This window comes from Papaver somniferum, chromosome 3 (assembly GCF_003573695.1).
Source record: "Papaver somniferum cultivar HN1 chromosome 3, ASM357369v1, whole genome shotgun sequence".
Lineage (NCBI taxonomy): Eukaryota > Viridiplantae > Streptophyta > Magnoliopsida > Ranunculales > Papaveraceae > Papaver > Papaver somniferum.
Genome location: NC_039360.1, coordinates 224960732 through 225032820, shown reverse-complemented (window position 1 = coordinate 225032820; position 72089 = coordinate 224960732). Strand labels below are relative to the sequence as shown.

Genomic DNA, 72089 nt, shown 5'->3' with positions numbered 1-72089 from the left:
TCTTCCAGGACTTTGTTCCAAGCGACATCCTTCGAACCATATTCTGAATCTTGTACTATCGTATGGAATGAGATGTGGTAAGAAGTCCCCAGTTATACTTCGGTTTGATCCGATGGCATGGATGAATATGTGAATGTATCTTTGTGGCGTGCTCTTGAAGTCTTCGGTGTACATGTACGACTTCGTGTTGAGAAATTCTTGTGGCTCGTGAAACTTCGACAGTGATGATGTTGAAATCAGAAATAACCTGGTTGAGGGGAGTGAAAGCGTCTCATGCTGGTAATCCCCATGTGTGTCATATTTTCATTGCATCGCGTTGAATCCACGTCCACGTGATTTGATACAAGCTTATCGTACTCTTCTGGATGTGACGCTGGGATGCTCAGGATATGGCATGGGCGAAATATTCTGGATAGCGAAGATGTAGGAATGAGAGAGTTATGTTGTTTATTATGACTTCCTATGTTTCTTCAAGAAAATGTTTCAGCCGCGTCTCTGGAGTTATCTCATGAGTCTTTGATGGTCGTCGATGGACTGCAAAGAGAAGTCCCCAGTCGCATGTTTCTTCAGTTTCTGAAGTTGTTTTCCTCTGAGCAGGCTTGGGATCCTCCGCGGCCTCGTAAAGTATTGAATGCGTCTTCTAGACAGAGAGGTGATGATATTCTTGCGTTGCACCCTTGAAGAGTAGATGACCTTGTTGCGGCTATGGCCTTTTGGTTGACTGTGTATTCCGAGATTTGACAGTGAAAGGATTCTATGTATATCCTCAGTCCTCAAGTATGGTTTACATGTTTCCATCTTTGTAGTGATTGCTGTTGTGGTGAAGCTCTGGCTGGTATCAACAAATGAGCGACAACAATTCTTGGTAGCAGATGTAATCAGAAGAGACTACATTGTCGTGGTAACAAAGTAGGTTGGCTGGAATTGTATGGGCATCCGTGGAAGTAAAAGGATTGGCTGGAGTTGTACGGGCATCCGTGGAAGTAAAAGGATTGGCTGGAGTTGTACGGGCATCCGTGGAAGTAAAAGGATTGGCTGGATGCGTAAGCGAGCTAACTGTCCATGACTACGAAGATTGGTTGACTGTGATCATGATCCTTGACATGGGGAGCATGGTGGTACGACCCTTTGCAGGAAGAAGCGTCGTTAAAGCATCTTCGGCTCTTGGAGAAGATGTTGAAACTTAAGAAGTCGAACGTTGAAGCCTCGTCTTCGGATCCTAGAGAAGCTTATGGAGAGAACGCTGAAACGGAGCAGCTGTTAGAGTAAGCTTTGAAGCGGAGCGGCTGTCGGAGTGATCGTTGAAGCGGAGTCGCTTCTGGAGGATGTTGAAGCGGAGCGGCTGCGTTAATCAGTGTGTTGTAAAACTGGACACCCTTCAAGCGAACAATGGTTAGGAGTCCCAAGTTCCATCTATAAATCGTGCTTTCCATGAGAGGTTGGGGTTTGGGAACGGATTCTCTGGTTGGAAACAGCTTCTTCCCTGATGCAGTGCGGTTGAGAGCTGCAAATATGCCTTGACGTTGCTCCTTGAGGAAATATAGAATCTCATATAAATGTTTCATCATAGACTGCATGATTTTAGGGGCGAAGTCCCCAGAAATCATGCATCTCCTGACAGGGAAAAGAGTCTTTGTGAACTCAGGGGGTTGCTGATTTTTCTTTGCTTCGATTTTGGAGAAGTCGTTCCTGGTCTTTTCGTGTAATGAAATTAGATTGATGATTCCCTTATACTGGGCGTTCAAGAGAAACGCTGGAAGGATGCAAGCTGCTGGCGCAGGGAAGATACAAGATGTTAGCGCTGGAAAGGATGCAAGCTGCTGGCGCTGGAAAGATGCAAGTTGTTAGCGCTGGAAGGATGCAAGATGCTGGTGCTGGAAAGATGCAAGTTGTTAGCGCTGGATCGGCTTGGAATGGGTGCTGGCTTGGCGTGGACGCTGGCTTGGATTTGGTATGGCGCGGACTGTTGGCTTCGCATGGCGCTGGCTTGGCGTGGCGCGGACTTGTTCTTGCGGGCCCAGTTGCCTCTTTCCATACATAGTTCAAATAGGAAATCATTTCCTTATTCAAATTCCAAAAGTGTTATGCGTATGAAAGGGGTTGGATCTCCTTTTTATCTCGTATCTTTGTTCTCACGTCCTGGTGTTAGCGGTAGCGCGGTAGCAATAAAGTGGGCAAGCATATTCCAGCAATGTACTCCAGCGTTTCTCTTTCAATTTGTTTTCTTGTTTTCTTGTGTTGGTGCAAACCCTAGCCATAGGTATGCCTTCCATAAATCTGTAGAAATATTGTTCTTCTGAACTGGTGTAAACCCTATCCATGGGTATGCCTTTCATAAACTTGTAGAAACACTTCGTCATAAAAAATTCCTCTTCGAATATCACCGTAGTAATGTCGGCTACCTCATGAATAATGACGGGTAATCATTATTATGCAAAGTAGGCACGTACGGGTAGGTGACTGTTTTTTTTTTGAAAGGCAAACAAAGCGTTTGGTTTATGGTTTTGATTTTCTGGATTTTTGGGTTGATAGACAAGTATTACCCCTGGGGGTTTTGGATTATTATTTGGAATAAACTGTTTTAGAATATTGATGTTTTTGGTTATGAATATAAGTGGCATGAGTACCCCAGGGAAGTCATGGAATTGTGAATGTTGTGCGATAGTAGAAATCATGAAACACTGAAAAATATCGATATCCGTTTTTTATCTCCCCTGTGAAGATTTGAAGTAGTATACCATGTATTTTGTCTAGCAAGACTTACGCGGTTTTTCGGATCTCCTGATGAAAAGGAATCTCCCGGGTGTAAGACCGAGTTTTGTGGGAAGCACCGCCGTGACTGTGGAAAGTCCCCAGTCATCCCTTGTCGTGTCATGACTGGTAATCGGGCCGTCTGGTAACTGAGTCGTCGATCCATGGGCGGGTCGTTTGGATTCTACCGTCCTGACGTCTGGGTCGAAATATGAGATCAAGGATTGAAAGTTGACATTGTAACCGAAAGATCAATCTCCCACTGTAGTCGCCAATTGTTTGAGGGTGAAAACGATTTCTGCTGATTTTGGTGATTTCGGGTGTGTGGGTGAGAAACGAGTTTAAACCCTAAACAATATACTGCAAGGGAGTACTTTAGATTCGAGAGATCAATCTGTACAAATCCGGCCTAAACCAAGAAATGGACGTTCCAGACTTGCTTTAGTCAAAAGTGAAGGAGAAGGGTTGGTTTTGGGGAGGGAAGAGAAGAGAGTGTTGAGACCTGAATAGTTGATTCTGGAAGAGTAGTTGTTTCATGACTTGTATCAGAAAGTGGGAAGCTAACAGATGGAAATCTAGAAAATATTTTCTGAGTGTTGTATCCTCCTGACCTGAACTTGTTGTTCGGTGGAAATAGGTAAGACCTATTTATACAAGTCGAAGTGAAACGTACTCTGGTCTCGTAGGAAATGGAAAACGAATGAGTAAATGGGAGGAGGTGGTAACCGGTAACGCCTGGAATTGATGTTCCATAAAAGAAAGTGTTTCACCATTACTCCCTTTATTTACTAACCGCCTCATCCTTATGACACTGTCTTATAACGGGCGTAGTGTATGCCGCACGCTGTAAACCGCCAAACCAATACGCAATGAGCATCCCCCAGTTTGTGACATGTGTTGATGTCTCGAGTATTTTCGTGGAAAACATGTAGCATGTTGTTGTTCGGCAAGTTGAGCTTCAGAGACTTGTCGGCTCGGTGGTGACCTTCGACGATCAAAATTTTGCATCTTGAGAGGAAGGGTAGCCGTTGATTATTGCAACCTTTCGTTTGGTAGCCAGTGGCATGAAAGCATGGCCGGTACGGCTTTAATATGGCCTAGTTTAGGCGCGGCCAAAAGTTAGGGTTTTGGTTTTGTTTGGGCGCGACCAAACTAGGGCTTGGCGTCGGGCCAAAGGTTGCCATGCGTTAGCTGGTAACCTTGGACCGCTAAGATCTGCATCTTAGATGGAAAAGTGGCCGTTGATCTTCGCAAGCCTTTGTTTTGGTATCCGCATAGGGAAGGCCGGCATGGTATGGCGCGGCAAGGTGGTTGGCATGCCATTGGCACATGTGGCATGGCTGGATGCCTTGGCGCGGTTTGGGCATGGCCAAAACAAAGGTTTTGGCGTTGGGCCAAAGGTTACCACGCGTTGGTTGGCAACCTTGGACGGCTAAGATTTGCATCTTAGATGGAAGGATGGTCGTTGATCGTCGACATCCTTTGTTTTGGTAACCGCATAGGGAAGGCCGGCATGATATGGCGCGGCAAGGTGGCTGGTATGCAAATGGCACATGTGGCATGGCCGACATGCCTTGGAGCGGTTTGGGAGTGACCAAAACTAGGTATTTGGCGTTGGGACAAAGGTTACCATGTGTTGGTTGGTGACCTTGGACGGCTGAGATTTGCATCTAAGATGGAATGGTGCTCGTTGATTGTCGCACGCCTTTATTTTGGTAACCGCATAGTGATGAGTGCCAAATAATGTATATATTTATCCCTTTTTGTTGGCAATTTAACTCATCTTTTATGCATTAATTCTACATTTTACCCCATATTCTGTATTTTCATTGTTTTCAAGAATAAATATTTTTATTAATTAATTTTGCATTTTTAGGTAATAAATAAAGTTCGGATGAGTCGCGGAGCGAAAAGAGCAGAAAAGTAGTGAAAAGCCGGGAGAAATTACGCAAGGAAGCCGCGAAGAATGGTGCGCACAACCTCATTTTCTACACACAAAAGCGCCTCCGTTCTCAGCCGTCAGATCAGTTCTCAGAAGCATCCGATGGTCGCTCCTTCATAGAGCATCAAAATCTGAAGTCTCTGCCAAGCACCACAGCGCTGAAATTCCAAGCCTTCGGATTAGATGGTTGTTGGATCCAGCGGTCGCTCCCTTGCTGTTCATCAACGTTTGATATCTCCGCCTTACACTACAATACCTAACCCCATCTAGAGCCGTTAACTTCGTTGTATCAAAACAATCCAGCGGTCGCTACAAGCTTCACTTCACCTCACCGTCCGATTGATCTTTCATCTCCCTATCCCACGGCTAAGCGTCGCATATCATCACACTCGATACACTCGCCTCACACCCTAGCGACCGAGCACCTACACCTCAAACAAACACACCCTTCCCTTCTCCATCGAACCATCTCCTCCATCACCCCCTCTGCAGAACCGCCATGCCCCGTACCACCACCATGTCCGTCTCCATCACCACCACCTCACCCCAAATCACTCCACTAATTTCTCCCCAACTCTATTCTACCTAAACCCATCACGTACCATCTCTTTAATCATCATTTACAACCTCAATTTCTCATCTCTCTGCCTGAAACCCTAGGTGAGAAATTGGGGATATATATGATGATTAAAGCATCAATTGGAGCGGGAGATGACTCAGGAAGAGAAATAGAAGGATGGGTCGACGAGATGGAGCGAGAATTTCATCAACAGTAGGTAAATTAATTTTTCACCAAAACCTAATTTTACTGACTTTGGGAAAAATTGGGGAAAACCAAAATTATGTGTATGGGGTATAAATGGGTGTTGGGGGAAGTATTAGAAAGACACTATTGACCTCTCTGGACTAGCCAGTAGAGAAATTGCTACAAATTGTTATGAACTTCAAATTTCAGTTTTTCAGTAACAGTTGAGAATTGCTTCTGTTGTAGTTATCTGATATGTTGCAATTTGTGTTTAATTATCTCATATGATGTATGTGTGTTGCCAAAACATGGTTAGCATGAGCTAATCAGTTCAGGCCAAGGCTCAGTGAAGCCTTGTGCACTGTCAAGTGTAATTGAGCTAGGATAGTTACTTCCTGTTGCTGTGTTTAGATTGTGCAAATGAGAGATGTCAATGTTCATAGAGCCTGTGATTGGCTGTACTGTCAAAAGACAGCCAATGCTAGGGGTAGACTAGTGAGCAAGTTGGTGTTCTTTCATTTCTAGTTGTATGCTTAGGAATGAACATAACCTAGACCATGTCACTTGATTAGGATACAAGGTGGATCATATGCCTTGGCTTACCCACCACTTCTCTTTCAGTCAATCTAATTTCAGTCACTTTATTTTCAAGTCCTGTGTGTTTGCATTTCAGCTATATTTTCTTGCTTTTATTTTCCTGCATCTTGTAGTTACTGTGCACTGAAGTTAGTGCACAATCCTGCCTCTTGCCCTTGGCTGCCAAGCCTTGGTTGTTTGTTGCTTTTCTTAACTGCTTCTTTATTGCTTTACCCTGCATTTTTGGTTCTTTGCTTATCTTTCCCTGCTGTGGTTCTTAGCCTGTTTCTCTATTGCTTTACCTTGTGTTCTTGTTTGTATGCCTGAAACCTTGGTTGCCTTTAGCTCACTGCCATAGTGCATTGCCACTCTTGTTAGCCTAGGAAAACTTCTTATATGCTCCTCTCCCTGTGGACAAACCCCTACTCACCATCTTATTACAAATCTTGACCTTGTATACTTGCAAGCATATTGTGTGCATCTTAGAATCCACAACAAGTTTTTGGCGCCGCTGCCGGGGAGCTGGCTGCCATATTTTTGAAGTTTTCATAGCTGTTGTGGCCTTGTTGTGCTTGCATAGTTGTGTGTGTTCATTGCTATCTTGTTCACTTGCTAACTGCTGCTGGAGCTGTGCATTATTTGTTGTTGCTGCCAAGCCTGCTGCTGCTGTTGCTGTTGCTGCTGCTGGTGAACCAAAGCAACTGCTGCTGCCAAGTGAAGCTGCTGGGCTGCCAACTGAAGTGAAGCTGCTGGGCTCTGCCCTCTTCTAGTGGGCTTGTACTTTTCTGAATTGGGCTTCACCAAGTGCTGCTAGGCTCTGCCTCCTTTTGTTACTGGGCTCGTGGTCTTCTGTGAGCTGGGCTTCGTTGCTGCTGCTGCTGGGCTCTGCTCCACCTGTTGCTGCTGGGCTTGGACGTGAGCTGCTAGGACGATCCTAAAGCCCAACTGGGACTTGCAACTAAAAGGGGACTAAAAGCCTATTTTTGGGCTTCCCTCCAAAAACAAGTAAGCCTAACCCATGAGTTAACCCACTTGGGCCTCATTTAAATTCAAATTTGGGCTTGTAATAATTATTTAATTATTTATTTGGGATTGTAATAATTTTTATTTTCTTTTTCTTTTTTTTATATTTGGGATTGTAATAATTTTTTTTTTTTTTTTTCTTTATTTTTCTTTTATTTTTCTTTTTTCTTTTATGGGTTTGTTTAATTATTATTATTGTTTTTATTTTCTTTTATGAGTTGTGATAATTTATGCTAGGTTTAGTTCAAAATTTTCAAAGCCCAAAATTTTAAACCAAAAACAAAATCCCTTCTTTAAACCAAAACCCATTCAAAACCAAATCTTCATAACCCTTGGGCCAAATTGTTTCCGATTGCTCTGTCTGACCAACATGTTAGTTAAGGTACCTACTAGGACATGATTGTGACCTACAGAGACCAGACAAACAGACTTGTTAGAATTAACCCAGACGAACCTATCGAAATTCTAAGTTCTGAGGGAGACAGTCCAGATCAACCAGAAACAATGGGAGAACCACGTACCCTCAAGGATTATATGTACCCAACTAGAGCCAGTCAACCTTCTTGTATTTTGCTGCCCGAGGCTAATGGCCATTATGAGCTGAAATCTAGCACAATACAGATGCTTCCTATTTTTAGAGGTGTTGAGAATGAAAACCCGTACCACCACGTGAGAGAATTCGAGGAAATTTGTGGAACTCTGCGTTTCACTCAAATGACCGACGAAACCCTGAAGTTAAGGCTTTTTCCTTTCTCCCTGAAAGATAAGGCAAAGGCCTGGCTCTATGCTTTACAGCCTCAATCCATCATGACATGGGATGACCTCATAAAGGAGTTTTTCAAAAAGTTTTTCCCGAACCACAAGACTGCGACAATTCGTCAAAGTCTGAATAGCTTTGTGCAATTAGAAGGTGAGACCTTAGCTAGATACCTGGAGAGATTCAATGAATTATTGCTCCAATGTCCCCATCATGGTTTTGAAAAATGGAGACTTGTGCAAATTTTGTATGAAGGTCTAGATGTGTCCACCCGAACAACGGTTGAGTCGATGTGTAATGGTCTATTCGTAGATAAAACTGCTGACGCGTCTTGGGACTTCTTGATTGAAGTAGCTGAAAAGACGCAACAGTGGGAATCCATCCGTGAAACCAGAAAGACTACATCCGAAGCAAAGGCTTTTAGGATTGAAGCGGATTTTGAGGGTAGAGCAAACATGGCATCAATAGTTAGGAGATTAGAAGAGTTAGAACTACATAAAAATTCAAAACCTTCCACCACTACTCTCCGAGAACATGTCGCTTCATCTGTTTGTGCTGCTTGTAACGACCCCAACCATCAATTCCAAAATTGTCCAGATTTGCTTGCAGTCCAGGAGTCTAGGCTTGAACAGGCACATGCCATGTTTCAAAACCAGAGCATAACCCTTATTCACAGACCTACAATCCAGGATGGAGAAACCACCCTAACTTTTCATGGTCAAAAGGACCCACTCAAGGAGGACCATCTCAACCCAATCAGAGCTATCAAAACAATCAGGGATATCAGAACAATCAAGGTTATCAACACCCGAGAAACCCTCAACAACAATCAAACTCTCAACAACAATCATATCCTCAACACAATACCGACAAGAGATTATCCACCTTAGAGGAAATGTTCCAGAGTTTGATGCAAAGTCAGAAAAATCTAGATCAAAAGATGGATCAAATATGTGAGAGAGAAAAGGGTAAACTTCCGAGCCAACCCCAACAAAATCCAAAGAGGATATTTCAAACAGGCACAACATCCTGCACTGAAACCTCACCTGATCAAATCCATGCCATTACCACCCTCCGAAGTGGTAAAGTCATCGAGAACAACGTAGGCGAACCTAATGAGTCTGATACAAATTCCACGTTGTCTCCACAACCCCAGAAAACCAAAGAATCTGAGCAAGTTGGAAAATCTGACAATTCTACTGCTGTGAATGTCCCTTTGCCAACTCATCTTCCTGTTGCCCATTTCCTCAAAGATTGATCTATCAACAGAAAAGTACCCATTACAATGAGATGTTAGATCTGTTCAAGAGAGTCAACATCAACATTCCTTTTCTTGAAGCAATCAAGCAAATCCCTGCTTATGCCAAATTCCTCAAAGACTTGTGCACTCAAAAGCGCAAGCTCAATGTGCAAAAACGTGCTTTCTTAGCTGAGCAGGTGAGTTCCATCATTCTGAACAAAACTCCACCCAAGTTTAGGGATCCAGGATGTCCAACAATTTCTTGCACTATAGGAGAACACACGGTCAATAAAGCGTTATTAGACCTAGGTGCAAGTGTTAACCTACTGCCATATTCTGTTTATGAGCAGTTAGGTCTTGGGGAGTTGAAACCAACATCTATCACTCTACAACTGGCAGACCGATCTGTCAAGATTCCTCGTGGAGTGGTCGAAGATGTTTTGATCAAGGTTGACAAATTCTATTTTCCCGTAGACTTCATTGTCTTAGACACTCAACCTGTACAAAACCCAGACTGTCACATTCCTGTCATCTTAGGACGTCCTTTCTTGGCTACGTCCAACGCGATCATCAACTGTCGGAATGGAGTGTTAAAACTGTCTTTTGGTAACATGACGGTAGAATTGAATGTGTTCGATATTAGTCAACAACCTGTGAATCTTGATGATGATGATGTGCATGAAGTTAATATGATTGAAGGATTAATGCAAGATTCGTTGACTAACATTCTATCCGTCGACCCCTTTCAAGCATGTATGGAGAACTTTAACCCTGATTTCTATGATGATGCATACTGTAGTGACGTCCTATCTCTGCTCGAATCTGTACCTCAAATGGACGTCACTGAAAGGAAATATGAAGTGGAACAACCCCTATTCTCTGATTCCAAGCTTATTCCATCCATTGTTGAGCCACCCAAGCTTGAATTGAAAACATTGCCTAGTACGTTGAAGTACGCATTCCTAGGTTCTTCTGATACTTTACCTGTCATTATTTCATCATGTTTAGACACGGAACAGGAAAGTAAGCTTTTAGAAGTACTTAAGGAACACAAAGAGGCCTTAGGATGGACCATCTCAGATCTCAAAGGAATTAGTCCCACCATTTGCATGCACCACATTAACCTTGAAGAGAATGCCAAACCATCGAGGGAAATGCAAAGGAGACTTAATCCTAACATGAGAGATGTAGTCAAAGGAGAGATCCTGAAACTACTTGATGCGGGTATCATATACCCAATTCCCGATAGCAAATGGGTTAGTCCCATTCAAGTTGTGCCTAAGAAGTCAGGCATTACTGTTGTTCAGAACGACAAGAATGAATTAGTCCCTACTCGTACAACCACAGGATGGCGAGTATGCATCGACTACAGGAAGTTGAACACAGTAACAAGGAAGGATCACTTCCCGCTCCCTTTCATTGACCAAATGCTAGAACGTGTGTCTGGACACAGTCACTACTGTTTTCTAGATGGCTTTTCCGGTTATAACCAAATTCACATTGCTCCGGAAGATCAGGAAAAAACTACATTCACGTGTCCATTTGGGACGTTTGCTTATAGACGTATGCCCTTCGGGTTGTGTAATGCACCTGCTACTTTTCAGCGTTGCATGATGAGCATTTTTTCTGACATGATAGATAGTTTTCTCGAGATCTTTATGGATGATTTCTCTGTTTTTGGTTCCTCGTTTGACGAATGTTTGAAGCATCTTGCCCTCGTGATATCCAGATGTAAAGAAAGAACCTTGTTCTAAATTGGGAAAAATGCCATTTTATGGTGAATTCAGGAATAGTTCTAGGACACATCATCTCAGAAAAGGAATTGAAGTGGATAAAGCTAAAGTTGACCTCATTCAACATCTACCACAACCTTGCTCTGTGAAGGAGATCAGATCATTTCTAGGTCATGCTGGTTTTTACCGGCGATTCATCAAAGATTTCAGCAAAATCTCCAGACCTCTGTGCAGTCTTCTCTCCAAAGATGTTGCCTTCAATTTCGATGCTGCTGTGTGAAGGCATGGGAGGAATTAAAAACCCTTCTCACCACCGCTCCTATAGTCCGACCACCCGATTGGAAGCTTCCGTTCGAACTTATGTGTGATGCCTCTGATTATGCTGTTGGTGCTGTTTTAGGACAGCGAGTTGATAGACTACCATATGTGATATACTATGCTAGCAAAACCCTTAATGATGCCCAACTCAATTATTCAACTACCGAGAAGGAATTGCTTGCCGTCGTTTTCGCATTAGACAAGTTTAGATCTTATCTGATAGGGTCTAAGATCATCATATACACAGACCATGCGGCTTTGAAGTATCTTCTTTCCAAGAAGGATGCTAAAGCTCGCCTTATTCGATGGATACTCTTATTACAGGAATTCGATCTCGAAATCCGTGATAAGAAAGGTTGTGAGAATGTGGTTGCTGATCATTTGTCTAGATTAACTTTAGAGTCTATTGAATGTGAGCTGATTAGAGAATCATTCCCAGATGAACAGCTGATGTCTATCTCAGACCTTCCTTGGTTTGCTGATATTGTTAACTACCTCGCTACAGGTAGGATGCCCTCACGTTGGTCGAGACAAGACCGCTCTAAATTCCTGGCTGAAGTCAAACATTTCCTTTGGGATGACCCATATTTGTTTAAGTACTGTCCAGACCAAATCATTAGGAGATGTGTCCCCAACACTGAACAGAAAGATGTGATATCTTTCTGTCATGACCAAGCATGTGGAGGCCATTTCAGTGCCAAGAAAACGCTGCAAAGATCTTGCAGTGTGGATTCTATTGGCCATCATTGTTCAAGGATTGCCATGATTATTGTGTTGCTTGTGAACGCTGTCAAAAGCTAGGAAGCATTTCGAGGAGAAACATGATGCCATTGAACCCCATTTTGATTGTGGAGATTTTTGATGTTTGTTTGTGGGGTGGGATAGACTTCATGGGTCCATTTCCCATGTCTGACAGCAAGTTGTACATCCTAGTCGCAGTTGATTACGTTTCTAAGTGGGTAGAAGCCATAGCAACCAGAACAAATGACCACAAGGTGGTACTTTCATTTCTAAAGGAGAACATATTTCACGTTTTGGTACCCCTAGAGCTATCATCAGTGACGGCGGTTCACATTTTCGTAACAAGTACTTTGAGTCTTTAGTACGCAAGTATGGCATAACTCACAAGGTTGCTACTCCGTACCACCCTCAGACTAGTGGACAAGTGGAAGTGTCTAATAGGGAAATTAAGCACATTCTGGAGAAGACGGTCAACCCGTCCAGGAAAGATTGGTCATTGAGATTGAATGATGCTTTGTGGGCCTATAGAACAGCTTATAAGACACCAATTGGCATGTCCCCCTATCGTCTAGTGTATGGAAAGCCGTGCCATCTACCTGTGGAATTAGAACATCGTGCCTACTGGGCAATCAAAGAGCTGAACTTTTCTCTGGACGAAGCTGGAATTCAAGGAAACTTCAACTCAACGAGTTGGAAGAATTGAGAAATGAGGCTTATGACAGTGCCAAGCTGTACAAGCAGAAGATGAAGATGTTTCATGACAAGCGTATTCTGCGCAAATCCTTCACTCCTGGTCAGAAAGTCTTGCTGTATGACTCCCGATTACATCTTTTTCCAGGAAAACTGCGTTCCAGATGGAAGGGTCCGTACCTAGTACGCACAGTTTTTCCTCATGGAGCTGTAGAGCTGGAGGATGTCTCCAACAAGAACGTTTTCAAAGTCAACGGGCAGAGATTAAAGCCATTCCTTGAGCCATTTCCACCCGACATTGAAACAACCGACCTGGAGGACCCAGTCTATGTGGACTAAACTGGTCCACTCTTTCCCTAAATAACCAAACAGTTTTCCAAATGTTTCCCTAAAAACCAAAATTTTTCGTTTTCCCATCAAAACCAATGTATCCCAACAAAACCAAATTTTTTTCCAAAAAGTCAATCCCATTAAAACCAAAATTTTCTTGTAGATAATGTGTTAGTTAAATTTCCTTTTTTGTGTATATTTTGTGCTCATCCATTGTGACTGCTAATATGATGGATTTTTGCCGTGAATAACGGAGTTTTAATCGAGCTGTCGCCGTACAATCGGGTATTCTCTCTCCTTTTCTACTCACCATGTTCCTCTTCATATATTGTTTTATAATTCTTTCCATGTTTTGAAACATTGAGGACAATGTTTAGTTTAGGTTTGGGGGTATAGTAGATGCCATGATAATTTGCTATAATTGAAAAACGAACTCCTTCTTCTTTTTGAAAAAAATTGAAAAATTCTAAAAAATTGAAAAATCAAAATTAAAAATTAAAAATGAAAAATCATAAAAATGGAGCTCATTTACCTTGAAATGTTGACTCTTGTGCAAATATGTATTTATTAGGAGTCTTAGTCTAGATATTTAGGCACCCTGATTCTAGCACAATTCACATAGTGATAAGAAATTTGCACGCGCACGATCTACCAATACATGTATGGCCTCGATCTTCAAGGTGTTTGATAGGAAGTTACGATTGCCAATCACTTTAGAATACTGAACGAAACTGACTAGCTTGTTCTTTGGTTGGTTGGGATAGAAGGTGGAGGTTACATTAAGAAAGACAACCATCGAATTTAACTGGGTGCATCAAAAAGGGCTACCTCTTGCAAAGTGTCATGTAATCTTTTGTTTCCTTTTGTTATGTATCAAAAGTTTTCCTCAAAAAAAAAAAAAAAAAAAAAAAAAAAAAAAAAAAAAAAACGATGTATATATCAGAAAAAAAAAAAAAAAAAAAAAAAAAAAAAACAAAAAATCAAGTATTTATCAATTCCATCATCTCTTGTTCCAAAATAAAAAGAGAATGTCAATGTAAATAAGAGTCATGTAAATAGTCATCTTTTGTGTTTTTTGTTGTAAGCAAGGAGGGTGTATGCCATTGATGTACAACGCGAGAATTGTGAAATACCTCCAACTCATTCACAATTCTCGTAAAGTCCGGACAGCTAGCTAGATTTCGACCTCAGTTCTTAGCCTGAGAAACTATCTCTTGGTGATTAGTAGTCATGACTTCAGATCTTTCTTTACACATGTGTAGATACACTTTACACTCTTATCACATGTCTTTTTGTTATCAGTGCTAGGATTGTGCCTTCGATAGCTAGATTGACATCTCCATTTTGCTGTGAGCTTAACTGTTTTGCACATGTCACGTTTGATGGAATCTGAGCTTATATTTTGACCTAGAACTTTGTAGGTACGTTCTAAGCAAACCTTCACGAGACTTCAACTCGTCCACTAGGGACACTTAGTGGTTTAAAAGGCTTAGTGCATACGCTAAATGCATTCGAGAGACCAGCGACAGTGGTATAGTTAGGATTTCCTTAGTTTTGTTTTACTTGAGGACAAGTAAAATTCAGGTTTGGGGGTATTTGATGAGTGCCAAATATTGTATATATTTATCCCTTTTTGTTGGCATTTAACTCATCTTTATGCATTAATTCTACATTTTATCCCATATTCTGTATTTTCATTGTTTTCAAGAATAAATATTTTTATTAATTAATTTTGCATTTTTAGGTAATAAATAAAGTTCGGATGAGTCGCGGAGCGAAAAGAGCAGAAAAGTAGTGAAAAGCTGGGAGAAATTACGCAAGGAAGCCGCGAAGAATGGTGCGCACAACCTCATTTTCTACACACAAAAGCGCCTCCGTTCTCAGCCGTCAGATCAGTTCCCAGAAGCATCCGATGGTCGCTCCTTCATAGAGCATCAAAATCTGAAGTCTCTGCCAAGCACCACAGCGCTGAAATTCCAAGCCTTCAGATTAGATGGTTGTTGAATCCAACGGTCGCTCCCTTGCTGTTCATCAACGTTTGATATCTCCGCCTTACACTACAACACCTAACTCCATCTGGCGTCGTTGATTTTGTTGTATTATATAATCCAGCGGTCGCTACAAGCTTCACTTCATCTCACCGTCCGATTGATCTTTCATCTCCCTATCCCACGGCTCAGCGTCGCAGATCATCAAACTCGATACACTCGCCTCACACCCTAGCGACCGAGCACCTACACCTCAAACAAACACACCCTTCCCTTTCTCCTTCGAACCATCTCCTCCATCACCCCCTCTGCAGAACCGCCATGCCCCGTACCACCACCATGTCCGTCTCCATCACCACCACCTCACCCCAAATCACTCCACTATTTTCTCCCCAAATCACTCTACCTATACCCATCATCACTATCACGTTTTACATCAACTAATCTCCTCAATTTCTCATCTCTGCCGACTGAAACCCTAGGTGAGAAATTGAAGATATAAGTTGATGTTAGAGCAGCAATTGGAGCGGGAGATGACTCAGGAAGAGAAATAGAAGGATGGGTCGACGAGATGGAGCGAGAATTTCATCAACAGTAGGTAAATTAATTTTTCACCAAAACCTAATTTTACTGACTTTGGGAAAAATTGGGGAAAACCAAAATTATGTGTATGGGGTATAAATGGGTGTTGGGGGAAGTATTAGAAAGAGACTATTGACCTCTCTGGACTAGCCAGTAGAGAAATTGCTACAAATTGTTATGAACTTCAAATTTCAGTGTTTTTCAGTTAACAGTTGAGAATTGCTTCTGTTGTAGTTATCTGATATGTTGCAATTTGTGTTTAAATTATCTCATATGATGTATGTGTGTTGCCAAAACATGGTTAGCATGAGCTAATCAGTTTCAGGCCAAGGCTCAGTGAAGCCTTGTGCACTGTCAAGTGTAATTGAGCTAGGATAGTTACTTCCTGTTGCTGTGTTTAGATTGTGCAAATGAGAGATGTCAATGTTCATAGAGCCTGTGATTGGCTGTACTGTCAAAAGACAGCCAATGCTAGGGGTAGACTAGTGAGCAAGTTGGTGTTCTTTCATTTCTAGTTGTATGCTTAGGAATGAACATAACCTAGACCATGTCACTTGATTAGGATACAAGGTGGATCATATGCCTTGGCTTACCCACCACTTCTCTTTCAGTCAATCTTAATTTCAGTCACTTTTATTTTCAAGTCCTGTGTGTTTGCATTTCAGCTATATTTTCTTGCCTTTTATTTTCCTGCATCTTGTAGTTACTGTGCACTGAAGTTAGTGCACAATCCTGCCTCTTGCCCTTGGCTGCCAAGCCTTGGTTGTTTGTTGCTTTTCTTAACTGCTTCTTTATTGCTTTACCCTGCATATTTGGTTCTTTGCTTATCTTTCCCTGCTGTGGTTCTTAGCCTGTTTCTCTATTGCTTTACCTTGTGTTCTTGTTTGTATTCCTGAAACCTTGGTTGCCTTTAGCTCACTGCCATAGTGCATTGCCACTCTTGTTAGCCTAGGAAAACTTCTTATATGCTCCTCTCCCTGTGGACAAACCCCTACTCACCATCTTATTACAAATCTTGACCTTGTATACTTGCAAGCATATTGTGTGCATCTTATCATCACACCACATAGGGAAGGCCGGCATGGTATGGTGCGGCAAGGTGGCTGGCATGCCATTGGCACATGTGGCATGGCCGATATGCCTTGGCGCGGTTTGGGCGTGAACAAAACTAGGGTTTTGGCGTTGGGCCAAAGGTTACCATGCGTTGGTTGGTGACCTTGGACGGCTGAGACATCTAAGATGGAAGGGTGATCGTTGATTGTTGCACGCCTTCGTTTTGGAAGCCGTGAAGGGAAGGCCGGCATGGCATGGCTTAGGCGCGGCAAGGTGGATGGAGCGTCATGCCATTGGCACATGTGGCATGGTCGGCATGCCTTGGTGTGGTTTAGGCGCGGCCAAACTAGGGTTTTGGCGTTGGGCCAAAGGTTACCATGCGTTTTTTGGCGACCTTGGACGTCTAAGATTTGCATCTAAGATGGAAGGGTGGCCATTGATCATCGCACACCTTCGTTTTGGTAGCCGCATAGGGAAGGCCGGCATGGTATGGTGCGGCAAGGTGGTTGGCATGCCATTGGCACATGTGGCATGGCATGCCTTGGCGCGGTTTGGCGTGGCCAAAATTAGGGTTTGGGCCAAAGGTTACCATGCGTTGTTTGGCGACCTTGGACACCTAAGATTTCCATCTAAGATGGAAGGGTGGCCGTTGATCATCGCACGCCTTCGTTTTGGTAGCCGCATATGGAAGGACGACATGGCATGGCATGGTATACGATATGGATAGGAAAATCAGAATCAACTGCAATTTCCACTCATACTCTAGCATAAGACATTCTTGACCTAGAGGCAGTTTGTTTATCCAACATTAGAGGAACTCGAACAAAACTAGCTAACTTTCCCGACCCCCTAACATTCCATAGATGAAGGAAAACTTCTCTCAATTTCAACTAAACATGCAGGGACAGTGTTGAGCTCTGCTAACTCTTGCTCAATCAAAAAACTCCGAGATATAACAAAAAATAATTGATCAGCGATGAAGAAAGTCCCCTGCTCCAAAGATTTAGTTCTATCTTCTTCAGATTCAAATTCGAACACAAAAATTCAATATCCATGAAGAGTCAAAGTAAACTCTTCTTTCAAACGCCAAATTATTTTAACTGTATTCTTCACCAATAAAAACACAACCTTTTTCCAACAAAACAACTAACCACCATATTTTCACATCTATGGATAACCTCTTCTACTTTCTCATCAGAGAAGACCATTATCTTTACTCTCTCCACCATTGAAGGGGTTTTAAAAGATAAAGGCTCGTGAACAACTTCATCCTTCTTCGAACTCAACAGATCAGACCACTTAAGAGAATTTTCTGAACAACTCACCTCACCATATTTAGAATCCCTAACCCTAACCCCCAATTCAAAACCAAACCCTAATTGTAGAAACATAAAAAAAAAAATCCAAAAGAATTCGAGAAAAAACAGCAAAACTAACCAGAAATCTTAGTAAAACCATACATAAGACCCAAATCAAGAAAAACTGAAAAGACCTCATGAAGAAATCACCAGAAAAGAGTGAAGAAAAAAAAATCTTGACTTGGGTCAACGTCTCCCGAAAATCGCCCCCCAAGCGCTCTTGACAAGGAGGAGAATGTTGAAGCTGATACTTCTTGAAAAAGAGATGTTCATAAATATGTGTGATATTATGGATTTTTGATATTAATACTGAAAATGTGTACCACTTGCGTCCTTTTTGAAGACATTTCCTAAAATACAGAATACGTCCCAGGTATTAGTATAAAATTTATGTTAACTTAGGAGTTGGGACTCTAAGCCTTAAGCTTGATTTTAGAACATTTGTTGGAGAATGAATTTTTTCTTATTTTTTCTCTAGGTAGAATTGGAATTCTCTAATTCTAGAGTTTCAATTAGGTGCAGCTCATATTCTTATATTTTCCAAGTAACTGGGTATAAATTATAAGTTACTAAAAAAATCCCCAACTTTATGTTTATCCTTTTAGTTAAAGGGAAGAAAAAACAAAATACTCACCTCCGTCCCAAATTAGTTGAGCTAGTAGTACAATTTAAAAAAAAAATATTTCTCAAATTATACCACGGATAAGGGTGCACAGGAACGGAGCCGAAAAACCGGACCGTGCCGGAACCGGTGGAACCATACCTGGTTTTGTACCGAACTGAGGAAGGGGGTACAGGTACCGGTCCAAAAACTGAGAACCGGCCTCTAGGGAGTACAGGTACACGACTCTATTCATGTCTCGTCCCGTCCCATCCCGTTTGTACCGAATAATACTGACCATTAGATTTATGGATTTAATCTGATGGTAGTATATATAGAAATTAGGTCAGAAGAATATATGGGTTTCTCATTTTCTTTTTCCTCCTTCTTTGCGGCTCCTCTTTCTCTGATAAAATGGAATGGATGAATACAGATGGTGATGATATTGACAGTAATGAAGGAGACGGAAAGATTCAATTGAGTTGGTAATTGGTTAGCTATGAGTATTTGTGGATCTGGTGGTTTGTAAATGAAGTAGAAAGAACTAGGTTGATGTTTCTGTCACTGTAGAAGTTATGGGCTTGCTGTGATTGAAGATAAAGAAGTTATGGTAGTTGTTGTTGCCAGCGAGAAATGAAGAAGAGTAGGGATTGTTGAATGCCTAGAGAGTTGCAGTGATGGGTTGAGCTGGAACTGCAGTTTAAGGTGGTTTAATGACAGTGGTCTAGAGAGTGCGTTACAGTTGATGGCTGTAGCAGTACATGACAAGAGGAACTGAAGCTGTCGTGTGACTCTGAATTGGTGGTAATGAGATGATAGGATGAGTATGAACTGATGATTGTGAGGCATTTCAGGAATTCAGATTGTTTATGTTGGAGAAAATGAGTTTATTTATCGGTTTAATTGTCTTGGTTTGGATTTCATCTTGTGACCTATGAGTCACCAAGGATGCTTGCTAATTTTCTTATGAGTGAATGAAAGAGAACCACATTGGATATACTAGAGATAAATGTCCTCCATATATGATGAGTATCTTAGTTACCAATATGGATGGGCAGGTACGAGCGAGAAGACAATATTTGTTCTCGCTAAGACTTTGGGATTAGGGCTCGGGCTTGTGTCTGCGTCGTGGACATATGTCAACCAAGGTTTATTTCTTTTGGTCAAAATTATTTTGAATTATCTTAAAGAATTTAAAATGAATTTTTGATTGTGTATTAATTGATTTGCTTAACTTGGGGCTTATGACTTGGGAGAAAATTATTTACTTACCAAAATGAGTTTTATAACTTATGTCAACATTATGACAGAATATTTCCTAAACGTTATTAATTAATTCCTATCATAATTTGTGACTTAATTTTTCCTTAATTAATTCACTGAATTAACTCTCATTTTTTCCTATAAAAGAAAATGAATTTCTCATTTGCAAATTGTGTCCAGAAGAGCTACTATCCTCTTCTTTTCGTCTTTCTCCCTCTGTGTGGTTATTATTCTTTGTGCCATTGTTGTTGAGTTCGTATGAGTGGGAAAGTATTGTAGTGCTAAAAATATTTGCAACGGGCAGTTTTATCCTGGATACGACTTGACCACAGGGTATAGGCATCACTCATTCTTGAGGCGTACCGGTAAACTATCGTGTTAAGGACAGCGTGTTAAACACGTAACTCTGTCCTGTGTTTGCTGATTCCATTGAGTGTTTATTTAAGCGTTTCAGAAATTTATTTCTAACATATTCTTTGAGTATTTTATTATTATAGTTGCAACAATCTTAACACGAGGATGTAAATGAGTCTTTAAGAGGAAACATAAGGTATATGTAAGTGTGGAAAAATATAAGGCTAGGTTGGTAGCTAAAGGCTATAAACTAAAAAATGGTGTAGATTTCCTTGATTGTTATTCACCTGTGACGAGAATTACCTCTGTTGAGATGTTAATCGCTATTGCTGCCATAAACAACTTTGAGATACATCAGTTGGATGTTAAGACGGCATTTTCTAAAACCGTGAATTAGATAAAGAAATTTACATAGACCAACCTGAGGACTTTGTAGTGAAAGGTTGTGAAAAAAAATTTTGTAAGTTGAACAAATCTTTGTATAGTTTTCAAATAAGCACGTAAACAGTGACATGAAAATTTGATCATGTGATAATGAGTACTGGTTTCTGTTAATGAATCTGACAAGTATATTTATAACTTGTTAAGGATGCCTGTGTGATTGTATCTTGTATGTTGATGATATGCTTATACTTGATACAAACATAGATGTGCTTAATTCCACTAAAACCATGCGATGAATGAGAATGTTGACTTGAAAGATTTAGGCCCTGATGATGTGATAATAGGGATGAGTATTAGAAGATAATCTAATCTTTATGGTCTTAGTAGTTCTCATTATATTGAATTCGTGCTTGTACTCCTTACGATTATTCTTGTATACTAAAGAAAAATAAGGGTAATGGAGTATCTTAACTGGAATACTCAAGAGTTATAGGATGTATGATGAATTTAATGAACTGTAAGAGTCCAGGCATTGCCTATATTGTGAGTAAGTTAGGCAGATATAACCTGTAATCCAGAGCAAGATCATTGGGATAAACTTAGTAGAGTAATATGGTACCGAAATTACTCTGTTACCTTTTGTTTGGTTTATGAAAGGTATCTTGCCGTCCTTGAGGGATTTTGTGATGCTAACTGGATAGTTGACTCAGTGGAGTCTAATCTACGAGTGGATATATTTTCGCTCTAGTTTGAGGGTCTGTTTTTGGAAGATTTCCAAACAGACATGTTTTGCTCAAATTCACAATGGAATTTGAGAGTATTACGTTAGATAAAGCACGAGAGGGGTCCGAGTGACTAAGATGCTTTTTAGAAGACATTCCTCTCTGGCATAGGCATGTGCCAGCTATATATATACTTTGTGTTAGTCAAGCTGTAATAGCTAAATCTAAGAATAACTAATCTCAATTGGCGTTATTTCCATTGATTGGATTATGTCCAAGGAGAATATCGCAAACCCTTTGACGAAAAGTTTGTCCAGAGAGATAGTTAATTATGCATCAAAGGGGATGGGGTTTAAGCTCATTAAATAAACTTGCCATGAAGGATACTCAACCTTGCTAACTGGAGATCCCAATATCAAGGTTTTGAATGAGACAACTAATTTGTGGTGGGTCAAGGTAAACACTATCAGAGATTTTCATTCTCTGTCCCTTTCCTATGGTGTAGACATGATAGTGTGACTGCATGTGAAGGATGACTTTCAATTAAGTCTTAATGAGTTATATAGTTTCAATTTAATATTGAATTGGGGTGTAGCAGTAACACTCTTGATGGAACTCACCTATCTGAATGTGGAAGTGGGTCGCTTCCTATAAGAATAGAGCCGATTCTCTAGAGCATTCTGAAAAAACAGAATTTTTCCAAGGCCAAAAAGGACACAACGACACGAACTTGACAACACCTAGAGAGATATCACGCGTGGTTATTATCGCGGATTGCACCAAACGATGGAAGTTCAAGACATCGCGTTCACTGTCCATCAAGTAGTTCCGGAAATTTCTCACTAAGCAAAGGTTCAAGACCTCATGGACACCTCTTGCCTAAGTGGTATTTCTTGCTTTCTGTTTTCTGATTTTTATCGGTATTTCATTCATGTGGAGGATTGTTGGAGAAAATGAGTTTATTTGTTGGTTTAATAGTCTTGGTTTGGATTTGATATTATGACCTATGAGTCACCAAGGATGCTTGCTCATTTTCTTATGAGTGAATGAAAGAGAACTTTTAGTTCCACATTGGATATACTATAGGTAAACGTCCTCCATATATGCTGAGTATCTTAATTACCAATATGGATGGGCGGGTACAAGCGGGAAGACAATATTTGTTCTCGCTAACACTTTGGGCTTAGGGCTCGGGCTTGTGTCTGTGCCGTGGACATATGTCAACCAAGGTTTATTTCTTTTGGTCAAAATTATTTTGAATTATCTTAAAGAATTTAAAATGAATTTTTGATTGTGTATTAATTGATTTGCTTAACTTGGGGCTTATGACTTGGGAGAAAATTATTTACTTACCAAAATGAGTTTTATAACTTATGTCAACATTATGACAGAATATTTCCTAAACGTTATTAATTAATTTCTATTATAATTTGTGACTTAATTTTTCCTTAATTAATGCACTGAATTAACTCTCCTTTTTTCCTATAAAAGAAAATGAATTTCTCATTTGCAAATTGTGTCAAAAAGAGCTACTATCCTCTGTGTGGTTTTTATTCTTTGTGCCATTGCTTTTGAGTTCGTATAAGTGGGCAAGTATTGTAGTGCTAACAATATTTGTAACGGGCAGTTTTATCCTGGATACGACTTGACCACGGGGTATAGGCATCACTCATTCTTGAGGCGTACCGGTCAACTATCGTGTTAAGGACAGCGTGTTGAACACGTGACTCTGTCCTCTGTTTGCTGATTCCATTGAGTGTTTATTTAAGCGTTTTAGAAATTTATTTCTAACATCCTCTTTGAGTATTTTATTGTTACAGTTGCAACAGTTTACAGTTAATAGAAGCTAATAAAACTGATAGGAAAATCTGTCTGGAATTCTGACAGAAAGTACCAACTGGTACCGGAAGCGTCCCTGGTACCGCACTTGTCCCGAATGGTACCGGAACCGAGGAAAGAGACCCGGGACTAGGGAGGTACAGGTACTCGGCCTCGGCAAGAACCGAACTGTGTGCACCCTTAACCACATACCGATATTCGTAGATTTTATATCATTGAAAAGCATTTTAAAACACATATATAACGCATATAAACATGACTATTAAATGATATAAAGTCAGTTATAATGGGATAAAATTTGAAAATGACTAGCTCAACTAATTTTGTATAATCAATTATCCATTTCAATTAACTGCAATCTTCCGCATCTCATCTATGTATTTCTTGTGCATGGGGTTGATTCCTCACCAGACTTTTTGTGTTTTCTTTTGGCTAATGATGTTATACTGTTAAGGGAAGTACTTTTCCCCGCTTTGTAAGGCCCAATTAGTGTTGTTGTAATAGTGTTGTTGTACCTTTTATGAATTCATGAAGTTGTTGAATTATTCTTATGAACTTTAAAGTATCTGTAAAGTGTAGTTGTAATTATTGAGATTTGAAGTAAGAATCAATAAAAATCACAAGCAGAAGATTTATTACTTTGATTACATTTTTCATTGAGATAGTGAAGTTTCCCACGCGTAGGAGAACTTTAAAATATTTGTCATTTTTCATGCAATGATGACAAATATTGCATGCGATTTTCTTAATTTAGTCATTTTCACGTACAATTAATAGATTGAAAGTCATTTTCATCCTCATCACTGCTGTCTCAGACTACTTACTCCTCTCTTTAGTGTTTTGGTGGCTGATAAAGATGGATTCCCCATCCCTTTTAATTGACTTGGAAGGTACTTTGGAGTAACAATAGTGTTTTGATCAAGTATTTTGGTTACAAAAAAAGTAAGAAGTAACTTTGTGTATAGAATTTCAGAATGACTTCCAGAAGCAGAAAAATCGATTTTTTGTGAAGCAAAAAATCGAGATTTCTGACTTCTGCATCCAAACAGGCTAGAAGCAAAATATCTGGACTTCTGTTTCTTCAGCAAAATTGTATCTAAATGTGCTATAGATATTTTAAATTTTTTACTTTTCATGCAAATAGTTGGATTCCTAGCTCGCCCGGCTTACGGTCCTATACTTTTTTTTTTCTTTCTGCTAAAACATTCTTCGTTCCATGTTAAAATCTCGAAGGGAAATTAAAGAAGCTAATTACACGGTTGATCTCCCTTGAATAATCTTCATGTAAAGTATCATGCAACCAACTGTGGTTAATGGTACAGACAGACCATACCATGATGAACATTCACATGGTAGGGACTAAAATTACTCAATTTGTACTCGACAATCCTTAAAGTTCAGGACAACAACAGAACAAATAGCACTAGTTCTAGTACTATTCAGGATTTACAACAATGACAAAAAGAACCAGATTTTAAACTTTACTAAAACTTTATGTTCCTTACAAATTTAATATCTTAGTCTGTAAAGCTCTAACCATCTCAACCAACTTCACTGCATGTAAGCAGTGGCGGAGCCAGAAAAAAACTTCCAGTGGACTAAAATAAATTTGTAAAAATATAGGGACTTTTAATGGACTAAAATACCATATATGGTGGACTAAATGTAAAATATAAGTTAAAACAAAAGGTTTTTATGCAGTTTTCGAAAATTTAGAGGGCGCTAGAGCCAGGATTAGTCAACCGTTGGCTCTGCCCCTGCCTGTAAGGCTCCTCCAACCAAGCTCATAAGAAAAGAAATTGTTAATTAACCAAACAAGAAATTTACATGAGCTACATGCATGATTTGGTATAGTTATTGGTCATGGTCGTCGAACACTTAGGATGTGAAGACTTTGTGCTTCGACAATTCCAAGGTTACTAATAGGAGTACCAAATTGCTTGGGGTGTACCAATCCCTTACCAATATAATTTTGTCCTGCATGTATTTTGGTACACCCCCAAACAATTAGGTACCTTTTAAAAAAAAAAAACAGAAGAATATATGGATTGGGAAATAGTGTTTACAGTGGATATATCCTTTCTTAACTGATCAACGATGCAATTAGGAGGATTTGTTGACCAAGCACTACTCAATCTATCTACTCTTGCCGATTTAGACAAAATATACGCTATCCTGTTCTTCTCTTTTGACACATAGATACAATGCCAAGAGCTAAAGTGAGAAAATAAAAGCTTCAAGTCTAGAATCATATTACGTATTCTCCAATATGTATTGACTAAGACATTATTGATAGCGTCTACTACTAATTTTGAATCCAGATCAAACTCCACATTGCTTAAGTTTAGATCTTGTGCCCACTGAGTTTCCTCCCAAAGACCTTGACATTCAGCTTGCTCTGGACTCCCCACATAAGCTAGATGGATGCACTTTGCTTCTTGGCATTCACCTGCAAAATCGCGTAAGATTAGTCCCGGTCCACCTTCATTATTTAATTTAAGATAAGAACTATCTACGTTAATTTAAAAAACTCCTCTAGCAGGAGGAGATCAATGAAGATTAATTATAGGCTGTGGTAAAGTAGTTTTAGTAATTTTTGCAGGAGTGGCTTCAAAGCTTGAGATTTCTTTCTTGCATCTGGGAATAATGTCATCTGGAGAAGCGGTGGAATTCTTGAATACTTTATCACACCCGAGAGTCCAAATACACCAAGACACAATACCAACCCTGCAAAGTTCAGTTTCCTGAACTTGATTCAATATCAGCTTGTCAAACCATGAGCAAAACCAATCTTTCAAGGCACTTGAATTGTCTGTGCGTAGCACCAAAGTAGCAAACCAAACTAATCCTGAGGATTGACAATTTAAAACGCAATGAGTAGAATTTTCAACAACTTGATTACGAAAAGGAAAACATGCTTCTTCATTCTGAATAACATGATACAGTTTATCTCTTGTAGGAAGAATGTCTTTAACGCATTTCCAGATGAACTGAGTAATTCTGGGCAGAAGAGGAAGCTCCCATATTTTTTTGAGGATATTGCGCATTCTTTGACCAACTGATTCATTTCCACGTCTTTCATCCATCATCTTTCTATATGCTGACTTGACTGTAAAAGATATATTCTTCTCAAGAGTTCAGACTAGCTTGTCTTCCTTATTGTGATGAATTCTTGTTCTTTGTATTATATTTGCAATAGGAACTTCAAATAGTGAATGGATAAGAGTCATATTCCATCCACCAGTTTTTGCATCAAAAAGTTGGCAGACATATGAAAAGTTGAGATAATGACTAGTACCATTTTTTGGAGTTGGTGGTAGTTCTATCCCTTCAATCCATCTGTACTTCCATATCATAATCTTCTTCCTATTCCCAAGAGACCAACAACTAAATCTTTTTATAAGTGGTAATTCTGAACTAATACTCCTCCAAGACCAGGTAGAATTATTGTTTTTCTGAATGTTAAACACTTGCCCATCTGGAAAGTATTTAGCTCTAAGAGACTTGGCACATTTTGAAGAGTCATCAGAGCATAGATTCCAAGCTGATTTTGCTAGCAAAGATCTGTTGAAGACTTCAAGATCTCTAAATCCCAAGCCTCATTCTTTTGATTTGTCGACACTTTTCTAGGTGATGGAATGTTTCCCTATTTGATTTCTTGTTTCTCCAAATATTTTGTTGGGATGAGTTCATCTTGGTTATGATGCTGTCTGGGAGTTTACAACTGATCATATGATGGACATGGAGAGCATTTGTCACATTTATGATCATCACGGACCTGCCAACTTTAGATACATTAGTGCCTGACCATCTTGACATTCTTGTTTCCATATTTTGAATAAGTGAAGAGAAAGGAATATTCTTGTTGCTACCCACGTAAAAAGGCAACCCTATATATTTTTCTTCAGATATATCAAGTTTCCTAACCTGCATGATGCCACTGATGATTTGGCAGGTGAAAGGACTCACGTTTTTACTGAAGAAAACTGATGATTTATGAAAATTAATCAATTGACCACAGCATGCACTAAAGTCTTCAACCACTTGCAGAAGCACATTTGTTTGAGAGAGATTTGCTTTACAGAATAAGAGACAATCAGGTACCCCCTATTAGCAGTGTTAGACAATTCAACCAGTCATCGCTCCATATGTTATTTGGACATCATCCTTGAATAAGTCTAGTTTTGTTTTGTTATATGCTATACTTATCCTTGAATTTGAATACTATTATCTTTTTAAGTAGAGGTATGTGTCTCTGAATTTATATTTATATATACATATTTTATATTCATTCTTATTTGAAATAAGAGAAGCATCTTCATAGCAAACCAATATTACCATACATAAATTTCAAGTACGCCAAGAACAATGTACTTATAGTGGTATAAGATTGAAAAGTTTGATAAAAAGAAAAGACAAAGGATTCGGAGAAACAACTTGATACAGGAATGACAAAACCGATTAAATCGAAAAGAAGGTGGTCATGGGAATAATGCCAAGGGTTTAGCGAATGGCTAAACTAAGCTATCAGGTTTAATCCCACAAAATACAAAAAAAATTAATAAGGTGTGGAATCTCCTTACATTGCACAGAAGAGATAATTTTTCTGCTTTTAATTTATTTCAGTGAGTTGATTTCACGGTCCTAAAATCATTAACAATGTAACTAAAATCTATAAAGGAAAATTGTGTTGTTTTGATCTTTATTCGTTTTTCTTTTACTAAATTTGTCTTATCCTAAAAGTCCCTTGAATCTAAGATTAAGTAGTCCCTTTCATATCTTTGAGGTAAAATTTGTCTCTAATTTAAACTATTTAACATCATTTTCACCTTTGGGTGATACACTCTTTTGATTCTTTCACTTGTGACTTTAAAGGAAACGAAAGCGTAAAACGGGAATAACCATTGAAATTTGATTCTATTATTAATCCTCGATGGAAAGTGACTAGTAATTTATTAAAACCATGATTACACCCAAATATTTTAAACCAAAAGAAAATCAATCAAATAAATGAGTGAGTTTGGTTACACAAAGCCCATTCCATTTGTTCTCAAAAAAATAAAATTATGGATAATTGAGTCAAAACACTGATCTTTAATGGAAATCTAGGTTTAATCCCTCTTCTTAAATTACCGGATATAGGCATATTATGATCCAGTTAATGCTCTGATTTAGATGCCGATTTTGCTACTTAGTTCCATGAATCTATCATGTTCTCATATGTTACCATCTTCATGTAAATGAACCATTTACTGTGGTCAAATCCCGTTTAAAAATATATTCATTTATTTTTTTCTATTAATATGGAAGAAGAACAACTGAAAATGCTACTTCCCAAACAGAATAAATACACCACCCGATTATGGTTTGCCATCATCAAATCATACTCATTTGGGCCAACATTCATCTCCTTTCCTTCATTTGATTTTTCTAAGTAATTAAAATGCTGTCGAATTTCAAATTCTTCCAAACATGCTGAGATTGATAAAAGGTCTCAAACACTATAATACACTAGCCGATTATGATCAATTTACCAGAAAAATATAACTTTCTTTATTGTCTGTTCTGAAATAATATATCAGAAATTAAGATACTGACGAATTTCAGTTAGTCAAAAACCACATCTTCCTAGACCAGCTTAGTAGTTAGTACACGGTTTCAATTACTAGTTCATGATTCACAGCTCATGGATCTCCAAAAACTCTTTCAAAAATTAACCCACAAAAGACAAAAATAGAAGATCTTACGAGGAATTTCACATTTATTGAAAAATCTACACTCAAGGGTCATTTGGTCATTCGACGTCCGCTCCAACAGAAAAGTTTCAGGGTTCAAAAGAAAAAAGGGGTATTTATGTACTTACGAAATCTACATTTTCTTTTCCTAGTAAAACTCTGATTTTCTCGATTAAATAATAATCCAAAATTAAAAAACAATTATTCTCAATTTCTCAATTAATAGTTAATACTAAATAATATTATTATAAATATCCCTCTATTCTCTCTGAAAAACTCTCTTCTCTACATAAAAAAAAATTTCCTCTGCAAAAACCAGTACTAGCTCTAGTACTCAACAATGGCGAATAACAAGATCCGAAAAATAGTTCAACTAAAACAAGTAATGAAGAGATGGAAATCAATGAGTTTAGGCAAAACACACCACCACAGCAACAGATCTGATTCATCAGATTCCTCTTCATCTTCATCAGAATCCGACTCGAATTCAAGAAACAGAAGAATAAGTTTAAAGAGAATTCCATCATCTGGGAATTTAGCAGTTTATATCGGTCCAGAAAGAAGAAGATTCGTAATACCAACAAGGTATTTGAATTTACCAATATTTGTTTCGTTATTGAAGCAATCTGAAGAAGAATACGGGTTTCAGTCCAACGGCGGTCTGGTATTACCATGTGAAGTGGTTTTCTTCAAGAGGGTGCTGAAATTGCTTGATAAAGATGAGAATAGGTTTAGGAGATTAGAGTTGGATGAGTTTTTGAATTTGATTTCTGATACTGTGGATCCAAATTATTGTAGAGAAGGTGCTAAAGATTTTGGATTCACTCCTCTGTTGCCTAAAACTAGGGCTTGATTTTAAGCTGTGAGTTTGATGATGATGAAGAAAAAATGGAGGAGAAATTTTAGTAGGGTTTGTGTAAAGACTGATGAAATTGCAAGAAAAAAGATGTAATGGCCTAATCAATGGGGTTTTTTTTTTTTTTTTTTTTCATCCATGATTTCCTGTCTATTAATGGTGATGGGATTTCAATGAGATGTTTTTGTGTTTTCTAGGGTTCTTTTTCTTTTAGGACATTAATATGGGGTTGGGTTAGAGATTGTGGGAAATGCAAAATTAGTGCAAAATTTCTAATGCTAATTAATGGAGAACAAAATTAATGAAAAGAAATTTCATTTCTGTGATTTTAATTTGTAAGTAATTATGTTGTTGTTTGATTTGATTTGTTTTGAGGTCCTTTTGAGATGCAGCTTCAGTTCAATTCCAAATGTCCATGATGATTCATGAAGATCAGGCTTGTATTTCCAAATGTCACTGGTACAAAGTAAAAGGGGTGTTCTCCAAGTGTCAATCTGGGTGAGAGACCTAGTATTTGTTTATTTTTATTTTCAAAAATTAATTTTGTATTATAATTAAATTCATCAACTGCTCTCCTCATCTCCCATATCTATGAAAAAACAATGAATATATCGATAAGATTCTATTTGTGGGGCCCACAACACAGGTCCCAACAGAAGATTCGATCCTGGTGCCCTAGGGTTTTCTGCTTACACAAAATATTTTGCTGTCCATCATCACAACATTTGGAAATATCAAGCCTAGTTCATGAGATAAAATTAGCAAGTAGAATGGGATTGTCTAAGCTTTGATGTTATGACATTATGCAGCTCTTAGGAAAGATTAAGGAGCATGATATGTTGCTTTCCATCAAATAGCCCCAAACTGGATTAAAATTAGTTTCCAGTTTTTGTCCATAATCCATTTGTTTAGGCAGTTTATAGTGAAGAATGACTAGAGAGTGTGCCGCCCAGCTGCTTTCCATATCATGTCACGACCGCCCAACTAGTGCTATTTCCCTTGGCGGCACCCAAAACTCAAACCATTTTACGTGTTCTAAGATGCATACTTGATTTTGACACAATACTCTTGATGTCATTTAAAAAGGCAAAATAATAGAGCTTTTTAAGACTTGATTTTGATGCATACACTTGACCACACCATCTTAATAGGGTGTTTGGATTGAAGTAAAAAAATCGGTTTGGAAAAGTTTAAAACGATTCTTAGAAGTCGAAAAGTTAACTTTTTTGTGAAGCAGAAAAATCAGTTTGGAAAAGTTTAAAACAATTCTTAAAAATCGAAAAGTTAACTTTTTGTGAAGCAAAATAAAATTTCCTATGATAACATCCAAACATGGCATAAGTGTATTTCTTATCAAAAATTGTTATCTTCTCGACTTTTAGAGCATGTCTGGATACTAAAAGTATAAGTGCTTACGTTTATCCAGAAACAAACGCCAATCCTAAAAATCAGAGTGAATAAAATTTGTTTACAGAAAATTTTCTCTTTACTTCTAGAAGTTATTTGAAAATTTATCGCCAAACTAACCGTCTGTTTTTTTATTTGTAAAAGTCGAAAATCAACTTATCGAAATATCCGAACACCTTATTAGTACCACTTGGGTCATACGATTAATTGAAACACCAAATTGATTCTTTACATTATATGGTTGATTGGTGCACTTCTTTTTGTAAAGAAAATGTTGATTACTACTAAGATTCACCATTAGCCTAGTGCACTAGTAGCTGTTAATTTGGATATCTTAATCTCATTCTTCTGTCTGTCTCCAAATTTGATGGTTTGCCGTAGTTGTCCTTCCCTTTCACTTTTGTCTACCGCTTTATAATTATAATCATACTTAGTGCTAATCAAAGTCCCCCTTTTACAACTGTATGGCTCCCTTTATGACCTCCAAAGTACTCGATTATTTTTTGCTTTAATTTGTTTTATTTAACGTACTCTTTTTAAATCTCATAAGTGTTTTTGTCCCCTTATTTCATTTCTTTCGTTGGCATTTGGCTTTAAAATGTTTGCATGCCCCTTCAATTGATGAAATATCACTTTTATGCTGTACATATAATATTCTCCATTTGAATGTTATTTTTGTTTTTGTTGAAATATTAGTTATTAGGCGCCATAGGAATAAGACATGTTCAGGACTAGGTCAGCGAAAATGACCATACAAAGCCTAATTGCAGTTGATCATCATCGGAAATAATCAAATGGGTAGGGGTGTCAATGGGTCCGGGTCTGCCACTTTTAAAAATCGGTTATGATTCTTAACGGCTTTGGGTCCGGTTCCAATATTTGTGGATCCAAAATCGGACCCGTGTAGAGTTTCGAGTACTCGTCGGATCAGGGTATCCATTAGGTAATTTCTCTCTTTCGTTGGCTGAATTTAAATTATTTTTACAAAAATTTATTACCATTTCTTTATTAATGTACTAAATAAAAATTAAATGTAAAATAAAAATAAATAAAAGACAAAAAATTATCGATAAAGATAGCAAAATTCTTATAATTTTGCTAAAAAGATGAATAACCGGGTACCCGACAGGTATTACACGATAGGACCCGTAAAAATTCGGATCCACAATTGGATCTTAAGTTGTCAATGGGTCTAATTTTAGGATCCAGAACCGAACCCGAATCTACCAGGTCCAGTTCTAGGTAATTGGTACCCGTTAACAACCCTACTGAATGGGTATTCCTCGGAGATTAGGTGTTGTTCTATTTATCTTGAAAATCTCTAGCATGCAGATGATAGGCAATCCGGGAAATTATTCCCTTGATACAATAACCCAAACTGTGGAGCTAAAAACTTGCGATCTCGGCTGACAGGTGAACCAATCTATTAGGGACTGCATCAAAATCCAACAAGAAAGAAAAAAAAAAAAACCTCTTGGATCGGATTAAGTACATAACCAAGGAATTTTGTATCTTTTCTTCTAAATTTGATATTCTATTAGCGGTGATGAAAAATTGGTTTACCTCTGCTAAACGTGATATAAGACCATGACACTCTTTTGAAAAGAGATTCGATGCTTAAGTTGATAACCAGGTTTCACCGGGAACAGGGGTAGTATTGTCATTTGGCTAAATATGGAAAGTAACATGAAAAACGGAAATGACGGAAAGGGTATGTGAAAGAAACGTTTCACAAGAAATCTTCTCAACAGCTTTAGAAAATTACGGAAATATTTTCGTCTGTCTCCTCGTCCTTGCCGTTGTACGGTACTACCCACGTTTCTCTTTCTTCTCCAACAACCAAAAAGCAATCCCTCAAATCACGCTATGCACCATTCCGAAAACACCCTTATAACTGTAACTTTAATCTTAGATCGCCCAAATAAAATCCCTCATGTCTGCTGCTCTTTGTTTATATTTTACCTCCGTGGATTCTATTTATATGTGATCTGTTTCAGGTCAAAGAGAATTATTTTTATCCGAGCTCCAATATCAAAACTTGCAATTTGACCATTTTTCTTACTGATGGATGGTAAATTGGTAATTTAGCATAAATATTTGTTTAAAAATAAGAAAACGGTTACGTGATCTAACAGAAACCACTTTATCTTTTCTCTCTTTATTTTATTCCTTTTTCTGGTACTATTGCTTTTCCAAAGCTAACTGTCGGGTACAAAACCGCTAGTGGTTTTACATTTTTTTAACGAGGAATCAAGGCGAAGTACCAGGGAAACAAGCGTGCTTGTTTCAGACGTGTCTTTCGTAGGAAACGTGGATTCGATGAGGGGCCCAAGTATTACTTGGCTTCTAGATGTTGTTGAATTTAGGGTTTTCTCCTTTGTCTTGTAGTTGAGAAACAAGGTCATGAGATGTGTAGATTCGAGTTAAAAAACAATATCCAAAACTTCAGAGATTTCGCATTAGAAAAAAAGGGATGCGATTCTAATCAAACAACCATTTTTCTAATCTGAGGTGACGAGTAATATATATATTTGATGGAAGTATCAATATATATTTACACCAATGACAGCAAGAACTTTACGATTTTGGTGTAAACCATACATGTGTTTTTGAATTGTCCTTCGGAGTACCAATGATAACACTAGACTGTTGCAACCTTGACCACCTTTAATAAAGGTTATCATGCTTTTCCTTCGTTTCAAGCTAAGCAGATTCTTCAATCCATGAATCATGTCTATAGAAATATTCTATCATTTGCATTGGAGATTAAGTTTGATGATAGAAGGACAGTGAAGGTAACACCTTTTTACACAGGTGAAGGACAGTGGTTGCATACTTGCATTGGACAGTGAAGGGAGTGGGTAAACCATGGACTGTTGAGCAATAATTCTCAGAAAGATAACAGCAAAAAGGTTTGAATCTTCTGTTACTAACATGCTTGAGTTATTCCCTGTATGCATACGTCCAGTAAGACTCATTTGATAACAACAATAACCTTTCACTTAATTAATTCTTTATTTTTTTTATTTATGAAAAATACATTTTTTCTGAAGAAAAATGCCACTGTGTACACGCCAATATTTTGGCTCCAACATGGGCTAACTGGCGGTATTATAAACGGATAGTTCATTGGCCCATACCTGAAAATCAAATTGGCCTATTTTAATTGGAACTATAATTTTGGGCATATCAAAATCTTCCAAGGCATACTGAATGAAGACAAAAAAGGTTGTGAAATAGCAAAATCAGATAATCCCTTAACCCAAAATTTTTTTAATGGCAAATCTGCCCTTTATGTATTAGTGTTAATAACCTTGATTAGTGATTAAATATTTTGTTTAGTGATTAAAATAATTTTCAGAATTATAAGAGTTGTTTAGATGAAAAATTTGAGGATGAGTTGTTTACACAAACTCAAGATGATGATTTTTATGAGCCAAATCCTGATGATGAAGACATTGATGAGGAACCCAATGCTTCTAATACACAGGTACACTTATATCCTATACTTAATCTCACTTCTATAGTTAGGTTTTTTGAATCATGGTTCGGCGAAACAGGTTGAGGTTCGGCTCACATCTATGAGCCGAATCTACCAATTGATGAACGGTTCGGCTTACTGAATCTGTTTACTGCATGTGCCGAACTGTTTGCTAGACACTAGTTCGGCTTATATGAAAGTTTCATAGTAAGCCGAACAACATCCTGAATAGCTCGGAAAAAAAAATATTACCGTTTCGGCTTATATTTCGAAAATCGTATGAGTCGAACATCAATTTGTTATTTTTTGGGTTAAAATATTGTTATCGGTTCGGCATTGAGAATATCGTAATAGCCGAACCTCGTTAATGTGCTAGGTTCGACACATATTATGATTATCGAATACGCCGAACCCCTATGCATCTTTATCTGTGACTAGGTTCAGCTTGAAATTTCATGAAATTTCATGTCGAACTGTTCATATACACTTACAGGAAGCTTTTGTGAAGAACGGTTCGGCTAAAAACGCAACTCAATTTTGAGCCGAACCCAACACTGTAACCGTCATTTAATCGATGAAAAACATCAAATAGGAGATTGGGTTTGTAAAACTTGCTTTCTTATCCTCATTTCCGGAGTTGGAGATGCAGTTGGTTCAATTTCTGGTTCAATTGGTGGTTGATTTTCAGTTTCTACACCTTCATCTTCAATTGGTTCTTCTTCTTCAATTGATGGATTTGAAGACGATTTGGTTTGCCTAGTCCCTGCTTTTCTTTGTACGAGTCATTATGTGGTTGAGTTTAATCGACGATCAAATTTTTACGAATCGACAATCAATCATGATGATGAATTTTTTTTTTCGCAGGAGGGGGAAGAGTTCGGCTAGAGGAGGAGGAGGAAGAAGAGATGGTAAGGGAAACTGATTTTGATTTTTTAGAAAACTGATTTTAGATTTTTGTATTAAGGGTATATAGGTAATTGAACTACCCATAGGGTACCCCTTATAAGGTCACCCAAGATAGGACTATTGTTTTGTATGCCTAGAAAGATTTTGATATGCCCAAAATGAGGGTTCTTTAATTAGCCTAGTTCCACCTGTCCATTACTTTGTAGAGGTTATAATTCATTTTTATTAGGGCTAAAGATGAAGCCCTATTATGTAGGTTATAATTCATTTTCAGTAATATCTTTCTTTTTCTTCCTATTTTCTTTTTTTTTGAAGCATGTAACTACTATAAATATGTCCAGAAAGTACTTCTGTAAAAAAATAAAATATTACCAATACTCAGCCTAAAAATTATTATCATTAGTAAACGAGAAAATAGGATGAAGAATAGTTTCAGCAAAGCATTTCTAAAATTTCTCTAATTTTAAAAGCGGGGGAGAATGAGCTTTTCCTTTTAAAAACCAAAAACATTGGTCCCACCCTAGTTTGATATTTTTATATTTATTTTCTATCTTTGTTTAGTTTTATAAATGACAAAATCACCCTTAAATTTATATATCATCAATTTTTTATTCCTTATTTTATTCTTTAAAAAAATATTATTTTTCATTTCCAAACTTTTTTTTTTTCAACTTATCAATAATAAAAATCGGAGCAAATGTTAAATATTTTTTTGATTTTGGTTTCATCTTTTTTTGAAAATTATATCTATACTAAAAATTGGTTAAATACAATAATACATAAAGGAAATTATCAATAAACTTAATAATATATATATGTATATATATATTATTTTTGAAAGTAAAAAATTTAATTATCAATACACCCGATATAAAATTAAATAAAACTAACTTTAAAAACATGTTTGTTTTTTTTCAGTTGCTACAACAACAATAGTTGAACATGATGTATTACTAAATACAATGTGGTCGCTTTTTTAATCAACTTTAACTTGAATTCATATTTTACAAATATTCAATTGTTTTTTTTTAAACAACACAATATAGCAACGAATAGCAGAAAAACGTTTTTACAAAACTCACAGCAATACCAAACTAAATATCCCCGTGCTTGCTTTCGTTATAAATATCATAATTTGAGACCAACATCTAACTAGGTAGAATTATTAGTATCTTGGGAATTTAATTGGTTTAAAATTTTTTATCATCCAAGGGGTACCCACGTCCTAAATCGTCTTGTCTAACTAGAAAAGTATTTTAGAGAATTGTTAAACACTCTTTTAAGCAGAATACTAGTGATATCTAAAGTCTTAGGTTTCTTTTTTTTTTTCTGAAAAAAGAAGGTTATATTAAAAAGGAAAAAGTAATGTACAAAATCTGTGGGACAAGCTGGTGGTATCATTCTTCTATGGAAGGATGGTTTCAAACTTGATTTAGTTAATTCTTCAAACAACATGTTTCATGCTATTGTCAACAATGATCCTGCTAAGGATGAGTGGTTTCTCTCTTATATCAAAAACTTAGGAACCTCAGTTTCTATGCCTTGGGCAATCATTGGAGATTTAAATATAGTTATGAATCAAGCTGAAAGAAATATTAATACTGATATTACTTCTCAAGATGTCCTAGACTGCATTAGGGATACAGATTTATCTGATTTGGGTTTTATTGCTAACCCTTTCACTTGGGCTAGCAATAGCTATGGCACTGAAAAAATAAAATCTAGATTGGACAGAACCCTAGTCAATAGTGAATAGAACTATAAATACCCTGATTTTAATCTTCACCATCTCGTCCAAAAAGGTTCAGACCATTCTCCAATTTTACTTTCTCTTTATTCTAAAACAATCACTAATGGTAGACATTGGAAATTCTTTGAACATTGGCTTGATAATGATGAGTGCTTAAATGAAATTATGAATGCTTTGAGAACTAACACCACAGGGTCTGCAGCTTTCATATTTGCTGATAAATTAGCTAATAACATCTAGTATCAAAATGGAGCATACTGAACTTTGGTTAAATTCAAGCAAAGATCTCTAGTCTTCAACAAGAACTAAATCACTTGCAGGAATCTGACAAACTTGGAAATAATACTTATGTTGTTTTAAAGCTGGAAAAAGAAATTGATTCTCTTAATGACATTCAAGCTAGTTCTAATATACAAAAAGCCAAAGATCATTTTTACAATGACATGGATAGAAACTCAAAATACTTTCATATTAGAATGAATCAAAGAAGGATTATAAACAGAATTGAATCTCTTCAAGCTCCAGATGGTTCTTAGTGTCGGGAAAGGAATTTCATTGAAGAACTTTTGGTTTCTCATTTCAAAAATATCAGCACTACTTGAAATCCAACAGATTGCTACCACTTTCTCCAGCATATACCAGCTTGTATCACTGATCAAGATAATGAAAATCTCATTGTTATTCCAACTGAAACAAAAATTCATCAAACTCTAATGCAAATGGAGCCATGGACTTCTCCAGGGCCAGATGGGTTTCCTCCAGGGTTTTATCAATCACAATGGCAAGTTTTCAAAGATGATGTGTGTAAAATAGTGAAGGCTTTTTTCAGATCAGGATATTTGTTAAAAAAAAACTAAATAATACTAGAGTTACTCTAATTCCTAAAACATCTTCAGCTCAAAAACCTGAAGACTTCAGACCTATAGCTCTATGTAATACAATATACAAAATTATGTCCAAATTCTTGCTCTAAGGTTGAAGAAACACATGGCTAATATTATTTCTCCTTTACAATCAGCTTATGTCCCAGGAAGATTAATTTTAGAGAATATATGTATGGTCCAAGAACTTTTCAAATATATGAAGAAGAAAAAAGAAAGAACTTGTCACTTAGTTCTAAAAATGGATTTGTCTAAAGCATTTGATAGACTGGAATAGGTCTTCCTCATTGAAGTTCTAAGGGAATTTTGATAAACTGCCTCACTTCTAATTACCGGTTTAATAAACTGCCCCCGTTTTTTTTTCAACTTTTCAAAAGTGCCCCTCTGTTTGTTTTTCCATCCAGAGTCAACATTTATGGTCAACTGGGTCAAACACGAGGAATAAAATTACATCCCTATCCTTTGACCTTGGTCTTTATGACCTGTAGAGAGATAAGATTCATTCTCATCTTTCTCTTCAGTTGTAAACACGTCGGTCGGCTATGGTGTGGTTATGGCGAAATTAGTAAAATAATGGAGAGATTCAGAGACGAAACAGGGGTGATTTTGTGGATGAATAAAGATAGTGGTTTAATGGGTTTGTTGTGAATGTGCTGTTGATTACAAAGGATGGAGGATTCGATGGAATTTTTTTGAATCAGATCTAAGAAGCTAGGGTTTGTCAATTCAGTTAAATCCTTATGAAGAAATAAAAATATGTTGTGATGTGTCGCTGATTACAGAGAATGGAGGATTTGATTTAAGTATCGAGATTGAAAGAGAAGTTAGCATATAGAGTTTTTGTAAAGAATGATTGTGAAGACGGAGATGGAAATTGGGTTTTTTTTTTTGTGTTGAGATTCATGGAAGATTGAAAGAGAGGCATGATCGAGATTGAAGGGTGGTTAGGGAGATGTCGCTGCTGTGTATCGATTCATTTTGATTTCATTACCTTGTGCTGAAGTTGAGAATGATGCATAAATTAGGTTCGAGTTTGGTTGAATTTTGGATGAACTGAAATAGGTATCTGGTGAAATTAGGGTTTGATATTTGCTGTTGAAGAAATTGGAAAATGGGTTTGCTTCGAATTTGAGTTCTAAGTGAGATTGAAGTGTTCATAAAGGGTTTTGTTTGGATTTAATTTTGGAGAGATATTCAAGGCCGGAGTTGCAGATGCAGTTTTGAAGGTAGCTGTGATGATGAATCAAAATGTCTGAGATGAAGATAGGTTTTAAATGGTGGTGTTCTGCAATTGGTGGTGGTATTGAGATGTTTTTTAAATGAAACGGGTTAAGTTTAACCGTAGAAGGTGTATCTCAGCAAGAACAAGAAGAAGGGGTTTTGTGTTGGTGATGTTGTATGACTTGATGTGGTGCTGTTTGAGTTCAAAGTGCAAAAAAATATGAACTGAATCTGTGTAGATGAATGCATAGATTTCAGGTAAAAGCTTCAAGTGATGTTTGTGGTGATGTTTTGGTACTGAAATTGGCAAGGAAGACTGAACTGAAGTCTTGTTGCAAATTGTTGGTTCTGGTGGTTGCATCAGTTGAGTCGATAATGAATGGTTCTCTGAAATGTTTGTAGCCTTGATGAGCTGAAGCAGCAGATAAAGATAAGATTCAATGGTATTTTAGTTCTGATTGTAATTGAATCTCACAATCAGTATAAAGTTTATTTTCTCATAAGACTTTTGTTTCTTATTTTGTAATTTTTGGTTCTTCATCTGGAATAGGGTTCATAGGAATTTGGGGAAGAAAATGAGTTGAGTTGGGGTAACCCGTAGCTGAGTCGAATCGATGGCTCACTCAAAATTTCCTAAGGGTTTATTGGACTTTTTGTAGTAGCCACCTAAGCATTAACGACTTTAACGTGCCGTTTACCATTTTTTGAAAAAAACCGTCAAGAAAAGGGCACTTTATTTTTCTATATTCAAAATGGGGGCATTTTATCAAATTCCAAAGTTCTAAGGAAGTTTGGTTTTTGTGAAATTTTTTGTCACTTAGTCATGCAATATCTGAGTACTGTGCAAGTGGAGATCATGATTAATGGTTCACCTTAACCAGCTTTCAATCCTACAATAGGAATAAGACAAGGAGATCCTCTTTCTCCTTATTTATTCATTCTTTCTATGGAGGCTTTTTCAAGACAATTAAACTTTTATGAAACAAAAAAATCAACTTACTGCTATGAAAATTTCAAGGTCATCTCCTAAGATAAGTCACCTATTATTTGCAGATGACTGTCTCTTTTTCTGCAAAGCAAATCTCACTCAAAAAAAATTGTTTCTTCAGGTGATTGATGATTTTAGTGCTTGCGCTGGTCAGTTAATTAACTTTTATAAGTCTGCGGTTTTTTCGTCAAGAATATGAACCCTTCTACCTGCCAGATTATCAGTGGAATCCTCCAAGTAAGGAAACTTGATATCTCTGATGAGAAATATCTGGGTTTGCCTTTTTATATGGGTCTTAATAAGAAGCTTCCTTTTTCTACTCTTATTGAAAAAATGGAGACAAGACTCTCAAAATAGTCTGGTACTAATAACTCAGAGGCTGGAAGGTCTGTGATGATTAGGAATGTCACTAATGCTATTCCTGTTCATCACATGACCAGTTTTAAGCTACCCGACAGTACAATTACAAAAATGAATTCAACTCAACAAAAATATTGAAGGAACAAGAAGTCAAATATAGGAAAGCACTTCATTACTTGGAATAATGTTAATCAAGCAAGAGAAGAAAGAGGTTTTGGATTCAGGAATCTTGAAGTTTTCCACAGAGCTTTACTAGTAAAATCTGCTTGGAAATTATGCTCTGACGATTCTTCCATTTGTGCCAGATCTTTAAGGGCTAAATACTTTCATGATGGTCAAATATTCAATACTCAAAACAATATCAACTCTACCTGGTCATGGAGAAGTATCAGTTCGGAATTGCAGTTTATAAGAAGATTCAACTGTTGGTCTTTAGGAAATGGTAAGAAGATTAGAATATGGCAGTACAGATGGATCGAAAATCAAGACCTGCCACCAACTCCAAGAAATGGTGTAACTCACCATGTGAACTTTACTTACGTGAACCAGCTTTTTGATCCATTAACTGGTGGTTGGAACATTGCTCTTATTTTCACCCTCCTTGAAGACCAAATAGCAAGACTCATTCTCAATATGAATATCTAAAACAACTATGAAGACAAGCTGGTATGGACTCTTGAAAGAAATGGTTCTTTTTCAGTAAAGTCAGCCTACAGGAAAATGGTGGAGGATAAAAATGGTAATGCCTCAGTGTGTCAGAGGAAAGAGTATCTTTAAGAGATTATGGAAGCTTATAGTTCTTCCCAGGATTAATCAATTCGTCTGGGAATGCGTTAAAGACATCCTTCCAACAAGAGATAAACTATATTATTTTATTCAGAATGAAGACTCGGGCTTCCCCTTTTGTAATCAAGTGAAAGAAGAACCTGCTCATTGCATACTAGATTGTTCTTCTTCAAGACTTGTGTGGTTTGATACTCTTGGTTTACGATTTGATAATGCTAGCAACTTGAAAGACTGGTTCTGCTCTTGGTTTGATAAATTATTAGCTCATCAGATTGAGGAGAATGACCTCTGCAAGATTGCCATAGTGGCATGGTGTATCTGGAGCGTCAGGTGCAACAAAGTTTTTAAGAACAAGAATGCTTTGCCATATGAGATCATTCACAAATGCAAGAAGGGAATCGCGAACTTTGAAACAAAACCAATGAGGGCTATCAAAACCACTATTCCTCAAGATAGAATGAATCTTAGATGGTCTCCTCCTCCTAGAGGAGTTTTTAAAATAAATGCAGATGACTCTTTGTTAATAGAAACAAAACAGGAGGACTTGGACTGATAGTTTGTGATTTGCAGGTCAATTCCATGGAGCAAAATGCATCTACTTAACATGCGCGTGGAGTGCATAACAAGATGAATGTCAAGGTCTTTAGGAAGTAACATTATGGGCTAAAGAGCATAACTTGCAAAGTGTGGAGTTTGAGTTGGATTCGAGAATAGTAGTAGATGCAGTCAATAAAAATTCAATCAATATAGATAGGAAACTTTGTAATATGGTGTTAGACATTAAAAACCTATTTAATCGTTTTAATTCTTGGCATTGTCATTTAAAGAGAAGAATAAGGTGACAGATATTCTCTCTAAATTGGCCAGAGTTGAAAAACTCAGTAGTGTTTAGTTATCAACTTCTCATAGTTGTATAGCAAATCAATTACAGGATGAAGCTCACAATGTAAACACCTATCCTTAATCAATGCAATTTCAAGTTTCCAAAAAAAAAAAAGAAAAAACAAATATACAAAGCCTGAGAAACATATCAACACTCTATAATAGGTTTTTTTTTTCTTATTAATTTATTTATTTCTTAGCTTAATATTTCTTAACTAATTTATTCTTTTTAGTTTAATATTTATTAGAATTTGTTTTAATAGGAAATGAGATAAATTTATCGAGATAAGTTAAACTACACTGTCTTCCTTAATAATGGAGTTCTTGCAAGATTTAAAATTGTGAAATCTAAACAGTTTTGAAGTAAAAATTAAAAGTAGCAATTAATTTAGTTTCTCTGCGGAACGACCCTGCTTGCATTATCTTATCCATAACCGTGCACTTGCAATACATATTAAGAATTAAGATATTTCATCAAGTTTTTTGGCGCCAGTGTCAGACACTAAAAATTGTTATTTTTAGTTTCTTTTGAATTTTGTACATATTAGGCTACTTTAGATTTTTAATTTGTTTATATTCTTTTATTTTATTTTTTAGATTTTATTTTGGGTATTTTTATTTTATTTTTGCTGTGAAAATTCTCTTGAAGTTAAGAACGGAAAGTCGAACTTGCCGTCAAAAAGGTAAGTATGATCTTGAATTTTTATATTCTTTTTTTAATTTATTTTTGGATAATTAATATTTTCATTAGTTTATTCTAGGAACAATTTATTTAGTATTTTTGTTATTTTTAGATTAAATTAGATTTTATTAGAATAATATCTGAAATGTTATTTTATTTAGATTAGATTGTATGAGATTTTATTTTATTTTATTAGACTAGATTTTATTAGATTTAATTCTTTTTTTTAAAAATAATTAGATAAGTGTTGAAGGAGAAATATAGAGAAGAGATAGATCTTATTCATTAGATATCAATGTAGTATTACATAGGAATAAGCCTCTATTTATATCTTAGAGTCTTAACCCTGGATACATATAAATGGGTTGCACACATGGGCCAAAGCCCAACAATACTCCCCCTTGTGCGGTCCAATAGTAATGCTTCACATATAATGCTTCTGATGTAGCGGTTCATATATAATTCTTCAGATCTAGGTCCTCTCCTCCATTACCATTGTATCTAAGTTATCATTAAAACCTCACCAGGAAAATCCATAGGGACAAAACCTAAACTAAGGAAAAAGAATACAACTTTGAACAGCGTTCGAATCACAAATGTTGTCTCGTTGAAAACTTGACAAGGGAAACCCCAAGTGGGGTAAAACCTTAACGAAGGGAATAGAGTACAACACGATAAGTCCAGAAGTATGTCTTTGAAGAATACCTATAAATAGCAACCTTTATATGTTTTATAGGTGATTGATGAAAACTGTTAGAGCACTGCTCGGTCGAACTCGCATGCGTTGCTATCTCAAGCATGTTTTTCAATGTTAGTGATCAAAACTATAAGTCATGATTTCTAGTCTACTTATAACTAAGTCTCGGACTAGGATAGAAAGTGTAGTTGAGCTCAAGACTCCATGACGATCATTATACAAAGACGAAGAACTACTCAAGGAACTGGTGGAACTTCATCGACTAAAAGGTATGTGGAGACTTGAACGTATCTATCACTCAAAAGTCTATCTACTCTATCTCCTATCTTGAGACAAAAGTCGTTTTGCTATATAAACTCTGATTATACACATTTGCTATTTCGAGCCGAGTTTATCTCGCTTATCTATTTCTCGAAATATGAGTTGGTAATCTTTCGCTTTGACCAAGTTCATCTTTACTAGTGACGAAAGTCATATTAAGTTTCAATTACTTGAAAATATCTTTGACTAAAAATAGTGTGTGCACAACAACTATATAACGTCCTCTAAGAATGTTCAAATAATTGAAATGAGAATTTAGATTATATAACCATGGTTGGATATAAACACTATGTGTTAAGTCATACGTGTATAAGTCCTTATTCCTTGAACCAAAGTATGCGTACTTTGATGCTCAGGAAAGCCGGAACTAAAGTCCGCGTACCAAGTCCGCATACTAGCTATGGAAGCTTTTTCAAGACAGTTATATCATCTTGAAAACTCTATACAATTGACAGGAATGAAAATTTCAAGATCTTCTCCCAAGTTAAATCACCTTCTTTTTGCAGATGATTGCTTATTGTTCTGCAAGGATCTGGTTCAAACAAACAAGTTGCTTCAAGTTATTGAAGACTTTAGTGCTTGTTCTGGCCAGCTTATTAACTTCCACAGATCAACTGTCTTCTTCAATAAGAATACAAGTACTTCAAGTGCTCAGATTATCAGTGGCAACCTACAAGTTAGACAGCTGAGTATCAATGAAGAATAATATTTGGGATTACCTTTCTTTGTTGGTAGAAATAAGATAATCCCCTTCTCTAATCTGCAGGATAAAATGGAAAATAGGCTGTCCAGATGGGTGTCTGTCAATGTTTCTGAGGTAGGTAGGTAGGTCTGTTATGATCAAGATTGTGACAAATGCAATTCCAGTGCACCGCATGATCAGCTTTAAACTGCCAGATACTACAATCAATTGTTTAAACTCTTCTCAACAGAAATTTTGGAGGAATAAGAAAACAAACAAAGGAAAGCCTGCAATTTCTTGGAAAAAGGTAAGTAAACCTAAAGAAGAAGGTGGTTTGGGATTTAGAGATCTCAAACTTTTTAACAGATCTTTACTGGCTAAATCTGCTTGGAAATTATGCACAGATGATACCTCTGTGTGTGCATTGTCTCTTAAAGCTAAATATTTCCCAGATGGGAAAGTTTTCAGCATTAAAGAGAATCCTAATTATACATGGTCTTGGAAAAGTATAAGCTATGAGCTTATGTTTATCAAAAAATACAGCTGCTGGAGTATTGGGAATGGACATAAGATAATGATATGGATCTATAGATGGATCCCAGATCTACCTGATCCACCAACCCCCAAAGATGGTGCAGTTAACTATCAAAGTTATACTTATCTTCATCAGTTGTTCACTGATTCTGGAGGATACTCTCTGATTTTCTCTCTATTTGAAGATACACTAGCCAGGTTAATTATCAATTTGCAATACACCCACAACATGAAGATAGGCTTGTTTGGACTTTAGAAAGTAGGGGGAAGTTCACAGTGAAATATGCATATAGAAGAATGTTTGAGGATCAAAATGTTGGACAATCTCTGGATCAAAGGATGAAGAATATTTTCAAAAAAATGTGGAAACTCTCTATTCTCCCAAGAATAGCTTAATTTTTCTGGAAATGTCTTCTAGATATACTGCAGACAAGAGATAAGTTGTTTTATGCAATTCAGGATGGGAATTATGATTGCCCAATGTGTTCTCAAACCCTGGAGACATCTTCACATAGTATCCTGCATTGCAATGTTTCAAGAGCAGTTTGGTTTGCAGTTCTTGGCATTCATATTCAAGGAGATGCTAATTTGGTTACCTGGTGCACTAGCTGGTTTGATAAACTATCAGCTAATCTAATTCAACAAGAAGACATCTGCAAAATAGCCATAGTAGCCTGGTGTTTGTGGAACATAAGATGCGACACTAGGTTCAAGGGTTTGAAGATTTCTTTAGATTCAATCATTCACAAGTGCAAGCTGGAGATTGAGTTGTTTCAGAAGAAATCTGCAAAACGGCCTTCACAATCATCAAAACAATGTATAATTAATCTACACTGGAGCCCTTTAGATTCCTTTAAAATAAATTTTGATGGTTCCTTTAATTATGATACTAAAAATGGTGGCATTGGACTCATATTGCGTGATTTTGCAGGTGAACATAGGGGATCCAAATGCATCTACTTAGAATCGGCATGGAGTCCAGAGCATGTAGAATGTAAAGGTCTCTAGGAAGCTGTCAAGTGGGCTGAAGATATGCAACTAGTGAAAGTTTACTTTGAATTGGACTCCCAAGTTGTAGCAGAAGCAATTAACAAAGACAGCAACAATGTGGACTGGAGGATTCGAAATATGCTTTTGGATATCAAAGCTTTCTTCTCTAGAAATAATTCTTGGCAGTGCAATTATGTACCCAAAGAAAAAAAAAGATACCAGACATATTAGCTAAGTTTGCTAGAATTTCTTTCATCAGTAGTGTGTGGTTAACATCTGCCCCTGAAAATATCGTTTATGAACTTCAGGAAGATGCTAGTTTTGTAAACTTTGAAATTTAATCAATACATCTCTCGTTTCAAAAAAGAAAATGACTTAAAGCGTATTTTGTTTAGAATCGAACATCTCTTTTCCTAATATAATCTAATTTCACAAAAATTGCAATATATTATCAAAATAAACATGGAAGTTTAAAATAGCGTAATTTCAAATTCAAAACCTATATATATATATCCTAATGAATCGCAACTACTCAGATACGAAACCCTTTAGAGAAAATCTCGGAGCACTTTGTTCTTCCCACGTGCCCATACTCCGACCCTCTGCAAATAAGTCCAAACCTTGTTGTCAAAGTTTCCTTTAATAAGACCAAGGGACAACCCTTATTCAACCGATTGTTGTTCCTTCAATACCAAGACAAAATATGGAAAGACAAGGACTCTTGAAGAGTCGCATATTCCTTTTGAACAGACTAAAACTCAGAGCGCAACCACCCTATGTCGAATTGAACGCCTTCTTCCCAGCCAGATATCGACTCTTCTGTAATCTCATTAAAGGATTTTGAATGCATCTGTTACGTAACCAACAAGAGTTCGTCTATAGGCTAGTTTGGTATTGATGTGAATTTTAGAAAAGCGCTTTTCTGTTGTGTTGTGTTGTGCGTTGCTGTGGAAATAAATCGGCATGACGTTTGGTAAACTATAATTTAAAAAGCACTGTGCAATTAACAACCTGTAAATTCTGTTTGGCAAACTGGTATTTAAAAGTGCTGGTGATGTAGTTAATGACGAAAATAGACATATTTTAAAAATTAGTTTTAAATACAATTTTATTATAATGAATTATATTTCTAATTTTAACATATTTAATAAAATATAGGAAATATTTATTTTATTTTTTATTATTTAATAAAAAATTATGATTATGGTTTGCTTAGAAAATATCATTATTTTAATATTTATTAATTCTTTTATTATTTTAATAATAATTTTTAATTATTATTGTATTTATTATTTTAAATAAAAATGAAAAAAATAGAGAAATAAAATAAAAGTTATATCTATAATGTTAAATGTACAATATTTGAGGGTAAAACTTGTCTTTATAATAAATTAACAATGTTAAAATAGAGAATCAATTAAATTAACAATGTTAAAATAGTGCTGAGTAGCTTTTAAAAGCACGCCTAAAATGAAAGTGTTTCTCTCAAAAAGCACTTTGAATTTTTTTACCAAACACAATTTTTGGTAAAAGTTTGTTACACGGTACTTTTGGTTGAAAAAAACAATCCCAAACCGGACTTATGAAAGATAAATAACTTCCATGCTTGGGTGAAGTGAAGCCCACCCGTCAAGCGGTCCAGACAACTCGTTCGGACCAGTCTTAAGTGAAGAGGGAATTGGAGTTTCCGTGCTAGCACCTGCTTGATGTCCGTACCCTGAGGGACGAGGATTACGCCCTATGACCTAGCTTAAATTCACGGTAACTCCTACTCCGTTGCCAGTTTCAATTCTCTATTTTGCACTGGGTCTTGTGAACAGCATTTGATCCATAGTTAAAGAGTATAAACGTCAAATCAATTAGGGGGCATGTCTCTCACCTAGGGACACAAAAATCACGACCAACGCTAATCTGAGGAGAGTTACTAAGGTCATAATATTTTAAAGGAGATGTTTAAAACGTTAAGACATGTCAAATGTCCAAACAGAACAGACTCATTTCCTAATTCGAATTACTATACGAAGACGTGAGGACTGGTGACAATCCATTAGGAATTTGTGGGTACTTTCTGAAGCAATTATGCTTCGTCATGTCTTTTCAACAACATACCAAAAGGACACATCAAACGGATAAGCGATCTAAGAGATGTGGACATAGTGTTGAAGATAGTTTGACAGGAAAGAGTTCCGGATCGCCTGCCCGGGGACTCCGTCATACATTCAAGTTCATCCACTTGATCCTTGTATGATTATCAAGAAGTCTATTCTATCATGATATGAAACAAAAAATAAAATAACAAGTAATGAATTAAGAGTAGGAATGCATACCTGGTCAGAAGATTTACGTTTTACATCTGAGTTAGCAGAATCTACGAGCTTCATCGAACTCTGGCGAGAGGGGGCAGAATCACTGCTACTGTTAACAACACTTGAAATCATAACATTGAGCTTGAAGACATGATGGAAAGTAAGCTCTAACCAAAAGAATGAACGAGATTGATGTAGTTTAATTTTCTATAAAATAAGAAAACAAAAAATTGTTCATGAGATTCAACTACACATATATACATAAGTGTACATATATGTATATACATATATATGCGTGTTGTGGCCAAGATATGAAATTCTAGTGAAAATAAAATTCATGGGAAGAGGTAGACCGGCTTCTATAGCTACTACACGTCAGAAAAATATATTTTTTTTCTTTTTCAATTTGATTTAAAAAAAAGAAGCGGGAAGCAAAATGAAAAGAAACTAGAGCTAAAAGATGAAATTAAAGGAATTTGAGTCAAATAAGGAAACCTAGGTTTTCTTTCTTCCAAAATTCCTCCAAGTCGTGGTGAAACCCCTCCCACGCGTATGGATGCTCTAGTAGGCTAGTGGGATGTCACTAATTCTCTCAGATTTTTTTTGGAAGAACTAAAGTTGAAGAGAATTAGGGTTTTGACGAAAATAACCCTAATTTCAAGAGTTTGACAAAAATAATTTCTCAAGAAAAAGAAAAGAACCAAGCCTCTATCACTTACATGACCGGATCTCATGGATGCCTCTTAACCCTTTTTTTTTCTTTCTCATCAGCCTTCAATAAAAACGATCACAAGGGATTTTGACCAAAATACCCTTATTTCACAATTTCGAGTATTTCTCAAAGAAAGAAAACCTAATGCACTAGGGACCGACCAGGTGCACTTATAATCATCCCCATGGCCTCATGAAAATGTATAATAAGTTTCCTAAGGGTTCAAAGAAGAACAAAATTGGAACAAGACACAAAGAGGCAAAATTTCAAAGAATATAAGACGAATTTAAGTAAAAACGGGAAATTCGAGTTTATGATTTCCAAAAGCAGAACCAAAAATGTGGCACTCTCTCTTTCAAGCCGTGACCATACCCAGGGAACCTCATGACGTCTCTCATGCCAGAAAAAAATAATCAAGCTCATAGTGGTTTTTGACGAAAATACCTCTAGTTTCAAAAGTAAATATTTTCTCTAAAAGAGAGGTGTGTGATTGGTACAAAGGATTGAACAAGCTCTTATCACACAAATTACCTCCCTACAAGATATATATATGCATGCCTACCAAGCCTCATCAAGCCTCTGCAGGGTGTTTGAAGGAGTCAGACACAAAAAAAAAAGGGAAATTAGGGTTTAGGCACAATACAAGACTGAGCTCAAAATTTGTAAGGGATAGGGACTCCATGACCTCAAAAGTTCCTATGTATTCTCAAAGAATCCTTTCAACCAAGGCCATACAAAAGTCGTCCAAAGCTCTCTCTTTCCAAAATACTCACTTGCACAAACTCGGAAGTTCCGGGATGCACAAAAAGAGGAAATTAAGGTTTTGTCTAAATAAACCCTAATTTGCAGAGACCATTCGACCAAGATGAAAGTTTCATCTCAGCAATACTCCATTCCCATTACAATGGCACCTCCCAACGTGAAAGCCCAGAAAGATTCCAAGTCCAGAGTCAATTCCAAGTTCAGAGTCAGAACGAGCAAAGACTGAACATCAATTCAGGGACTATACAAGTCAAAAGAACGAGGGGATTGTAATTTCGCATCTGAATGATTTCTCACCATTTATATACTCATCATAGATCAATCAAGGTTCTATTCTGAGTATGAGACTTAATGTAGATGGCAAAATTTGGATAAGGAGCAAAAGTGTCATTATAAGACCATATGACAAAACTATACTCTTGCGGGAGAGACTAATCCCGTGGCTCTCAAGGAACCCTTGGCCACTATTTCTAGTATATGTCCCGCGAGATACTGTTGGTCATGATGCCGTGATTATTAGCGCAGATCCTCGACGAGATACTGCTGGTTACGTAGGTTTTGTAAAGCGTAAAACATCCCCGACAGACTCATGAACCAGAATAGCCACAATTCCAGCATGTCTTCGCGAGACGCAACTGGTTGTGATGCCATGTGTAAAGACCCTCAAGCTTGTCAACGCCATTAGACCGGTCAAATGACAAATTAGTCGATAATAACCCAATTAGTGTAACTCGAACGTTAATTATTAGAAATTAATCTAACAATGATTTAGATACGAAACTAGTACTATCTGTTAGATCTCGAAAAGTTATGCGAAATAGGCTACTCGAACGTGTCATTATAATACTGGATGAAGAAGATACCATCAGATTTGTACAAAGGGCAAAGTAGTCAGTTTTGCAGTTAGCCGCCCTGGCTGCCCCTATCGTTTCTTCGGGTGCCTTTAGTAAATATCGTCGGCCCTAACGGATCGAGAAGATAACCTCAAAATATCTATCCCTTCTTTTATTATTCTTCTTCTTTATTCTTCTTCTCGTTCTTTTTCTTTCTTCTTCCTCTCTTACAGGGGGTTAGTCCTCGAGTGATTTCTGGGGAGTTGAGTGTATTTTAAATCTCAGGAATTTTGAGAGATTTTGAGAGAGTGTAGGGAGTTTGAGAGAGTTTGAAGTTTTTGAGTTCAGGGAGTTTGGGGGAGTGTAGGGAGTTTGAGAGAGTTTATTAGAGGGAGTTTGGGGGAGTTTGAGAGAGTTCACTCCTAACTCATTCTCTTTTAAGAAACAATAAACCCTCATTTGCAAATAACATTGATCTTTAATCAAAAGAAAAAAAATAAATGAAAATGATCATATCTCTGTATCAATAGTATGTTATTTTGTGCAACAAGATAATTTTTTTTCCCTTCAATTTAACGGTCTCCATACAACTCTAACTCCCTTTGTTCACGAACATTTTTCCACATTTTCCTGTTGAAGTTTTTACTAACTGTCCACCGAGAGCGACCAAATGTGTCACGTATTGTGATGGAATTAAAATTTGGTTCAAAATCTTTTCTCCGAGCTATAGCATTTATTGAATCTTATTTATTTCTAAAATTAGGGTTCTTATTTGGGGTGGTTAAAGGAGTAGTGGTTGGTTATAGGTGGTGATGGTAGTGGTGAGAAAATAGTTTTGACGGTGGATGCAGAAGTGGTAATGTAATTCAACTCAGGGAAGCGCTAATTGTGAAGACTTCTACATTTTTTTTGCTGGTGCATCTTACGGGATATGTAGATCTAAACAAATCTATATATCCACACGTTTTCATGGACTCTAGATCACTATCCTAATATTTTCCTAGAAATGTTTCATCGTATCATAATGGCCATCATCTGACAATCATTTCATCATGTTGGGAACAACATTTTTGTTGGTGAGATTTGAGAAATCCGTATGATTTGAAAAGAAAGATTTTGAACCAAATTTGGTTGTGAGACCAAAATACACTAAAATCTCTACTCTTTTGAGAGATTTGTTGTGAGACCAAAATACACTAAAAACTCCTTCGAACTCCCTAAAGCAACCAACTCCCTAGTATTGTAGGGTTTTATGACTAACAGGGAGTTCAAGAGATTTTTTTAAACTCTCCAGCGACTAACACGTGTTTTCTAGGGAGTTTAGGAGACTCCTCTAAACTCCCCCACGACTAACGGGGATTTGGAGAGACTCCCTCAAACTCCCTCAGGACTAACATGAGAAAACCCAAATACATTAAAATCTCTCGAACTCTCCCACGACTAACCCCCTGTTACTCTTTTCTTCTTCTCCATTCTGCACCTGCTGGTGATTTCAGTAAATAAAACAGAGAGTTCGTGATTAAAACAAGTACTATAAGATCAAATAATATATGGTAGTGGTGGTGTTGATTCAAGGGAGTGATTCAGTCTCAGAGGAAAAGAGAATCACAAAGAATAAACTTAGGGTTTCTGTGAGATGGAATTGAAGGAGGATTTGCGTATGAAACTGAAGAATAACGGATAGGTTTGTTTCTGTGAAGATTTTAAAAATAAATCAATAATTAAATTAAAGTTTGATAAAGATCTGAGAAGAATTAGGGTTATTTAGAAGAGTCGGGGAGGATGAAATTGAGAGTTTAGAGTACTGATTTGGAGGTAGGTTTGATGTGAATTAGGGTTTAGGTTGAAGAATACTTGAAGATTTACGGTTAGGGTTTTGATTGAATCTGAGATTGAAGTTTGAAGCTGTAAATGAGATCTCGGGTTTCTTGTTGATGTCCTGAGTTAACTGAAGAAGAAATTGAATGCAATTGCCAGAATAACACATATTTGAGGTAATTGCCCTGATTTCATAGTTTGTATAATTTTTTGTTGAACTGAGATTGATGTAGATTATTGTCTAGTTGCAGTTGTGGGAATTGGAATTGCAGGTTATGAGTTTTGGGTTTGTGTATGCTAACAGAACAGTTTTAGTATGAATGAGTTGGTGGTGCAAGTGAAGTAAGATGAAGGTAAGATCTAGTACTGAATTTGAGGTTTAGATGAATGTTATTTGTACCAGGGATGTGATGTAGCCACAGATAATGATGATGCAAGATAAAAATAAAAAGGTGGTGACAGTTGCGGATGGTTGAATTGGTAGTGATGATGGGTTGAACAGAAAGGTGATAATGGTGGTGTTATAGGTTCTGTTTGAAGTTAGTTTGAATGTAACTCTCAAATGGAGCCTGGTGTTTTGGTTGTTGTTGTGTTTGAATCTGCAGGTGGATTATAGTAAGTAGATTAATATTACATTTGAGGGTAAAGTTGTATTGCGATTGGATCAAGTGTCATGGTATGGAAGAGGGTATCTAAGGATGGTGGTGTAGCCTGTGTAGTTTGAATTTGCAGATGAGTTAGTAGATGCTGGAATCGTGATAGCGGATTTGAAGTAGATGTGGTGATGTTGTGTAGTAATGCAATGTTGTGAATGAGATGGGTATAAGTATGAACTGTGCAGCTGAAATGAGAGTGATGATGAAGGTGTAGAGCTGAGATGAGATGAACTGAGGCAATTGATATTTGTAGGAATGCGTGTAGAGTTGTTCTTATTAAATGGAGCAGCCAGTTGCAAGAAATAACAAAGTTGTAATAAGACTCAGGGTTAAGGATGAACAAGTGATATGAGATGTCTGAAGTGTAAATAGAACTGAGGTTGCGGTGTATGGATGAGAGGATAGTGCCAATGAGATAATGGATGAAGCTGCAGTTGGTTTTCGTAAAGTGAAGAAGTTTAGAATTGGATTTGAACTGAGGTTATAAAAGGTTTTGTTATGGTTGGTTGGGCAGAGATGGAATGTATATCAAGATTGTAGGTTGGTTCAGGTGGTTGGTGTTTAGGGGATTGGTAGAGGTTGCTTATAGTGGATATGTATTATATGTAGGAAGAGTGAAAGCTTGGAACTGCTGAATTGCAGGTAGGCTGTTATCTTTGCAATTCAATTTGAAGTTTATTTGAATGATTCAATTGATGTATTATTAGTTTGAAGTTGAATTTGAGGTAGAGTCGTAGAGTTAGAGTTACAGTTGTGTAAGAACCTTTGGCATGTCTGACTGAATCTACTCAGTCTGATTCGGTTTTAACCTTAGCTGACTCAGTATCTGACTGAGTTGAATCGTGGTGAATCACTGTGCTACCTGTCTTGACCCGAGTTGACTCAGTTGACCGATTTAGACTTGACCATTGGACCAGGACTTGACATTGACTGGACGTTTACCGTTGATTAGGGCTGCACATGGGCGGGTATGGGCGGGTATAAGCTAAAACCAACCTCGCACCCACAGACTGCGAGTTTTTTTTTCATAACCAACCCCGCACCCACAAACAGCGGGCGGGTTTTGTTACCCCCCCGCTACGGGTTGGGCGGGTATGGGTTTAAACGGGTTTAAACCCGCTTTATATTCAAGTATTTAGAGTAACTTCTATTCTCCTTGATTAAGTGAGAAAAAAAAACCAAAACCCCCAAAATATTCATATCTAGGAAGTTCACAGATGAATATTAAGTGTTGAATCTGTTGATTTTTCGATTGTTGTCGATTTCTGGTGAAGATTCGAAGTTGTTGTTGTCGATTTCTGGTAATTGTCGTTTGTAGGTGAAGAAGGAGAACTGAGGAGGAAGAAGAGGAGAGGCCGAACAGAGAGAAGAGTGTAGAAAGTGAATGAGGGTTATCAGTTATCTTATCTACTAGTATTAGGATTTCATAATGGACGATTAGGATTAGTTTTATCTAATGGTATATAATCTGCGGGTTTTTTGGGCGGGTATGGGCGGGTATTAGCTTAAACCAACCTCGCACCCACAGACAGCGGTTTTTTTTTTCATAACCAACCCCGCACCCACAACGGGCGGGTATGGATTAAAAACCCACGGATTTAGCGGGTACGGGTGGGTTTGGGTATCGTGGGCGGGTCTTGTGCAGCCCTACCGTTGATTGACCATGTTGATTGTTAGAGACCGTTAGTTGACCCTAGTGGACCAGGCCTTGTGTAATGGGCTTGTTTAGTTAGACTTGGGTTTAGGTTTAATGTTCCCATTTTGATGTATTGGACCCTTATGGTCTGATTTAGCCTTTGATTTCTTCTACAAAGTTGTAGATATTCATAAGACTTAGCTATAGACTTTAGAATCAATCGAATTGGAATAGTAAACTCTTAGTTATGTTAAAGATAGAGAATAAGATACCTTAATGGGCTTAGAACCATTAAACAAAATTGTATGATTCTTGTGTGAGCCTTTTTGGCTAAACTCTTAGAGTTCTAGCATGATTAACAGTTAGTCTATTAACAACGATCGATTCAAAGGATGAACCAGTGGATCGCGGATCTCGAGTTAGTCTATTAACAACGATCGATTCAAAGGATGAACCAGTGGATCGCAGATCTCGAGTTAGTCTATTAACAACGATCGATTCAAAGGATGAACCAGTGGATCGCGGATCTCGAGGTAAACTCTTAGAGTTCTTGCATGATTAACAGTTAGTCTATTAACAACGATCGATTCAAAGGATGAACCAGTGGATTGCGGATCTCGAGGTAGACGTGGCTTTTCATCAAAAGAGGTGAGAATACATTTGACTCTTCTGTAACCATTGTTGTTTCTTTTACAAAAGTTTATGCTTAACTCATGCATTGTCTAATATGCATTCCATGTTTTGTTTAAATTGCATTACTATAATTCTGTTGATTTTGTTAATCTTTCCATGGTTTGGAAAGGACTTGTACTGTTTGTTTGTCATATGAATTGTTATAGGAAATAAGAATTTCCACGTGTGGTATATAGGATACGCTCCTTCACATTTATACCTAGAGCTTTTATGATATATTGGTCGGCAGTTTGCGAGTTTGGAATTGTGGATATCAATACTTATGATTAGGTATGGATTTGCGAGTTCGGCATTGCACAACCATAGTATACATTGTTTGAATAAGGAGTTTGTCCATATGCATGTTTGTTTACTTCTGTGAGGATATGCTGTTTCACATTTATATCTACATGAATTCAGCTTTTATGCTTATATCGTCGATAATTTGCGAGTTCGGAATTGTCGACATCCATATTTACGGTTAGGTGTGGATTTGCGAGTTCGAAATTGCACAACCATAATATACATTGTTTGAATAAATAGCTTGTCCATATTCGTGTTTGTGTATTTCAGTGACTTGGTCACTATTTAATGTCTGGGAAAACATTATTGTTTTTCTTAATCTTGCTTATGATTACTTAGAAGTTAAATGTTAATTATTCTCACCTTCAGTTTTCAGAGACAGATCAGAGTTGCATAGCGAAAGCCACGAGTGTTGACTCCGTTAATTAGTTAACTTCTGCTATGTTTATTATGTTGTAAATTTTATTTGCAAACCAAATGACTATTGTATATGTATCATTTGAGAGAATTTCATGTATATATATTCTGAGCAGGGTTAGTTTTGGGATAAGTTTTGTAGCAGATTTCTTAATTGAATACTTAAGTACATATTTTAGATTCGTAGTGCCTCTTTATTTAGCTAATCTCTTGGATTAGTTAGCTGCTAGATTAGGGGGCGCTACACCATGATTCCTAGTAAACATCCTCGATGAGATACTGCCGGCATGTAGGCTCTGTAGATGCGTAAAAATATCCTCGGCGGACTTATGACCCAGAGCGGAGACATGATCTCGTGTTAGCACATCTCACCCTATTTGAGATCAAAGACTAATTCCTAGTACATCATCCCGAGATACACTTGTCATGTCTAGTTTAGGCTCTGACTCGACTTACTAAGGCTTCCGAATAATTCTAGAATATTCCCGCGAGATACGCTGGTTATTCTGGCTTTAGGCCCTTTCGACAGACTCCTAGAACATCCTTTCGAGATACATTGGTCATGTCGGCCCCACAATACGGACAAAATTGACTCGTAGCACATCTTTGCAAGATACGAAGGTCAAAGACAAGTGAGCCGAAGTCTCGCAGAGACAATATTAGGCATGCGAGCTTTCCTTTCTCTCCTGAACATGTCCCAGCTAACTTCGGAGAGACTAAATTGCATCATCCAAATCTCAGACGGCCTCAGTCGCGTCATCCAAGTCTCAGACGGTCTCAGTCGACTCAGCCAAGTCTCATACGGCTTCAGTCGCGTTGGCTAAATCTCATACAACCTCAGTCACGTCAGCCAAGCCTCAGATGACCTTATCTGAGGTTTGCCATCTCATCTGAAGAGTCTTATACAAGCGTAAGACTCAGGCACAAGCCTCACCTAGGCATCAAGCATATTTCTCAGTATCTTAATTACACTCACGGCTAGTAAATTGGGCCAAAACTGTACATGTTTATCCAAAAATGTGGATAAGATCCTTTGAGCTCCACATGCTCAATAAAGGGACCCACAAGCATCAATACGTGTCTCCACGTGGCATACGTGACCAGACATGGAGAAAAGGAGTTAAACCTTAGCTTTTCTCACACTCTACACATGATTTCTGAGTCATCCATGTCATTTCACGTGACTCATCCTAGTCATTCCCTCAAATCAGAGAATATACTCTCTATCTTGGCCAACTCGGCTAAAGAGAATATTTCTCTCTCTCAGCACATCATCACAAAGGTTGGATTATCTTCACACAAATGAGGGGATATCAATTAGGGTTTTGGTCTGGCGGTCTACGACACTTGTGAGAAATACTCGTCCTATTTCTCACCGCAGAAGAGAGTTAAGGCGGTGGAATAATGGGATAAACTCAACCTAGTTTATCTCCATTTATTCCTGAAGAGACGGGAAAAGTGCTCAGTACGACAAGCAATCCATATCTTCACCGACCTGAGATTAGAGAATTCATCAATAAATAGGTCCTTTATTTCTCCGAGCTAACACACAACTTTCTCATAAACTCTCAGAGCAATTTTTCTTCAAACCTTAGAATTCTCTAATCCCTCTCTTCATCTGCTTCCCTCTCTAAGATCAATCCTACGCCTCTTCCCTGTTACTGAAGCAACCTTAGAACGGTCATTGTGCGTGGTTTAGACAGAGACTGTTCGTGCTCAAATTCCCGTAACTCATCTTTAAAACCATATAATCCCACATTTAGCCTCTCACCGATTTTAAGTAACTACACCATTATATAACAGATTTCAGCGGAATAAGTTAAGATGGTAAAATGAAAAAGTGATATATCTTTCCCTTGGTGGGAGACTAAATACGGGTTAAGATGGTAAAACGAAAAAGTGATAAGATATACCTTTCCCTTGGCCGGAGTTAACAAAAAATTTCAGCTCAATAGGTATGGATACACCCGATCTAAACTCGTGAAAAATATCTTCGCGCGAGAATTATAAGCCTAAAATAATGATCTCGTTATCTGTAGTCCTTGCACAGTCCTCTCAGTCCTTTTCTTTTCTTTACCATCACCAAAACATAAAACCCTAAATGCCTCTAAATCACAATTATCAAGATCCTAGTTTCTTTTTTCAAGCCCACATTTCTTCAAATCAAAACCCTAGTTTCTTTTTTCCTCACTTAATGAACTACTACTAGTCTAATGTGCATTTCAAACCCTAAATAAACCACAAAAATGTTCATTAAAACCCTAACTATTTATTGAATTTCTTGATGGATTTAGTACACAACCCATCATTCTTACCTGGGTTTAGCTCAATTTTGGAAACAAAATGGAAGATGGTAATGAATTTACAACAACATCAAAAAGAGGGAAAAAAGATGAATGGAAGGGTAAAAAGATCACTTTGTGTTAGTAGTAGTAGTGTAAGTAATGGAGGAGGAGGAGGAAGAGGAGCTGAAATGGTGGTGGAAACTGTGGAGAAACCTAATAAGTTGTTAAGTAGTAATTTTGAAGTTTTTAGTGGGAGTCCAATGCCCTATGGTGCGACTGTGAAAAATGGTGGAGTGAATTTCGCTGTTTTTTCTGGTGGTGCTGTTTCTGTTACTCTCTGTCTCATTAGTCTTTCTGACTTACAAGAGGTACAATTTCGATTTTGCTTAACTTGGCTACTTATGAATTCTATTTGATGTGAATGTTGTTGGTTAGTTAGACTGTATAAGCATGTTAGCTACATTCTCACATTTCACTGTAATAATCCGGGGCACGGGTTAAGATTCAAGTAACTAAATGATATACATTGTGTCACCCTGTAGTGCTCTAGTGCTGAAGTGGAGTGTTCTATAAATAGAGCTCATCTAAGATTGAAGTAACTACATTGTGTCGCCTTGCTCTAATGATTTGAGTTTCTTTTTAACATGAGTTAGTAATAACGGCTCCAATCTCGATCACTATCATCAACTTCCTTACAGGAGACAATTTGATGTGCAAGTCATTAAACCCAAATTAAGTGTTAGTCCTTGGAATCTAAGTATAACCCTGATAAAGTAACCAGTGAACCATGAACACCAATATTAGGCATTGGTTACTCAGATATGACTGACATAAGTATAACATCTAGTTGGGCGTTGCTTCAGTTCTTATTGCTTTCTTCATGCGTTGTATATGCCTTGCAATCTGTGTTGGATTTCCTCCCTCACAGAACCATTCTTACAGATCATAAAGTAAAGCATTTGTGCCAGTCTTACATATTTGTGTGGGTCTGAATCATGTAGCACTATAAGAGGTCCCAACCTTGTAATTTCTTTAACTTCTTCTAATATTTGGATTTAGAATAAAGTAACGGAGGAGATCCTGCTTGATCCATTGGCTAATAAGACTGGTGATGTCTGGCATGCATTTTTAGTGGGTGATTTTAAAGACATGCTATATGGTTACAAATTTGATGGGAAGTTTTCTCCGGATGAAGGGCACTATTATAACTCTTCTCGGATTGTAGTGGATCCTTACGCCAAGGTCAGTAAGTTCATCTATCTTCAAATATCTTATATGGTGAATCACCATAAAATTGAATGGTAATTTGCAATAGTAGGATCTTTTTCCTCTGCTGTATGCTCGTACTCGTGAAATGCATATTTGTTTGTTGCATACATATTATCTCATTGATCATAGCTTTCAGAGCGGTTTTATGTCAAGCGTCTGACTAAAAGAACTATTTATTTTCTTGTCTATTTTCTTAGGCAGTTATAAGCAGAGGAGAATATGGTGCATTTGGACCTGATGGCAATTGCTGGCCCCAAATGGCTGGGATGGTTCCCTCATCTGATTTTGAGGTATTCAATCGATTTATGGACTTGTAGTTTTTATCTTTACTTCATATACTTTTTCTTTTTATATATTTTAATTGGTGCATTTACTTGGTTTATGTTTCCACCATCCTATGTCATCTGTTGGGATTCAAGCATTTATGTTTTCTTTGTACTGTCAATTTTCACATGTAATAGAATCTGTACTTGGAACCCTTTTCTTTCCATTATATTATCTGCAGTTTGCTATTGTCACTGAAATGTTATCCTTTCATGATTCGGTCACGTGTGTAATTTGCCTAATTTTATTTAACTGGTGTTTCACTGCGAACTATTTCTTACACATAGATTATATGACACTTTCAGTTCGATTGGGAAGGGGATTTACCTTTGAGACATCACCAGAAAGACCTAATAATCTATGAAATGCACGTTCGTGGGTTTACAAGGCATGAATCAAGCATGACTAGCAGCCCTGGAACATACCTCGGTGTGGTGGAGAAACTTGATCACCTCAAGGTATTTATTTACCGATACATTTAAAAGCTTTGTAGAAGGCTAGAGTGAAGAATATTTTTTTGTTCATTGGATCTGTTTCTTCATATGCCCATTCTGCAAAGAGTTTGTACTCATTAATCTGTTGGTAGTGATTTTTAATAGAGGCAACTCAGATAAGTCTTGATATTACAACGTCCATGCTCTTAAAGTATTTGACCTGTGGCTGTGATAAACCTGTCTACTATTTTATGTCCATGCTTTGAAGACATGCGTATGGCAATGCTAATTCCAGTTTTTTAGTAACAGAAACAAGTTCTCGAAGTATTTGACCTGCAATAAAGCTGTCAAATGGTTTATGTCATGCTAGACATACATATGGCTGAGCCAGTACCAAGTTTTTTAGTAGCACAAAGAGGCATATTCATCCAATTCTTCTCCCTATGGCTCACTCAAGGCTGTTTGTTGCATCATGCAGGAACTTGGAATCAATTGTATAGAGCTAATGCCTTGTCAAGAGTATAATGAACTTGAGTACTTCAGCTACAACTCTGTCCTGGGTAATTATAAGTATGTATATCCAAGTTTTTGATCAAAGTTGTTACTTATTCTTTTGCAGTCCAGTTTTTAACTACCCTTAATTAGTTTCTTTTGGAAAAAAGATGAAGGATATATGGTAATTGTTGTTATGCATGTTATACCAAGTGTTACTTCTTGCTCCAGGATGAATTTCTGGGGATATTCAACAGTCAATTACTTTTCACCAATGATAAGATACTCATCTGCGGGCATACGCAATTGTGGGCACGATGCTATAAACGAAGTCAAGTTTCTTGTCAGAGAAGCACATAAACGAGGCATTGAGGTGACAGTACTGGTCAAAATAATATACTGTTTTTTCTGTGTGTGGTAACTCATTCCACCCTAATCTGTTGCCCAGGTGATCATGGATGTCGTTTTCAATCATACCGCCGAAGGCAATGAGAACGGCCCTGTTTTATCTTTTAGAGGCATCGATAACAATGTATATTATATGCTGGCGCCAAAGGTAAGATCCTAATGGTCCCATCATAAAGTAAAAAAAAAACTAAAAAACAATCACAGGAGCTTTGCCCAATAGACTTTCAAAGTTTAGTTTCTGCCTCATTTCAAACTGTATTCAACTCCTATTATGTTTGATTAAAATATTTTTCTTCGGTTAATTAGTTGCTGAAAGTGATAATAAGATCTGCGGTTCCCTTCCAAAGATCCTCAGAACCTTACTTATCTTTGAATTTAATTTTCATTGGGAGCAGAAAGTTATTTGGACAAGTCTATTTCTCACTATATTAGATGTGTTCTCTATTTCATACAGGGGGAGTTTTATAACTATTCGGGTTGTGGTAACACCTTCAACTGCAACCATCCTGTGGCACGACAGTTTATATTGGATTGCTTGAGGTAGCTTAACCAGAAACTTTACCCCTACTGGGACCTTTTTGGTTATTATGCGTCAAGTCGACTGATAAGCACCGTTTAACAGATTATTCCTAATTCTTTTTTTTTTGTTTTTGTTTTTGCAGATATTGGGTAACTGAAGTTCATATTGATGGCTTTCGTTTCGATCTTGCATCTATCATGACCAGGAGTTCCAGGTTTCCTTCTGTGGGCTCGCTTAACAGTTTCTGTTCAGATAATGGAAATTAATGTTAGATCTTCTTTCACCTATTCACCACGAATTTTAGACATTTAACTAATGTTATGCCCTTAAAATTGATTATGAAATATTTTTTATAGAACAGAAGTTGTTCTGTTATTAATTTTAGGACCATGATCAAATATTTGAGTGTCACTTGAAGGGGGACATCAGTAGAGGAGGCTGATTTATGTTTCTCGTGGATTTTCCTGTAGCCTTTGGGATGCGGTGAATGTATTTGGGAACCCAATAGAAGGTGACCTGCTGACCACTGGTACCCCACTTGACAGCCCCCCATTGATCGATATGTTAAGTAATGATCCAATCCTTCGCGGAGTTAAGGTACTGATCAATATCTTTTGCACTCACGATTTCATTACTGAAGATAAAAAAAAAGAAAAGAAGTCAAGTATCATTCTTCAGAAAAAAAAAGCATAGCTGAACTTATATTTTACTTTCAATTAGCTTATTGCCGAAGCATGGGATACAGGCGGTCTTTATCAAGTTGGGAAATTTCCTCATTGGGGTATTTGGTCAGAATGGAATGGGAAGGTTAGTCCACATCCCACAGATTCACTGATTTGAAAATGACTTTGTTCATACGGTAGAATTACATATTAGAGTGCACAGTGGTATCGTGGGAGTTATCATCCTCGCATGAAGTGTTGACGTGTTAATCATATTACAAGTCTCTTCCTTGGACAGACTAGTGCACAAATTTTCTTAGCTTTTAAATGTGTTTTGATTTGTGCTCTATTATCATTGCAGTACCGTGACATAGTGAGACAGTTTATCAAGGGCACCGATGGATTGTCAGGGGCTTTTGCTGAATGTCTTTGCGGAAGTCCAAATCTATACCAGGTTCAAATCTTTCTTAGGCCTGCTATTACCAGTTCTTTAACACAGAATTTTTCGTATTTTAGCTGACTTCTCAGGCCTTATTTAAATCACAGGAAGGGAGGAAACCTTGGAACAGTATCAATTTCATATGTGCACATGATGGATTTACTTTGGGGGATCTTGTGACATACAACGAAAAGCATAACCTGGCAAATGGAGAAGACAACCACGACGGAGAGAATCATAATAACAGCTGGAACTGTGGGCAGGTGAATTTCAGTGACTTAACTTTTCGTTATGTGGTACAGTGATTTTGTATTCTATGTTCTATCAGTTGTTGGTATTGCAAGATTTTTTAATCATCTACATGATAAGGCAGGAAGGGGAGTTCGTAGGTTTTCCTGTGAAAAAATTAAGGAAGAGACAAATGCGGAATTTCTTCCTTTGTCTCATGGTATCGCAAGTAAGTGTACTAGTTTTATTTTATGACTTTCTTATCTGCAACTTGGATTCTTGCAATTGCATCCAATTTAATGTTTTATGCATCATTATTATGTTTGTTTATTTCAAGTTTTCATTCTCTGTGGCCATGTTAACGTAAAAGAATATATGCTAAATTTATCTCTTTGTACAAGTTTTTCCTTTCCTTCTTGTCTAACTTTGCTTTTTATGTGTTTTAGGGTGTTCCCATGTTTTACATGGGTGACGAATATGGTCACACAAAAGGCGGCAATAACAATACGTATTGCCATGATAATTACGTAATCTTCTATATCCTTTTCTATTTGATGCTTTTTTATTCTTAAGAATCATTGTTTATCGACTATTAAGTATGGATTGCAGATTAATTATTTCCGATGGGATAAAAAGGAAGAAACGTCATCTGATTTTTATAGGTTTTGTTGCCTGATTACAAAGTTCCGCCAGTAAAGTCCACTTCCATCTACCTGCTTACATTCTTCTAATTTTTAGGTTTGGCCTCTGTTTACTGCATCCTTGGTTTGATCTCTATAGTTGTTTCTCTACAGTGAATGTGAATCACTTGGGCTGAATGACTTCCCAACGTCTGAGCGGCTGCAGTGGCATGGACATGCACCTTGTGAGCCAAACTGGTCAGAGACAAGCCGGTTTGTGGCGTTCTCATTGGTATGTGCTGTTATATCACTTAACTTAGTAGACTTTCTCTTGGGCATGTGTCATGAGTGATTTTGAAATCCTAAAACCGTGTCATAATTGTCAAAGCGACATAGGTCCGGTTAATTATAAACAAGATGTGCTTAGGTGTAGGATCTTTAGCTTGAGGCTAAGGATGAGGTTTGTGCTCCAAGGGTTTGATTAGAGCGCTAGAGAGAACCAACCCTACCTGCCAAGTATCATCCCTACCCGTAATAATATCTCAATTTCATTTTTTGGTTAATACTGGTGTATGGTGCTTTCATTATGTCGATGATGCATTTATTTTATTTTATTTTTAGTCATTGAAAGGTACTGAACATGGACTTGCACCTTCTATGCACATCCTGTTTCTAACGATTCATAACTAATTATTTGCGAGCAAGTACAGGTTGATTCAGTGAAGGGAGAGATATACGTAGCCTTCAACACAAGCCATTTGCCTGTCATGGTTACTTTACCGGAACGGCAAGGTTACAGATGGACCCCACTAGTGGACACGAGTAAAGCAGCTCCGTTTGATTTCCTCTCCGATGACGTCTCGGAGAAAGATCTGGCTATCAAACAATACGCTCAGTTCCTTGACGGCAATCTATACCCAATGCTTAGTTATTCATCAATCATCCTTTTGCTTTCCCCAGAAGACCATGCTTGAATTTGTTTGCCGTCTCCCTTTAAATAAGGAAACTAATGTTGCACCAGAATCACCTATAAATTGCATCTGGTGAATTTCCTAGGTATAGATGCTGTAATTACAAGAAGTTCATTAGAATATGTATATAAATGAGTCGTTACTTAGAACTGCCAGTGAACCAATCAGAAATTAGTAAGTATCATTAGGGGATCTAAATAAGCTATACCACTGCTCTGGTTTACTCATCTGTTGATCATTTATATTTATTTACAAATTGAAAAAGTTAAGAGATGTAACAATGTAGCAATTGTATTGTTCTTGATAATGTAATGCTGATCCATAAATATCGAAGTTACTGATCGAAGCTATCAATTTTTACATTGATTTTTTGCCGGCATCTTTTGGAAATGAAGACGGTATGAATATACTGATACAAGAAGAGGTTGATCATGCCAGTTTCCAGAATTTCACCATTGGTTTACCTAGCACACATCATTACCGGCCTCAAGATTTCACCATTTGGAAGTAGGTCTCACTGCTACAATAAGTGGGGCGAAAAACAGAGTTGCAAGACATACACGGTAGTGACCGGAGAAGATACTCTATTCTCCGTCATTTGGTGAGGTTAAGATGGATAAGAACCTAATCAATTTCCTGGCGTGAGGAGTTTTGGGTATTCAAATTTTATTTTACTTTTCCCGCGGTTCCTTAAGTGTTAGGGTTTTGACTTTGAAGTTAAGTTTTTGCTGAGAAAAATGAGGGTCTGTGGTATATCACAAGATGAAATTCTCAACAGTGGAGGAGGAGAAAGAGGAACAAGAGGAAGAAAGAGAAAATCAGATGTATCAGACTGTGAGTCGAACATGAAGCTTCTTCCAAGGGGGGGAATCGCATCAGAGAACCCTTCTTCCTTTAGCAACATTCACATGTGTCGAGGTTCATTTGGGCAACAACAACTTGGTGATGATCATTCTGATGATGCTGTTGCTGATGATAAGATGAGTTTTCTGTTCTTGACTGCACAAGAAATAAGTAGACTTTACTATGGAGAGTATGATGAGAGTAGCAAACCCTCTATCGAACTTGAAATTGTTAATCATCCTCACATTAATAAGCGTTTTGGTACAAGTGCAATGGTAGGATCTTGTAGTGGATTAGTTTGTTTCTCTATACCTTGTACATATGAAGTTGATGATCCTATATACATCTGTAATCCCAACACCGGAGAACAAATTAGTCTTCCAAGATTCACAATAATGGCTAGAAACAAGAACAATGTCGAGTTTAAGAAAACTACTTATTTAGATGGTCATATCGTGAGTGGGTTTGGGTACAATTCTGTCACTGATGAATACAAAGTAGTTAGAATCTACCATGCGGAGTCACAGAGCTTAGACCAGCCTAAGGGTCAAGTCCAGGTTTATACGTTTGGTAGTGGAAGTGGATGGAGAAACATAGGAGAATGCCCTTACTCATTGCTACGTTTCGACTTGTCAGATCATGTCCGTGCATGTTGTGTTCCTTACAGTAACCGAAGTGCAATTCATATCCCAACTCGGGGAGTCCTTGCAAATGGCGCTCTTCATTGGTTTGACGAAGATTGGAATGTTGCAGCATTCAATTTGGCGGACGAAAAGTTCAGTATGCTCCCGTCACCGCCTTGTTTTTGCCCCGGTGAGATAAAGTTCTATGTCCTTCAAGTATTGCGGGGGTGTCTGTGTGTTGTTAATGACCAGAATGGTGAAAGTCTTGACATATGGTCATTCAAGAAAGAGAGTGGTGATTGGGCAAAGATGTTCGGCATATCATGTCAGTCAGATAAATTTATGGATGTTTATTGGCCAATTTCCCTGACACCTAGTGGTAAACTTATACTACGGTCTGATTACGAGGCTCTTTACTGTTATAGTTTTCTTTGCATCTGTCACTGCAGAGCTATAGTTTTCTTTGCATCCGTCTGTATCATCTCAGCTGAAAGATGGTTCATAGCATGGCAAAATGTGTTACTGATATATTTTCCTCACTTCATGAGATTTACTTGGGCAGTTTGACTTAAGTATTACTTAATGTGCATCTTGTGGCTTTGCGAATATCAGAATTGAAGATATCTGGTGATTGTTCAGTATTTTGTGTTCCATGAATTTCTTAATCTTGGGTTTTCTTGTTTCATTACATTCTAGAATTTTGTTCAAGAAGACGTTGATGTTCAGTTTTTGCTTTCCTGAGTTCGTAAATAAGAGGGCAAGAAATATATACACTACAATTTGGTTTCTTGATCCGTGCATTCTTCGTGACGTGGTTGAAACATTTTGACACCACAAGAAATATATACTATCTTTTCATAAGAGATTGATTTTGTTATTTCACAATCTTTTTTGTCTTTATTCTGTCCGGTAGCTTTACCTTGAACTATTAATTTTGAAGTTGCTGATTTCTCCCTTTCTAGAAAAACAATATCTCTTATGAACTGAGAAAAGTTAAGAAACTGGCAATATATTCTGAATACATGTCAATAGGGATTTTAATAAGCTAGTATTGAGCCTTTGTATTTACATTTACAAATTGAAAAAGATTAGACGAAACAATGCAGCAATGTTATTGTTCTTGATGATGTAAAACAGATGCATAATACTGAAGTTGTAGCCGAGCCATCAAATTGTAATCGGATACCAGACGAAGATGTAATCATCAGATACGTGTGAAGGGAAAAATAGTCATTTTGCATCTAGATCGAGTGGCTGCCCGTATCAATTTTTCTGGATGCCTTAATAATGTCGGTCGGCCTTATCTACCCGTATCGAGAGGATAACTCTCATTCTCTTTTCTCTTCTTCTTCATTCTTCTTTCTCTTTCTTCTTCTTTGTTCTTCTTCTCCGTCCTGTCTATGTTCTTCTTCTTCTGCCTTTTTATCTGGGTATATCGATTGCGAAACTGTTAGAGCACAGCTCGGTTGAACCCACCAAGCGTTGGTATGTCAATTTTAGTTGTCATATTTTAGTGAATCAAAAATCATGTTAAGAGTCACTTGATTATGTACTAGAGTCAACTTCATATAGGTTAGCTTGAAAGTATTAGGATATGAGACATTACAAATATTGCGAAGACTTGAAGATATGAAGAAGCAAGGAGCTACAACGACAACATCATCCTTCCACTTGAGGTTAGTGATATTTGACTTGAATTGTTTCATTCCCTAACGTATCTTTCAAGTCGTGCATATTGAAAACAACAATGCAAAGCATGATTGAACTCTAGATAGACATAGTATTAAGGAATACAATACGAGGTTTATTGCTTAACCATTAAACTTTGTAGGTAAGACATCGACATAATCGTTTAAATGCTATTGTGATTATGTATGGGTATGAGGTGAGGATTTCATCTTAGGGAACAATGTTTTACATGTGTTCTAAGGAAGTAAATTCATGAACTTGGTTTGTGAATCGAAAAGGAAATCGCCAGGTGTTATTGGTATTGTTATTCATTGCATATCTTGTGAACAACCAATATGTGTGATTAGTATAACCGTTAATGACTTGTTTGTGTTCTTTGTAAAACTATTCACAAAGGCCTGACTTATGTATTGGTATGACTTTTATTAGTGCAACCGATCTTAAGTAATCACCTGAGATTGTATGTTCGAATTTGTGATTTTATGTCTGACCAAATCTGGGCAAAAGGGAACCAATCCTAGTAAGAGGTGCAGTACATCACAATGGGGAATCGATCCTTGTATAAGGTGCAGTAAGTTTATAGCAGAAACGGGAACCGATCCTATGGACATGTGCAATACGTTTTTAGGCAAAGGGGAACCGATCCTATGAACACGTGCATCAAGTACAAGTTAGATACCATACATATATGGGGAACCGATCCTAGTACATAGTCAACCAAATTTTGGAAAGCTAGTGTGTTTATGCACAATACTCACATGGAGGTAGAACCGAAACTTTTTTTGGTAGAACCGTTACACCCATGTTTTGTGATTGAATGTTCTTTGATCAATCGCATAGTTCTTGAAAGTCAGATGAACCAATTCTAAAATTATTTAGAAGTGTGGCAAATCGGTTTCAAGGTTGTAAGTATGAAAGAGGACTTACAAAGTAAGGATGTCGACATACTTTGAACACGTGCTGTGAATGCTAATCTTTAATTGTTCAAAGTTATTCCTTAATAGCTAAGGAAGAGAATCCCAGGATCGAAACATAAATAAGTTAATAATCTTTTAATTAAGGTTATTAATTTCATTTTTAGGAAAATAAGAATTAGTAATGTGCATTTACTAATTTGAGATTTTCCAAGAGATTTCGATCATTATTTTTGGACAGAGCATTTCCAGGAATTATAAAAACCGAATTTGTGCCTTAATGAATATCTTGAGAATATTTTCGGTTTTGGAAATTCCTTGGTGTCCAAACTTCCTTGTCTATAAATATTGAAGTTTGCATTTCTAGCAAACTAATCCTTCGTAACAGCAAACTACCTCTTGTTGTGATGCTACTGGTGAAGCCGCCTATTCGAAGAGGAGAGAAAATAATTAGGTGAAATCTCTTACGGCCGATCGTTTTAAAGTCTTCTTTGGGATTGAGAAGCTCTATTAGTACCGTTGGTGGGAAACTAGATAATTTCGGTTTATCTTTTGTTTTCGCTTGATTTGATTGACTAACCATGGTTGAAATTTGATTGCACCTAGTTTGTTTATGCTTGAGGATCTTCTCTTATGATATAAGATTCACTCAAACTAGCTCAGAGTTTAGACAAGGATCTTTAGACTATTTGTAGATCTAAAGACGATCTTGTGATAATCCATGGTTAGCAGACTCCGTTCTGTGCGTGACTGATCACAAGAAATTCATGTTTTTGTGTGCAGGTATTTATTGAAGATATAAGAAGATTTGAAGAAAAAAAGATATTAAAGATTTCTGATTTGGGGTTCATAATCTTTGGTGTTCACAATACTTTTTTCAGTAAAAAGAGGATCCAACTATAATCGGTTTTATTCTTGTGATAGAATTGGATTGATTAGTTGAGTAGATCGGCATCGACAAAATTCTTTGGATTAAGAGTGTTGATTGCAAAATCTTAACGATTACTTTGGTAATTGAACATAAGATAGATCTAAGGACCTGATGAAGGAGTTTATGTTAAGATAAACAGAAGAGCCTTTGTCCGACTCATATCACTTGGTTGAAGAGAGTTGATACCAAACAGATTTGTTGTTCCTTTACTATTTGGAATATGAACCAAAGGAATTGTTCCAAGTACGTGACTTATTCATAAGTTGGAGGCGTGGGAATACAGACGGAACTAGGTTAACGATAGGTTTAGTTGCTTGGTCTCAACTATACGAAGTTGTGTTATTTTGTATAGCGGCTTAATCCTGAGAGTATTCAATTCTGGACAAGGTCCCGGGGGTATTCTGCATTTGAGGTTTCCTCGTTAACTAAATCTTATTGTGTCATTTACTTTATATTTTCGCATTATAATTGTTCTATTATAATTAGAGTAAATTACACAAAACGTTAATTCCTATTTACTTGATAAGTAATCCTATTGTGTTTAGTTAAGTCCGAACCTTTTTATCAAGTAAAAATACTTCGTTGTTGTATTGTCTCGACCTTGTATCCATAGACGATCACACGAAGGGTGAACCGATTAGTTGCATTGTTTCGACTCTGTACATAGACAATCACTTTCCAAGAAAGGACTTATAGGTAGGAAAAGTTTTAGATTGAGGTATATTTGGGTACCCTCGTATTTTCAGAAACATCGATAGATGTTGTTGTGTAGGGGAAGAGAGTGGAGGGGTTTCTTCTATGAATCATGAAGGAGAAGAAGATGTTGTTGTAAATCGTGAGAAGAAGAGTAAGGTTTTTGAGTAATGAAATTTATTGAGTAATTGTGTGGAATTGGGTATGAAGACGATTAATTGGATATGGGTTTCGTGTATTTAGAACAAAGAAGAAAGTTTGGTATGTGCAAGCTGCTAAGCACAATGTGGAACCTGAAAAATCAGACAAAGAGTTTCCAACAGAAAGGTTAATTTCTTCTTCCATATTGGTTGAGTTTCTTTTTGGAAGAATATCAAGATTCATGTATGTATTGCTATAATTATCAAAATCGATATCTTCACAAAGAAGTGCAACACTTGATTTTTCGTCTTCATTGGAATCATAGTGATCAGACATTTCATCAAGAGTTGCAGCAAGACCTTTGTTTCCAGTGTATTTTCTACGATTTGGACACTTATTCGCAAAATGACCAAAACCTTTACACTTAAAGCACTGTGGCATATCATCGTCATCATCCCTGTTTTTAAGAGGAACGCGATTGTGATATTTAACTGACGACCTAGGTTTATCTCTTGAAAACCGTTTACTTCTCTTGAATAGAAGATCCCTAAACTGTCTTGTGATCATAGAGACTGATTTGTCAAGATCTTCATCTGATGAATCAGTCTCAGAAAGATCATCCTCAGAGACATAAACACTTTTACTTTTGTCAAGTAATTTAGTGTTCTTTTGTGTTTTGAAGGCAACATCCTTTCCGATTTTGGATGTGTGTTCATGATCAAAGATCTTTAGCTTTCCAACCAATGTGTTTCTGGAAAGAGCATCAAGGTTATTTCCTTCAACGATGGCATGCTTCTTAGAATCGTATATAGATGGTAGCTATATGAGAATTTTCATCACAATGTCCTTTTCAGTCTTACCCAATGCAAAAGATGCATTAACAATTTCAGACACTTTGTGATTAAACTCATCAAATGAATCTTCATCTGCCATACGAAGGTTTTCCCAATCGGAATTACTGTATTGAAGCCTAGATTCCTTTTCACTGGTATTACCTTCAAATACGGTTTCTAAGATTTCCCAAGCATCTTTAGACCTAGTGCACATAGTCACATGGTGCTGAAGATCTGGGGTAATGGCACGTATGATGGCATCCAAACCGTTGGAGTTTTGCTTTGCAGCAAGTATCTCGGCAGCATTGTATTCACCAATGTTCTTTGGAACGTTCACATTCCCTACTTCCACAACGGTAGCATCATAGCCATTAACTACATAAACCCATGATTGAAAATCACGCGCTTGAAGAAAGGCACACATAGCAATTTTCCACCACAAGTAATTAGAGCCATCGAAGATTGGTGGTACGTTTATAGAGATATCACCTTTGTCCATATAAGAT

At 37.2% G+C, this 72089-nt stretch overlaps 3 protein-coding genes and 1 long non-coding RNA gene across 5 annotated transcripts; all 4 read left to right on the top strand.

Moving 5' to 3' along the window:
* The first annotated feature begins 29015 nt into the window (after positions 1-29015).
* LOC113362180 (auxin-responsive protein SAUR71-like) lies at positions 29016-29968 on the top strand. The gene has a single exon (XM_026605141.1). It carries the CDS (start codon positions 29066-29068, stop codon positions 29576-29578), a length of 513 nt encoding a protein of 170 aa, XP_026460926.1. The 5' UTR covers positions 29016-29065; the 3' UTR covers positions 29579-29968.
* Positions 29969-44343: 14375 nt separating this feature from the next.
* On the top strand, positions 44344-45796 carry LOC113360733. Its single transcript, XM_026604203.1, has 4 exons — positions 44344-44619; positions 44710-44760; positions 44876-45357; positions 45619-45796. Exons 1-4 carry the CDS (start codon positions 44344-44346, stop codon positions 45794-45796), a joined length of 987 nt encoding a protein of 328 aa, XP_026459988.1.
* A 6441-nt stretch (positions 45797-52237) lies between these two features.
* LOC113362179 lies at positions 52238-56253 on the top strand. Its single transcript, XR_003365592.1, has 3 exons — positions 52238-52756; positions 52832-53878; positions 56217-56253. It is a non-coding gene; the product is annotated as an uncharacterized LOC113362179 (long non-coding RNA).
* A 1968-nt stretch (positions 56254-58221) lies between these two features.
* Positions 58222-65295, top strand: LOC113358802 (isoamylase 1, chloroplastic-like). Of its 2 annotated transcripts, none has more exons than XM_026602490.1 (18): positions 58222-58917; positions 59609-59791; positions 60016-60108; positions 60448-60600; positions 61055-61146; positions 61300-61441; positions 61517-61624; positions 61931-62016; positions 62139-62210; positions 62467-62593; positions 62717-62803; positions 63020-63112; positions 63205-63360; positions 63471-63554; positions 63772-63852; positions 63935-64017; positions 64120-64237; positions 64656-65295. In XM_026602490.1, the coding sequence occupies exons 1-18, from the start codon at positions 58549-58551 to the stop codon at positions 64917-64919; spliced, it is 2391 nt and encodes a 796-aa protein (XP_026458275.1). In that variant the 5' UTR covers positions 58222-58548; the 3' UTR covers positions 64920-65295. The 2 variants fall into 2 exon arrangements, with proteins under 2 accessions (XP_026458275.1, XP_026458276.1); XM_026602491.1 differs by having other exon boundaries at positions 58781-58917; positions 59682-59791.
* Positions 65296-72089: the final 6794 nt, after the last annotated feature.

What these genes read in the sequence shown, in the direction of transcription:
- LOC113362180 (XM_026605141.1), top strand. Translation starts at nt 29,066, where the DNA reads ATGGCGAATAACAAGATCCGAAAAATAGTTCAACTAAAACAAGTAATG.
- LOC113360733 (XM_026604203.1), top strand. Translation starts at nt 44,344, where the DNA reads ATGGAAGCTTTTTCAAGACAGTTATATCATCTTGAAAACTCTATACAA. An exon ending in TTATCAGTGGCAACCTACAA is followed by an intron (nt 44,620 to 44,709) that starts GTTAGACAGCTG and finishes TCTAATCTGCAG; the next exon opens with GATAAAATGGAAAATAGGCT. An exon ending in TGTCTGTCAATGTTTCTGAG is followed by an intron (nt 44,761 to 44,875) that starts GTAGGTAGGTAG and finishes TCTTCTCAACAG; the next exon opens with AAATTTTGGAGGAATAAGAA.
- LOC113358802 (XM_026602490.1), top strand. Translation starts at nt 58,549, where the DNA reads ATGGATTTAGTACACAACCCATCATTCTTACCTGGGTTTAGCTCAATT. An exon ending in GGTCAGAATGGAATGGGAAG is followed by an intron (nt 62,804 to 63,019) that starts GTTAGTCCACAT and finishes TTATCATTGCAG; the next exon opens with TACCGTGACATAGTGAGACA. An exon ending in CGTATTGCCATGATAATTAC is followed by an intron (nt 63,853 to 63,934) that starts GTAATCTTCTAT and finishes TATGGATTGCAG; the next exon opens with ATTAATTATTTCCGATGGGA.